At 34.7% G+C, this 72,089-nt stretch overlaps 5 protein-coding genes and 1 long non-coding RNA gene across 8 annotated transcripts; 2 read left to right on the top strand and 4 right to left on the bottom strand.

Moving 5' to 3' along the window:
* Positions 1-6,687: 6,687 nt before the first annotated feature.
* LOC144567844 (uncharacterized) lies at positions 6,688-7,850 on the bottom strand. Its single transcript, XR_013515520.1, has 3 exons — positions 7,770-7,850; positions 7,412-7,653; positions 6,688-7,013 (listed from the first exon to the last, which is right to left on the bottom strand). It is a non-coding gene; the product is annotated as an uncharacterized LOC144567844 (long non-coding RNA).
* Positions 7,851-18,302: 10,452 nt separating this feature from the next.
* On the top strand, positions 18,303-21,182 carry LOC144567607 (protein POLLENLESS 3-LIKE 2-like). Its single transcript, XM_078317779.1, has 4 exons — positions 18,303-18,543; positions 19,073-19,285; positions 19,594-19,749; positions 20,107-21,182. Exons 1-4 carry the CDS (start codon positions 18,430-18,432, stop codon positions 20,926-20,928), a joined length of 1,305 nt encoding a protein of 434 aa, XP_078173905.1. The 5' UTR covers positions 18,303-18,429; the 3' UTR covers positions 20,929-21,182.
* Positions 21,183-22,831: 1,649 nt separating this feature from the next.
* On the bottom strand, positions 22,832-26,092 carry LOC144567582 (amine oxidase [copper-containing] alpha 2, peroxisomal-like). Its single transcript, XM_078317745.1, has 5 exons — positions 25,307-26,092; positions 24,681-25,065; positions 24,459-24,572; positions 23,500-24,050; positions 22,832-23,370 (listed from the first exon to the last, which is right to left on the bottom strand). Exons 1-5 carry the CDS (start codon positions 25,471-25,473, stop codon positions 23,166-23,168), a joined length of 1,422 nt encoding a protein of 473 aa, XP_078173871.1. The 5' UTR covers positions 25,474-26,092; the 3' UTR covers positions 22,832-23,165.
* Positions 26,093-28,055: 1,963 nt separating this feature from the next.
* Positions 28,056-31,077, bottom strand: APX3 (ascorbate peroxidase 3). Its single transcript, XM_078317035.1, has 9 exons — positions 30,811-31,077; positions 30,207-30,331; positions 29,953-30,002; positions 29,454-29,519; positions 29,265-29,313; positions 28,909-28,991; positions 28,722-28,801; positions 28,524-28,626; positions 28,056-28,408 (listed from the first exon to the last, which is right to left on the bottom strand). The coding sequence occupies exons 1-9, from the start codon at positions 30,921-30,923 to the stop codon at positions 28,205-28,207; spliced, it is 873 nt and encodes a 290-aa protein (XP_078173161.1). The 5' UTR covers positions 30,924-31,077; the 3' UTR covers positions 28,056-28,204.
* Positions 31,078-48,786: 17,709 nt separating this feature from the next.
* On the top strand, positions 48,787-57,258 carry LOC144567085 (pyridoxal-phosphate-dependent serine hydroxymethyltransferase, putative (DUF632)). The gene is made up of 4 exons (XM_078317136.1): positions 48,787-49,873; positions 49,970-50,157; positions 52,576-52,799; positions 56,282-57,258. The coding sequence occupies exons 1-4, from the start codon at positions 49,186-49,188 to the stop codon at positions 57,033-57,035; spliced, it is 1,854 nt and encodes a 617-aa protein (XP_078173262.1). The 5' UTR covers positions 48,787-49,185; the 3' UTR covers positions 57,036-57,258.
* A 1,691-nt stretch (positions 57,259-58,949) lies between these two features.
* LOC144567086 (synaptotagmin-1-like) lies at positions 58,950-66,365 on the bottom strand. Of its 3 annotated transcripts, XM_078317137.1 has the most exons (13): positions 66,185-66,365; positions 65,602-65,766; positions 64,011-64,109; positions 63,872-63,922; positions 63,602-63,725; positions 63,394-63,512; positions 63,159-63,260; positions 62,970-63,044; positions 62,760-62,836; positions 62,184-62,430; positions 59,819-60,172; positions 59,515-59,646; positions 58,950-59,338 (listed from the first exon to the last, which is right to left on the bottom strand). In XM_078317137.1, exons 2-13 carry the CDS (start codon positions 65,749-65,751, stop codon positions 59,210-59,212), a joined length of 1,659 nt encoding a protein of 552 aa, XP_078173263.1. In that variant the 5' UTR covers positions 65,752-65,766; positions 66,185-66,365; the 3' UTR covers positions 58,950-59,209. The 3 variants fall into 3 exon arrangements, with proteins under 3 accessions (XP_078173263.1, XP_078173264.1, XP_078173265.1); XM_078317138.1 differs by lacking the exon at positions 65,602-65,766 and having other exon boundaries at positions 66,185-66,294; XM_078317139.1 differs by lacking the exons at positions 63,602-63,725; positions 64,011-64,109; positions 65,602-65,766; positions 66,185-66,365.
* Positions 66,366-72,089: the final 5,724 nt, after the last annotated feature.

The following is a 72,089-nucleotide window of genomic DNA, read 5'->3' as shown; positions in this document are numbered from 1 at the left end:
CATCTGAAAAATAAAAATAGATGCAAATATAGTACTATCACCGTCTACTCCATATCCAATCCGTTTTCACCCTAATAAATAGATCAAAAATAAAGAAGAGAAAGATCTTGAAATTAAATAGGTTTATTGGATCCAACTTAAAAAAAAAAGATGATGATTGTAAGTTTGTAACATTGTTGTAAAAAATATTTGTTTAAGTCGATTAACTGAATGATTAATCATTAGCGGTGATAAAACTGTTATAGATTTTTTTGACTAGTTAGTCGATTATTTTCAATTATAATTAATTATTTTCGATTAATCACTTGGTGATACTAGTGTATTGAAAAAAACCCCACGGGCTAGACCCAACCCACCCGAGCCGGGGACTGGACCCGACCCGACCCAAACCCTTGCTAGACCTCCGGACCGGACCGGATCAAGTCCATTTTTTCCACTATACCCCCTAATCCCGACCCGCCAAACCCAAGACCCACCTAGCCCCGACCTGAACCTAACCCGGACCTAACCAAAACAGCCTAAAATATGCACATTTTGTTGTTGTCTTATAAAAAATAAAAAAATAATAAAAAAACAAGATCCGGATAGACCCATGCCAATTTTGAACCAAGGGTTAGCACGGGTTTGATCCAACTCTCCCAAATGAGACCCGCCGGACCCGACCCTAGCTAACCCATAGACCCATACCTAAAGATAGACTATGAGAATCATGGCCCAGCCAGGTCCAGACCGACCCTACCCGACTAGACCCGTTTTCAAATGACTAGATGATACCCTATCCGTCCAACAAATACACACCATTATTTACAACACTAGTTTGTAACATTATTCCATGTTTCTCAAAAGAAAAAAGCAAAATCTCATTTTATCAAAGGCCAGTAAGTCCAACCCATCTAAGAAGGATGAGCGAGAGAGCACCTTAAGCCCATTAATTATAATTTACGGGCCACAATCTAAAGCAAGAGAAGCCTATTATAATTTCGAATTAAACAGTTTTGCAGGGCACAATATATATTGACTAAATAAATTTCGATTTTTATAAATATAGTGTTGGAATGCGCATGATACATGCTACAGACAATAGTAGAAGATTGTTAATCCTATACGTTACCTGAAATATTGGGATACTTGACAATTCTGACATCATATTTTCATATTAAACTAAAATATTTTTGAAAAAAAAAAATCTTAACAGATTATATATCAAATTTCATGCAAATTCAGTGTTATTTGATACCTCATAAAAAATAGTTAAATATAAAGTGTTGCAAATTTTAAGTCGTTTGATGCACGATTGGATTTTAAAATTACTAGTTATTTTTATCTTTGTCAAAATTATTAAATTGATGCATTGTCAATGGATCTATCCTTGCATAAAATGATGCAATCACGTATTAAAATATCCCATCAGCTTAAAAATTTGAATCATGAAACTAAAGCTTGCTATATCTTTTTTATTTGAGTAAACAAGAGCTGTGCTTCCAATGTGTGATGTATGCCTCTCAGAAGTTTATTAAAATGCTTCTAATTAATTCAACTCACAACGGATGAACTGGATAAACATCAATAAATCTCAAACGAATCAAACATGAAGAGGCGGTTTTTTTCTGGGAAAATTTCTATTGTACCCATGGAAATTTTTAAAATAGTAAAATTTTCCATGAAAACATCTTATCTTCTTATATCCCCGTACAAATTTGATGTTCTTTGTTTTATCCCCTTCTATTCAATAAATTATTTTTAAGACAAATAGACCTCTTTCTTTCAAATAGGAATGTTATTTTAGATTAGCAACACAATTGAAATTCAATCTACTGTAATTCAAACGTATCTTGTGATATTTGGCAAATTTGGTACATGCCATCATGCGTCAATATTAGAACCAGAAAGAAAAGAAAAAGCCATGTCTTTTATGCCTTCGTTAGACCATTACTGTCTCTCTCTCTCTCTCTCTCTCTCTCTCGGTCGCAGCTTTCTCTCCATCGTTGTCTGTCCTTCGCAGAACTTACTTTCATTTTTCTCTGTTTCTGATTGGGTTAAAACATATTGGGGTCTTGTTTCTATTATTACTAATTTTGTTGTCTTCCCAACTCAACATTTTCTATAGAAGTGGAAGCTTGTGAGATTAGTATGAGTTGCAGTCGAGAGAGAGAAAAGAACCCACCAAAGCTTCTCTTTCTCTTTCTCTTTCTCTTCCTCCCTGAGTCTCTGTGTGTGTGAAGAGTAGGTAAAGAAAGAAAATGATTTGATAGTAGAGCAGATAAAATCGGAGGTTTTCATTCCTATTAGACACACTGACACTGGAGATACTTGAAGAGAGACGTTATCAAGATTCAAGACAAGGCAAGCAATTATAGCAGAGACTATATGCTTTCGTTTGCTACATAAGATCTTGTAATTAGATTGAGAAATACAATTCATTCAAATCCATTATCTTGCAATTATTGTATTAATTCCAAAACAGCTTCAATTCAATCATGTTGTTAATTTAAAAGAACATTTCTATTTGAAAGGAAGGAGTATATTTGTCTAAAAAACAAATTTAATGACTATAAGGAGATAAAAGAAAGAACATTAAATTTGCATGTGAATATTAGATATTAAGATATTTCAATGGAGAAATTGGCTATTTTAAAAGTTTCCATGGTACACTCAAATTTTTTCTTTTTTTGTGTGCATGTGATGTGAATAAAATGACGAAAATGGACCCATTATCATTTAACCTCGGTACACGATTAATTAATGTTTCGAAGTTCGGATAATTTCTGTTAAACTCCTGCTTTAAATCTAGGTGTTTAATATACAGTATAATATCAGTATAAAATCCAATTGTTACAACGGAAGACTACCTTAGAAACTTTCGTTAGATAAATGGGGATATCGTAAGAAACTTCCGTTAAGAACTGCGGTTAATGTTTTAAATATATTTTAATTATTAATTTCAATTGGTAAAATTCAGATTTAAGTTGATTGTATTACTGTCCTTGAGGGTCCGAATAATCTGCAATGCTGCATGATGCCCGAAATTTTTAAAAATACCATTTTTTTAAAATTATTAAACCAAAACATCAATTTTGGCTGGAAATTATATTTTTCGCATGGCCGCTTCCCGGGGAAGTGGGCACTTGGAACCGGGCCGCTTCGGGGGGAAGCGGGCACTTATTTGGGCCGCTTTGGGGGCCAGCGGCCACCTTGATTTTTTTTTTTTTTTTTTTTATTAAGAAAACAGAAAAAAAAAATTTGTATTAAAATATTAGAAATGTTGAATATATTTCTTTGAAAATAGATGAAATACAATATAATTTGATTTATTAGAAAAACTGCAATAAATAACCCGGATCAATATTTTTCAGGCCGGATTTTTCGCAGCTGTAAGAAAAATTAATATATTTCTTTATGTGTTATTGGAAAAAAATAAAAATAATTAGATTCTGAGTTATTGATCCCGGTTCAAAAGTCACTTCTAGGTAATCCAGAAAATATTGTAACTTTTAATAAATTAAATGTACTAGAAAGATCATAATATTTTCTAAATTACATAGAAGTGACTTTTGAACCGGATCAATAACTCGGAATCTAAGCATTTTTATTTTTTTCCAATAACACATAAAGAAATATATTGATTTTTCTTACAGCCGCGAAAAATCCGACCTGAAAAATATTGATCCGGGTTATTTGTTGCAGTCTTTCTAATAAATCAAATTATATTATATTTCATCTATTTTCAAAGAAATATATCCAATATTTCTAATATTTCAATACAAAAAATAAAAAATAAATACAAATTTCTGTTTTTAAAAAAAAAAAAGTTGGGCCCATGGAATTTTTCCACGGGTGGGAATTAAAATTCCAACCCGTGAAAAAATTCCACCGGTTTGGTATTTTTAAAATTTTTGATAAACCTTGGTTATTATTATTAAAATAATTTTTTAATTGGGTAAAAATAAAAATGTCGGTTGATAATGTGTTTCTAAAATAATTTTAAAAAATAGAAAAATAATTATCGACTATTGCTGGGCATTGCTTGTGTATTATTTCATGCTATTTTAGTGTCATCTTGCAAGTTTTAAGACATTTGATGAACAGTAAAACTTGCATCAAATTCTATCATTTTCATGTGCATCATATAAATATAGTATAGATCACATTTTAAAGGGTGTATTTTGATGTATTGTCAACTAATCCCCATCCTTTTTTATTATTAAAATATCGAGAAATACATTTTTAATTCAAGATGAAATTTGAACCTTAAGAATGAACTGCGCCTTTTTTTTTTTTTTTTAGAAAACAGAAATTTTGTTTTTGTATTAAAATATTAGAAATGTTGAATATATTTCTTTGAAAATAGATGAAATACAATATAATTTGATTTATTAGAAAGACTGCAGCAAATAACCCGGATCAATATTTTTCAGATCGGATTTTTCGCGGCTGTAAGAAAAATTAATATATTTCTTTATGTGTTATTGGAAAAAAATAAAAATAATTAGATTCTAAGTTATTGATCCCGGTTCAAAAGTCACTTCTAGGTAATCCAGAAAATGTTGTGACCTTTCTAGTATATTTAATTTATAAAAAGTTGTATCTATTTTGATAATTCTTTTTGAAAAACAATAATTAAATAAAATAAAGATTTTGATTTTGATTTTTTTCAAATATAGATACAACTTTTTATAAATTAAATGTACTAGAAAGGTCCGGCCTGAAAAATATTGATCCGAGTTATTTGTTGCAGTCTTTCTAATAAATCAAATTATATTGTATTTCATCTATTTTCAAAGAAATATATTCAACATTTCTAATATTTTAATACAAAAAAAAATTTATGTTTTATAAAAAAAAAAAAAAAAATCAAAGTGGCCGCTGGCCCCCAAAGCGGCCCAAATAAATGCCCGCTCCCCCCCGAAGCGGCCCGGTTCCAAGTGCCCGCTTCCCCGGGAAGCGGCCATGCGAAAAATATAATTTCCAGCCAAAATTGGTGTTTTGGTTTAATAATTTTAAAAAAATGGTATTTTTAAAAATTTCGGGCATGATGCAGCATAACTTATAAGAAAGGATTTTTTTTTTCTAATAATAAAAAAGTGGTACGATCTCAAAACAAAGCTAACCGTCTGATTTGTGATGGACCGCATTCAGCACAACGACACTGAACACTGATCTATCCTTAAGAGCTTGATTATCTGATTAATTAATTTGAAGATATAGTATATTTAATTATTTAATGGAGATAAGGAAAGACCTAAACGTCAATATGAATAATAAATTTTGCATTTGTGTTTTTTCACGTAGAAAATAATGGTCTAACCATTAAAGTAGACTAGAGGTAAGCCTCGCGTTGCTTCGGCAAAATGAAACCAATTTACAGAAGGAAAAAAAATATAAATAATGCTTGTCTTTTTCTTCTTTGATCAAGGTTGTGTAACATTAAAGGTGGACTCCTTACTGCATATACATAATCCAACAAAATCATCAATCATATGCAGCCTACACCATTGTAGTCAAATCTGAAAATTTCATTAGAAGTATAGATAAATTGCTGATATTATGTTGGATATTCTCCTCCAGCAGCAATGTTCCTACACAATTAATAAAACATATTATTGCTCTTTACAAACAAATATTAGAAGATGCATTTCAATAGTGGTAGATCCAATCTCAATAGCAAAAGTTGAGCCTACTGTATGCAACACCGAGTGTGTAGATATTGGTGTGCACTTTGATTTACTGGTACCCCATGCCGGATGACTGAGGACAAAATGGTACTGGTACCGACTGGTACGCCGTACCATATGACGAAAGTTGGTTGGTACCGAACTGGTAACAGTGGTTAAAAAACCATCATAACACACTTCTCTGCTATTATATATCCCCAATTTCAAATCAAAATGACATGAGATGATGTAAAAACAACATGATAATCATAGATACACAGACTTTATTGAAACTAGATAAAGTCATAATATGGATCTCTTTGCAAATGTATCTTGTGAAGCAAAGCTTAATTCTTCCATTTCAAGTAACAAAATTGACAGCAGTTTTGCTGCAATTCCATTCAACTGTGACACACAACAACAGATCTGACCAAACAAAATTTGAATTTGGTATCTTACATCAAGCACTGAAAGCAATGGAAAGCCCAAAAGTAAGGACGATACCTTTCATGTGGATTGACTAATCTTGATGTAACTGCATGTGGATTTCTAATGTCTAGAAAAACATTGTTGAATTTGACTATATGTCTTAGAATAGTAAGACATTAAGATAGCATGTTGTACAAAAAACTTCATATATTATTTTTTGTGCAGCAAAGAAAGTTAGTCTAACTGATAAAGATTCAACACACAGCCAAACCCATTTTGCAAATTCCAAGTAAATTAGATTAATTCGAATATCAGAGGCATATGATTCAATATCTAAGTACTGTTTATTTTCCGTGTTCGAGGGTTTTTCATTTTTTTTTATTTTTGGTTGAAAGATAACAGAAGGAAAAAAATGACGAACAGTCAAATTAATTTATCTTATTCTTACAGCATTCTTAAAGTTGGAAGTTGTGTAAAGGGAAACTAAAACCATGAAAAATTAACCATGCTTGAACTGCAAAAATATTTGATTTGCAATAGACTGGAAAAATAGCACAAACAATACATAAATAATAAATTTTTACTGATTGTTGTGGAATCTTGTTGGACGAGTAAGTCATTTTCTAGTACATAAAAAATAACTGAAGCATACTTGAGTTCAGCCCGATTGTTTTATAACCGAAAATCAAATTAAATTTTACTGAAAAATAACCGAGTTCTCCATATCAGAGGAAAAGACAATTAACAGATGTGTATAAAACAGTAAATAACTTGCATATAGCTCCTCATATAAGCTTAAGTATATTTTGTGGCAGCCGATTAGTTTTGGTTACCTGTGAATTTAAAGAAGATTCTCTTAAAATAAGTGTGGGCTAATCCACTGTGCTGCCCAGATGATTCTCTTAAAATAAGTGTAACAAAAGTCGATGCCACCTACAAAAAATTAAGAATCTATACAAATAGATAACAACTTGAGAGATTTAAAGAAGACATCACAAAAATCTTTAAAAGCTACTTTACAACCTATGTAGAAGCGTATGGAGAATGTTAACTCGACAAAGTACTATTTTTTATATATTGTTTATTCTATTATTTATGTCTTAGTTTGTTGGACAATTAAGCTTAGACTTTTCATTTCATAACAAAAAAAAAAATTAGCTCTAACATGAGTTCATTCCAAATAGAAAAGTATCCTAATATCAATTAACAATGCACAAAAATAATTATGTAGCCATAAAATATCTAGCCATAATAATTGGAGGGCAATATTTGATGTAGACAGCTACCATAAATAAAATAAATGCATAATAGTGGCTAATTTATATTAATACCTTCAACACAGCACCCACAAACATCTTTGTATTATCTGATTTCAATATTCTGCAAGAACAATATGAAGAATGAATTAACATAGTGAAAAAAATAATCAAATAAATTGTATAGATGGAAATAAACTGTAAAAATAATCAAACTCCTCTTGTTGTTTCTCTCCATTTGAACCCCTGGCAAGTGGCCATTGGCTTGGAAACAGCATGAATTTGCCTTGATAACTGCTCGTGCATTTATTTTCTCTCTATTTCAAAACCAAAAACACATGAGAATCTTTTTGAAAGAAAAATATTAAAAACTTGAATTTTTTGTTCTTCTTTTGAATATCAAGTTCTCCAATAAGAACTACATACTACATACCTCTTGTAAGGTCTTGTCTTGGCTGGAGGTGTTCGAACTGGAGGGATTATTCAGTGAAAGCTAAGTGGAGCTCAACCAGGTAAAGGTTCTAAACCCTTTAGGGGCAAAAAAAATAAGATGCAAAAACCGAATTAAATCAGAGTCACTCACCATGAATTCTATCTATATGTAAATTTAATATACAGTCTCTATACACTATTAAAAATATATCTACAATTTTTAATAATGAGTAGCTTTGTTGTTTCACATTTCTCAAATAAGTTAAATAAGAATTCAAAAGGCAGAACCGTTACTGTGAATGTAATAACGAAGTTGGAGTGCTGTTTATGTAGATATTGGAGTAAAGTCCATGATTCATTTTTTTGATAACTTGCATTATGCATAAGTTTTGTTGACCTTCTTGAAATTCTGGAGGTCATAAAAAGCTGTCAATTCTAGATTGACTAAATTAGCTCATACATAATAGTGGTCTTCACAACATAAGAATAGCTTGCCAGACTCAAGTTCTTCAAAACCTATTAAGACACAAATTTTAAAATGCTAGTAACAACTTATTTGTCTATCACAAATGAACGAAAAGTCTTTCATTAGAAAAGTATTTCCTAATTCCAAATTACAATAGCAGGATCATAATTAACATGTTATGCATAAGAATTACATGGTTTAGTGATTAACAGGTTTAGGTTCAAGATATATTATCTTACCTATTTAGTATGCTCTTGGTATTTAGTGTTGTGATGGGTTTAAATAAATTCGTCGTTTAAGAGATTTAAACTTGAAGGAATTTCTCATACCCATTCAGTCTGCTCTTCAACACTATCACAGACACTCAGATGAACTTTCCTGTCTGCAAATGCAAAAACCAATTCACAACTCAAGAAGTATTAGTACATTTTTTGATAGCCTGTGAATATGGGACCAGTGTAGCATGTGCATGCTTTGTTTCTATGGCCTCTGTTTTCTCTGCTCAAGGGGAAAACAGGTTAGTGCTATAAATTTCCTTTATGGAAACTTGTTCTTCAAAAATTGCCAAATGTGGTCAAGGTCTAATTGAGTCCGACTTGGCAAGTTGGTATGATATTGCGATTCTTCGCAATTATGACGTGAATTAGCGAAGTTCAGATACACGCAAGGGGAAATGTGCAAACTAAGAGCATTTTCTAAGGTAAAAAAAAAGGAAAGGGAGAGGAAATAACGCATGCTTACCAGTGGAAAGGGAGGTAGAAACGGAAGTGAAGGGCTTGGTGGATGAGCAGTGGGACCCCCGGAGCAAGAGCAATAACAAAGAGAGAACACAATCCAGCAATGATTAATTAGTGCGCATTGAGGAAACTTTAACACTGGACCAAACATAGTTAACGACACAAAAAGACCGAATAGTGAATTAGGATTATTTCACTTAGTAAAAAAGTATCTCTTTGAATTTCATACCTTATGAGTATCAAATAAAGTGCTTAGATCAGTAACAAACAATCAGATAGAGAGAGAGAAACTGTCAGGTCTTAAAACCTGAATTGCAATTTCAAACTCGAAGAGATCAAAACCACTGGTAATTTCGGAAAAAAGATAAAACTCAATCTTAGCTAACTATAGCCTTGAAAGAGAGAAGAAGAGAGAGATCTCAAATTTCTTTATTTCTTGGATAATCCAAACAGTACAAGAATCTGCCTTTTATAGGCGATGCAATCTACAAAAACAGAATCAAAATTCAGGTTAACGGATCTTACACCTCAACTTCAGAATCCGACCCGTTTATTCAACAACTAACTAATTTCACAACTAACTCAGCTTCCTGTCTATGCGTCTAACTCCTTGACTTCTCTGTTAGATTGGGCCCGCTTGTAGAACTTCTGCCCGAATCACTGCCCTCTTTGCCCGTTAATCCTTCTCCTTCAAATAAGCCGCTTGACTTGTCAAAATTGGCAATGGGTATCCCCAAATTGGATTGAGGTTCTGACATTCCCCCCTCCTTAACACCATTCTCGACCTCGAGAATAAATTCTGGGTACCTCTCCTTCATCGAACTATAGTCTTCCCAAGTCGCATCATCTAGCGACTGATTAGCCCAGTGAATCAATACTTGGGTTTCTACAGCATTTCTTTTCTTAGCCATGCGTCTCGCTAGAACTGCCAAAGGCTGAATTGGGAAAGGAGGATGTGATCCAATAATCGGAATAGTAGGGGAGACAGCTTGGGAGTTGCTTACTCTGGCCTTTAGTTGGGACACATGAAAGACAGGATGTATCGAAGATTCAGGTGGTAGGTTCAGACGGTACGCTACTGCGCCAATTTTTTCAATTATCTCATAGGGGCCAAAGAACTTGGGATTAAGTTTTTGATTTTTCATGCCTGCTATGGTCACTTGTCTGTAGGGTTGTATTTTTAGGTACACCCAGTCTCCTGCTTTGAATTGCCTTTCAGTGCGATGGCTGTCAGCATAAAGTTTCATTCTTTCTTGTGATTTTCTCAAATTTTCCTTCAATTGCCTTAGCAGTTCTTGTCTGTTATTGAGCATCTCATTCACTGATTCAACCTGACTTTTAGGACAGCTTCCCATTGCTAATTGTGGAGGATCATACCCGTAAAGTGCTCTGAAGGGTGTTGTTTTAATAGCCGAATGATAGCAAGAATTGTACCACCATTCAGCCATGGAGAGCCATTTGTGCCATTTCTTTTGCTGATTATAACACATACCTCTCAAATAGTTCTCTAGACACTGGTTAACTCTCTCGGTCTGCCCATCTGACTGGGGGTGGTATGCCGTGCTCATGTTGAGCTTTACTCCCAAACTGCTCATGAGTTCTCTCCAGAAGTTACTTGTGAATATAAGATCTCGATCAGAAATTATAGTTTGAGGCAGGCCATGGAGTTTGTAGATGTTATCCAAGAAAATTTGTGCTACATCTTTAGCTTTAAAAGGGTGAGATAGAGACAGGAAATGAGCGTATTTGGTTAATCGGTCAACAACTACCATTATCACCTCTTTGCCCTCTGACTTGGGAAGTCCAGATACAAAATCCATGCCTATGCTTGACCATGCCTCATCAGGTATCGGCAGGGGCTGAAGTAAGCCAGGGGAGGGTAGGTGTTCGGGTTTATTGAATTGGCAATTCTCACAACTTCTCACAAACTGGTGTATATCCTCTTTTAAGTGCGGCCAATAAAAAGACTTTTTTACCCTTTGATAGGTGGCAGTGATGCCTGAATGGCCTCCAATGGTGGATGAGTGAAGTGCCTCCAATATTTGCCTTCTTAATTCACCATGATTGCCTATGCACACCCTTCCTTTCTTTCTGATCACACCTTGGTATTCAGTGAGTTGTTGTTCTTCCTCTCCTCTTGCAGTGGCTGAAACAGTGTTGGTGTTGCCTCCTTGTGGTAGTGTTCTGGCTTCAGCAATTTTCTTCTTTAGCCCTTCAATCCAATCATCATTTTTATAGCTATCCTGCACTTCATTTATCCATTGAGGCCTGAGCTCACTGACAGCCATCAACCCTGCATTAAAATCAAAGTGTTCCCTGCCACTCTCATCTCTTCTTGATAACGCATCAGCTACTATATTTTCTTTGCCCTTTTTATACTCAATTACATAGTCTAAGCCCATCAACTTGCTAAGCCCTTTGTGTTGGAGTGTTGTATTCACCTTCTGTTCTAAAAGAAACTTCAAACTGATGTGATCAGTTTTTATCACAAATTGCCCCCCCAATCAAATAATGCCTCCACTTTACCACTGCTGTAATAAGAGCAATGAGCTCTTTTTCATAGGTTGACAGTGCCTTATTTCTTGCCCCTAACTTCTGACTCATAAAAGCTATGGGTCTCTCCTCCTGAATCAAAACTGCACCTATGCCCTCATTGCTTGCATCAGTCTCCACAATGAATTTTTTTGAAAAATCTGGTAAAGTTAGAACTGGAGCTTGTGTCATGGCCTCCTTGAGCTGTTCAAAAGCCGTCTGGGCCTCTGAATTCCATCGAAAAGCATCTTTCTTCAGCTGGTCTGTCAAAGGTTTTGAGATCACACCATAGTTTCTAATAAATTTTCTGTAGTATCTCGTTAAACCCAGGAATCCTCTCAATCCTTTCACATTCTTAGGCACAGGCCACTCCTGCATTGCCTTGATCTTTTGCGGATCAGTGGCCACACCATCCTTGGTTATCACATGGCCTAAATACTCAATCTGTTCTACACAAAAATCGCACTTAGATCTTTTCACGAAGAGCTGGTTTTCTTGCAACACTTGTAGTACTTCCTTGAGGTGATATGCATGGGAATTCAAATCCTTGTTGTAGATGAGTATATCATCAAAGAAAACTAGTACGAATTTTCTGAGAAATGGCTTGAAAATTGAGTTCATCAAACATTGGAAAGTTGCTGGTGCGTTTGTGAGGCCGAAAGGCATCACATTGAACTCATAATGCCCTTCATGGGTCTGAAATGTTGTTTTAAACTTGTCTTCCTCACACATTATAATCTGGTGATAACCAGCCCTTAAATCCAGCTTCGAAAAGTAGTGAGCCCCCTTCAATTCATCTAACAAATCATCAATGATTGGTATAGGAAACTTGTTCTTGATGGTATTCTCATTTAGTTTCCTATAATCAATTCATAACCTCCAACTGCCGTCTTTCTTTTTAACCATCAGAATAGGTGACGAGTAAGGACTGGTTGACGGCTGAATAAAGGAATTTTTTAGCAATTCCTCTATTATTTTCTCAATTTCTAGTTTTTGGAAATAAGAAAATCTGTAAGGTCTGAGTGAGACTGGCTTTGCATCGGGTTTCAAAGGAATTTTGTGATCCACTGTTCTAGCAGGAGGCAAGGCTCTGGGCTCTTCAAATAATGAATTGAATTCCTTCAAAATTTCATTTATTTTTGGTGGGCATTTCTCTCCCTGTACCTCTTCCATTCCCTTACTACAAAATAAGTGTGCTATCAACACTTGGCCTCCCTTCTTTCTTTCTTTCTCTAAATTCAAGTTTTGCTCACACAATTTTACTTCAGCATTCACTTCTTTAGTTTGCAGTTTTACAATTTTGCCCTTGTAGTTGAACTGCATTATCCCTTTTTCCCAATCTACTGTCATCACTCCAATAGTTGCCAACCAATCAATGCCTAAAATTATGTCATACCCCGGCACCTTCATTACTCTCAGATCCATCTCAAACTCCTGATTTTGTATTGAAAACTTGAGGTTTCGGCAATTCCGATTGCAACTCATTTGAGTACCATTAGCTATGGTCACCATCATGGGGTCAGTTTGGGTAGTTGTTAGCTTGAGAGTGTGTATGATTTCGGAATTGACAAAAGAATGGGTGCTTCCACTATCAATAAGAGCACATATCGGTATAGTACCAATATAGCCCTTGAATTTGAAGGTTTTTGCAATTTGTGGTTGCAGGTTGGGTTGGAGGTTAGTGTGAGCACATATAGTTATCATGGCTTGCTCTTCCTCTTCAGTTTCTTGCTCTTCCTCCATTACTGGTACGGATTCATACATCTCCTCCTCTGGCTCAATTTCAATTCCCTCACTATCCATTGTATTCAGTACCTTTGGGTTGCATTTATGCCCCACATGCCACTTCTCCAAACATTTAAAACACAGCCCCAACTTCTTCTTTTGCTCAGTGGTCATGGTGGTTTGGTTGTTTGAGAGGATGGGTGTGTGGGTTGGTTTGAGAAACTGATTTCTGTTGTTGTTGTTGCCTTCCCATTTTTTTACAACTATTTCATTGCCCTTTTGTACCTGCTGAACCACTGATTTTTGATTGTAATGCACCCTTCTACTACCCCCTTCCAGTGTTAGCTCTATCTTCTTAGCTAATTGGATTGCATTCTTTAATGTGGATGGTTCAAACAAATCTAGGTTATTCCTTATATCTTCCTTTAACCCGCTAATAAAAGATCCCACAAAGAATTCCTCGTTTGAGATCTGTGTTCTACAAATTAATCTGGATTTGGCTCTCAAATATTCCTTTGCATACTCAGTCACCTTGCCATACTGTTTGACCTGTTTGAACTGGTCAATTGGATTTCCCGAATTGTCAGTAAAGAACTCAAGAATTTCATCAACTAGATTTGGCCAGGGAGGGGTTTTTCTGGAAATCTTTAAAGACCTATACCACTCTTTGGCATCCCCAATCATGTTCATAGTAGCCAAGCGTGTTTTATACTCATCGGGCACTTGATACAGCTCAAAAAACTGTTCACAATCTTCAACCCACTCTACCGCCCTTTCCCCATTGAAAGAAGGAAAATCCATATGAGGAAGGAAGAATTTCTGAATTTGAGAGTTGAATTCACCTTGTTTCTCGATCTTAGCATCCACATCATTTTCTAGATCAATATGAGGCTTGTCTTGGTTAGGTGCAGTCACACTAGCATCTCCTCTTTCCAAGTTATGTGACAGCATGATCGTCTCCAGCATCTTTGTCATACGGTCCATCTTAGCCTCATTAGCCTCCAGCCTACCAGCCAACTCTCTTTGAGCCTTGCTCAGTTCTCGCTGCGATGAGTCTGATTTGGATTCCATTCGTGCGAACCGCTCGTTGATCTCTGCCAGATCCAGTTGCTCAGCTTCATCGCCATTGGTATGGCTCGTTGTTCTGCCCTCCATTTGCCTCTTTTTCTTAGCTCGCACCAGTCTGCCCAGATGTAGTTACTGCTCTGATACCAATTTGTCAGGTCTTAAAACATGAATTGCAATTTCAAACTCGAAGAGATCAAAACCACTGGTAATTTCGGAAAAAAGATAAAACTCAATCTTAGCTAACTATAGCCTTGAAAGAGAGAAGAAGAGAGAGATCTCAAAATTTCTTTATTTCTTGGATAATCCAAACAGTACAAGAATCTGCCTTTTGTAGGCGATGCAATCTACAAAAACAGAATCAAAATTCAGGTTAACGGATCTTACACCTCAACTTCAGAATCCGACCCGTTTATTCAACAACTAATTAATTTCCCAACTAACTCAGCTTCCTGTCTATGCGTCTAACTCCTTGACTTCTCTGTTAGATTGGGCCCGCTTGCAGAACTTCTGCCCGAATCACTGCCCTCTTTGCCCGTTAATCCTTCTCCTTCAAATAAGCCGCTTGACTTGTCAAAATTGGCAACGGCTATCCCCAAATTGGATTGAGGTTCTGACAGAAACCTTCAGAGCTTGACCGGCAGAAGGTCGGCGGAGAGAGGAAGGAGGTCAGTGGAGGAGGAGGGAAGAGGGAGAAGAAGGAGAAGGGGAGAAGAAAACAATGAAGGGAGGAGAAAGAGGGGTCCGTGGAAAAAAAGTGGATCAGACGAGAAGGGGGGAGCGAGCAAGGGGAAGGGGAGGAGAAGGCGGCAAAGAAAGGAGAAAGAGAGAGAAAAAGGTGAAAGGGTTTTAGACCGAAGGCATAGAGAAAAGAGAGGAGAGTGGCATGTAGCGGGTGCCCATTTTTACAGCACCAATTCCTTGGTATACAGCACAATATAAATTTTGGGACGAAAATATCCCTGAACCAAGTCTTTGATTTTTGACAGGAATGTGCTGTGAAAATAAGAGCAGGGATATTTTCGTCCCAAAATTTATATTGTGCTGTATATCAAGAAATTGGTGCTGTAAAAATGGACACCCCATGTAGCGAGGAAGAAATGTAAGCGCGAGAATCAGCCGTGAGATATAGTCTGACGGATCAGACAGTGACAACGCTGAATGAACAGTGCAAATCTCATCCAGCATTATATATATAATATAATAAATTTCCTATGGGCTCCATCTATCAGTCTTACTGTAATTATCACTGTAAAATTATATATATATATATATAATAGATATGGCTCTCGGTACGATTTTTATATTAAACACATCGAGTTAGTTTTACACAACCACCCACAACCTAACGGATCAAAAAATGGATTTCACGTGCCTGCATTGAATAGAAGTACTGCTAGAAGTACTGGTCGATTATCTTTTAATCTTGTAAAATGAATTAAATAAGCGAGTCAAATTTTGTCAAATTAAAAACCTCACAAAAAATTTCACACAAACTGCCAAAAAAGTCATGGGAGACCGCTCAATCATTAATACTCCGCAGAAACTGTTAATATTTAACTTGAAGCATCAAAGTATTTATCCTGGATTTGCAAAGTATTAATCTCGAGTTAGGCTAATATGACATTGGTGTTATTTCAAACTAAATAACACCACATCGTAAACCGTTAGATCTGTTTTAGTATTCGTACAAAATAAAGTGCTTGGACAGTAAAAGCAGATTGTACGAATATTAAAGCAGATCTAACGGTTTACGATGTGGTGTTATTTAGTTTGAAATAACACCAATGTCATATTAGCCTAACTCATTAATCCCTATACAATGATCTTTATTTATGACTGAACAAATCAATCCATCAATTGTCCCTGCACAAATTTTTTTTTTTTTTAAATGTCCTCACACAACTGGGGACCATTAAATAAACAATCATCTCATAAATACTTATCAGTTATCCCCGCACAAATTTTTTTTTTTTTTATTGTCGCCGCACAACTAGGGACCATTAAATAAACAATCCCCTCACCCAATGATAAATACTTCTCAGACATAATGATAAATATTTTATGATACATGAATAAATATTTTATGTTACATAGATAAAAACTTCTTAGACATAATTGCAACTTTCAGTAAAACATCAATAATAAATATTTTTCAGTCATAATGATAAATATTTTATGTTACATGGATAAATACGTCTCAGACATAATTGCAACTTACAGTAAAACATATGTGACAATGATAAATACTTCTTATATATAATGGTAAATACTTGTCAGAACAATGATAAATAATTTCTTGAACTTGTCAATAAGTAATGTTTAATCAAATCAAAGTATTAACATGTCAATGATAATGATAAATACTTCTCAGACATAAGGATAAATACTTGTCAGAACAATGATAAATATTTTCTTGAATATCAATAAACAGATAAATAATTGTTAGCGGGGATTGTTATTAAAGGAAAGTATAATTAATGCAGAGATTGTTATTAATTCACAGTAATTAATGCGGGGATAAATGGAAATTCTTAGCGGAATTAATGGGGGAATAAAAGACAGTTAAGAAGTTAATTTAGAGAGAGAGAGAGTGCGGGGATAAATGGGAGGACAGGAGTGGAAAAATTAGTATAATTATTCTTTTAATAAATGATAAAATGAGAATTTTATAAATTTAAAATAATTTCTAATAGAAAATTAAGTAAATTTGTGAGTTGTTCAAATTCAGAAGGTAAATATGATATTATAAATAAAAAAATATGTAATTTTTAAATAATATAAATGAAATTATCTTTTTATTTTGTATGTCATTCAATTTTTGCTTAATGAATCTCGTCTTGAACGTTTATTTTTATTGTCTTAAATATGACTTGATTAAATTGATCTGTTAAGCTCGCTCTTTGAAGAATAGTAATAAACTCTGTTTTTGAAAAATAAGCTGAGAGTAATCCGCTTTATTGATAATCCAATACACTTAAAAAAAGAAGTTTATGTATTGATATCATCAGAAATTTGTGATTAGTAACATTAATGCCATTTTAATTTTCGAAATCAATGAAGAGAATATAACACTAGGTCCCAATTTTAATATTTTTCATCAAAAGGTTGTGCACTGGAGCAAAATTATAAGGATATAACAATTAATAATAAGAATAATATTTGGAAAAAGAAACAAAATAGCTGTTAAAAACCATTTTTCCAAAATAAAATAATATAATTTTAAAACATATGAATTGATAAAATTATTTGAAATAATAAAATATATAAATAAATTAAAATCTTATTCAAGACAACAATGATATGAACTTCAAAGTGAGAATCATATTAACAAAAGAGAAGGGTTCAAATGCACCCAAATTTTTGTGCACCCAAATGCACCCTATCCTTTTTCTCTGTTTTCAAAATCTGAATAGTCAATCTGAACCGTTAGATGCAATCTACATATTAAGATGTGCTTGGAGACCAAATTTTACATTTTTTGAATTTTTTTTACTATTTATTAAGCCACTTTGAAAATCGCTAATCCAATGGTCCAGAAAATGTAAAATCAGTGATTTTCAAAGTGGCTTAATAAATAGTAAAAAAATTCCAAAAAATGTAAAATTTGGTCTCCAAGCACATCTTAATATGTAGATCGTATCTAACGGTTCGGATTGACTCTTCGGACTTTGAAAACGGAGAAATTTTTTTTGAAAGATAGAGTGCATTTGGGTGCACAAAAATTTGGGTGCATTTGAACCCTCCTCTTAACAAAAATAGAATTAAGTTACCAAAATAAAATTCCGCGTACGCGACTCGAACCCATGTCCGCCAAAGTCCAACCTAAAAATTCACACGCGACTGACCAGCTCAACGACACTATCTGTGTGTAATAGGTGGTGAAAATAACTTAGTTAACGTGTATTATTAGATTAAAAATTTAGGCCGATCGCTCTCCAACGGTCGACTCCCTATTTTTGACCGTTGGAGCCTCGCCCATTTATACACATATCAGAACCATTAGATCGCTCTCCTCTCTCATTCTTTCATTTATTTCTTTCTCGTTCTCTCTCTCCCCTCTCACATCCCACACTGTCTAACTTATTCTCCCTTCCCAGATTATTCAGCACAAATCAATCTCGAATTATTCCAAAATGATGCAACAGGTGCCCCCTCGGCCTCTCATGAGGAGCTGCTCTGATCTCTCGCATGTGGCTCACAAAGTGCCGGCAGGGGACACGCCTTATGTACGGGCAAAGAGGGTTCAGGTAATTTTCCCTTTCGTTTTAGGATTTTCTGAGATTATTGGGTTTGATTCTTTGGTGTTTTTTCCCTTCCCTTCAGATGACTTTTTGTTCGTCATTGATTGAAAGAACAAATCTTGTAAATTATTACTTTCAAGAAAATTTTGGTCTGTGTTTTCTTGGCTTCTTATATACCAGTACATCTCCTTGGTTATATCAAGAATTGTGTTTATTTCAGGAAAAAAGAACGAAAATTGTCAACAATTACAGATTATTGATCTGTCCTTGTGTGTATCTCAATTGAAATTTGTTCAATATATTAGTTCAGGTAAAAAATCCTTCCGTGAAATTTTGGGTTTAGGGTATCACTTAAAATTTTCAAGAATTAGTCTATCTTTAAGTTACTTTCCGAATATGTCTTGTAGAAGGTCTGATAGAATGGCTTATATGCGTTTATTGAACAATTTGTGGAATGATTCTCCTAGTTGAGTTCTTTTCTCTTCATTAATTAAAAAATTCAATTCTAAAAAGTTCTTTAATTTCAATTTTTCAGCTGGTAGACAAGGACCCTAACCGAGCTATTGTGCTATTTTGGGCGGCAATAAATGAAGGAGATCGGGTGGACAGTGCGTTAAAAGATATGGCCATAGTGATGAAGCAGCAGAATCGAGCTGAAGAAGCAATTGAGGCCATCAAGTCTCTCAGACATCGCTGCTCCGATCAAGCCCAAGAATCCCTTGACAACATCCTCTTGGATCTCTACAAGGTAATTCCTTCCCTACATTTTTATGAATTCCTATTGATATTTACAGAGAGTATTAGACAAAATTTCCTTGGATCAATATAATTTTTTTTTATTGCTGACAAGATTTCACAAAAATCAATGATTTAGGACTGGTCTGGTTACAGTCTGGTAAAAGGAGTACATAGCAGTATTGGTCTGTGACTGTTTTGGTTATAGTCTTTCCCATCCTTTTTTGTGTTCTTTTTGCTGCATATGTAATGAATCTTGTTCTTACTGGTGAAGTACCAGAGTATATAATAAGCTAATTGAAATTTCTTGATATGGTTCAGAGATGCGGTAGAATAGATGATCAGATAGCATTGCTAAAACGTAAATTAATGCTGATCGACCGGGGCCTCGCATTCAATGGTAAGCGCACTAAGACGGCCCGATCTCAGGGGCGAAAGTTCCAAGTCACTGTCGAACAGGAAGCGACGCGTCTTCTGGTATTTTTTATTTTCTTTTTCCCCTTACTTTGGAGCTAATTCATCAATCAGACCTACATAACATAAACTTTAGAAATTTCAATGTTAATTCATTTTAAGACACCAAACAAAAAACAAACACTTAAAATTAGCTTCATTTCAACCAGAAACGCGTCATCTGGTAATTTTCCTTTTCTTTTTCCTCTGGAGTTAGCAGATTCATCAAATCAGACTTAACATAACACAACCTCAGAAATTTAAATAATTCATTCTCATACCCAACAAAAATTACGGACTTAAACTAATTTAGCTTCATAACTTAAACCAGAAAGGTCCAATTAGAAAATATATCCTGAAGTACTTCATTTCCCCTTGCAGGGTAATTTGGGCTGGGCCCTGATGCAAAAAGAGAACTACAAAGAAGCCGAGGCAGCATACCGGCAGGCTCTCGAAATTGGGCCGGACAACAACAAAATGTGCAACCTTGGCATCTGCCTCATGCAGCAGGGATGTGTTGATGAGGCCAAAAAGATCTTAATGCTGGTACGCCCACCATCCATCAGCGATCCGCTAAGGCCTGACCCGTTAAGGGGCTCGGACTCGCACTTGAAGGCCTTTGAGCGGGCACAGGAGATGCTTCGTGACCTTGAGAAGCGCAACCCCGCCAACTGGAGGTTCGAATCCATTCTTGGCCAATCATCAGCGGCCATCTGGCAACCACACCCATGCATCGATTACGCAGCACCACTGCCTGTATCAATCCAGGTCATGGAGAAATTTGCAAATGAGAATTGCAAGCCGGACCTGAACAGAAATTTGAATGTCGATGCAGCGCCGTTTTACTCTTCTAAGGTGGTGGTGAAGAAGTGCCTTAATTTTGGAAGCGAGAACCTCAATTTGAAGAGACCACGACCCGCTAAGGATCTCCAAGCTGGTACAGGTGGTGTGTTGATGGAGCGGGTTGAGAGGAGGAGGTCGATCGAGAACCGGTACCCTGAATTACCGAATGCGGACGAGTTCGATGCTGCTCTGGTTGAGGCAATCCTGTTGCCTTTACTAGATGAGGAGATTGTTAAAAAAGGTGGCAAAACTGACACGAGCGAGTTGCGCGTGAGTTCCACTCAGAGTAGCCCGGCAATGCCAGAAGGGAAGAAGCTGAGGATATTTCAAGATATCACCTCTTCGCTGAATAGAGAGTAGCTTGATTGTTGCTGATTGGCCGGGTATCCTTTTAGGAGATAATTTGTGTCTAATTTTAATTTGACCAAGGAGATGGGCTTGTTCTCCTAGGGTATGGGATGGGGGGGAGGGGCATAATTTAGGGCTCCTACCTAGGGAGGTGAAATTCTTTATTTTAAGATTAAATAAGACCACGAGATCTTTTTATTATTATTCCTGATTTATATGTAAGTGCTGAATTTGATTATTGACAATAACTGAAGTATTTGGATTAATTAAGTTGTTCACCTTTTTTCTATTATCCTTAAATTCTAATCCTCTTTTTGTTATTTTTTTTTCATTTTTTATATCCTATTTTGTTGCTGAACTTGTGATGAAATGTTTAATGAGTTTGAACTAAATCAGGCACGAAAATAATATTTGTAAGTGTGGTCGATAATTTTGGATCTTTTGAGCCAAATTATAATTTCAATGATTCAGCACATAAAGATATCCTATACATCGCAGAAAAAGGCTATAGGTACAGTTTTACCATAATCCATAAACTTTTATTGTGAAATCAGATCATTTAACATAAATAACATGGGTACAGAAACTTTAAGAAACTCAAGATTTATGTGCATCTTTTAGTCAACTTATAGAAAAAAGTGCTAAATTAAAGAATTTGGTGTTCAGAAACTTTAAGAAACTCAAGATTTATGTGCATCCATTATGTATGATAGTTCTGTGTTGTTGAATTTGTGGTGAATGTCTTATCTGTCAAAGTATTGACTGGTCTGAGTTTGAACTAAAATCAGGCACGAAAATAATCTTTATAAGTGTATCCATTCTGTATGACTATTCTGTGGTCATCTATAATTCTGGATCTTTTGGGCTAAATTATAATTTCAATGATTCAGCAAGAATACCTATCCTAAACATTGCAGAAAAAGGCTATAGACAGTTTTACCAGAATCCACAAATCTTTATTGTGATAATTATTCAGTGCATCAAAAAAGTACTAAATTAAAGAATTTGATGTTCAGAAACTTTAAGAAACTCAAGATTTACCAACAAATGAATTATCAATCTGTAGAATTATATATGTTTTTCGCTTTATTTTTGTTTTACTCTATATACAGCTTGAAATATTTCTGCCAACCTGACCAATAAAACAAAAACAGTACACAGCCTCGGCGCAATAATCCTTAAAGTGTAGATCAATTTCGCATGACTATTCCACGAACCCTTATTCTTTTGTTTCGGTCCGTATTAACATTCGGACAAAAAGAAAGATCATCTTTCTAGTTTCAGTAGAATTATATCTAGAGGACGGTTCAAATGCCTCCATGTTTTTGTGCCTCCATCATGCCTCTATCTCTCTCCATCATTTTCAAAGTTCAAACAGTCGATCCAAACCGCTCAACTTAACCTCCATACTAAAATATGTTTGGAGACCAAATTTTATATTTTTAGGAATTTTTTTACTATTTTTTTAGATAGGTACAAAAATACTGTTTTTAGATGATTCAGATTTACTGATTTTGTACCTATCTAAAAAAATAGTAAAAAAATTCCTAAAAATATAAAATTTGGTCTCCAAACATATTTTAGTATGGAGGTTAGGTTGAACGGTTTGGATCGACTGTTTGAACTTTGAAAATGATAGAGAGAGATGGAGGCATGATGGAGGCACAAAAACATGGAGGCATTTGAACCCTCCTCTTATATCTATTAGATTGTCTAAAAAATACCCATACCAGAAGACTGCCAAGAATCCTTATTTTGTGTAGTCACAACTTGTTTGTCAGTATGTGAAACTTGAAACTAAAAAGCTGCACAAAGTGGCTAAGCAGTCTGTACCAAAATGCAAACCCCTTAATCTGGAATGGGTATGTACCAGTATCTGCAAACCTTCAGTACAGATCTCTCAAACTGGAAAACATCTCCAAAAGCAATTATTACCATAAAAAATACAACAAAAATCATATCAAGTAAGAATTATAGCTAAACGTCACTATGAGCTCTTGAAGTGATTTGACAAAAGATAGCTACCCATCTCCAGCCCAGTGTCCTTACTAAGATTGAATTAAAATACAAATATCAATGGGGAATAACATAGGGCAAATTATTGGGAATAATAATGACAAGATTGAATTAAAATACAATTATCAACATCTATTGTTCGCTACATTTTATTGCTCAATATTTGAATCAAGTCAATCACTCTTTAAGAAATCGGGAGCCTCATACAATGTAGACAGTCTGTGAATTTCCAGTTACGTGGTAAAAGTGCAATTGAAACTTGGCTGAGGCGAGTAGGGCTTGGTATTGATCAAGGGGTTCCTCTCAAAGAAGTTAGAGGGTCGCAACTCAAAGCCACCACTAATCATCGGCATCAACGGGAAGTCCTCTTGGTATGGGATGTGATGAAATCCAGCCGTGTACCATAGCACTATATCTTTGTTCTTTATCCTTCTATTCCTGCTTGTATCATCAATATAACCAACACTGTTATCAATTGTTGTTACTCAATCACACATTCTATATTCCAAACAATTCATATTAAAGAAACAGTAATTCAATGAAATTAAATGTATTAAGTACATTTACCTGTGACTCCAGGTAGCTAGGTTATCATCCCCTCGGCTCTGATCAGTGTAAAGTCCGGCGGCCCACTTCTCAGATTTATTATAAGGGGTGACCCACACCTGCTTTTTGCTATAACTAGCCCGTATTTGTGGGAAATCATTGTCAGCCAAAACTGACACACCAGTAGCACTGCCTGGAATCAGCCTATACCCTACTGCATTTCCCATCTTAGTCTTCTTATTTGGGTTCACAATTAACAAATCGGCTGCAGGGTCTGCCCCAATGTTGACCTGTGCATCGGATTCTGTCTCTGCCGTTTCAGTGACCACCGTCCAGTAGCTCCTCCTAGGAGAAGAGGAGTTGAAGTCAGATAGTTTAACTGGCTTGAGCTTTAGTTTCTGAAAAGAGTTCTCTGTGCCATCTATGTCCAGGTCAATGTGGTATGTAACAAAGTGGTCATGGTACACAGCCATGGTGTTCTCGGCAACCAGTGTACCATGCTGATCTGAAATTATCTGGTCGGTGTGTGTATATGGTGTGCCTTTCACTTCCATCAGACCCGTTAAAGAGACCTAAAAGTAAACCCGATAAGTTAAGACTAATGATGGCACTGTTCATCCAGTAGATGAATAAAAAGAGTATCATAAGTTCTTTGAACATAAATAGAACTAAAAGAAAATAGCACCGTAGCCTTACTCTATGCAACCCATAGCACCGTAGCCTTACTCTAAAAGAAAATACCATACTTGTAGTATCACTTATAGAACTAGTAAAATAGTAAACTCCGGTAACAGCAACATCTATAATCTAAAGTTTGTCACTAGTACCAGTAAGATAAATAGTTTGATGTTACTGTCCTGATCAACATCTATTGTAATGATTTCCATCTGTTCACATATTACTCTCAATGCAGTCAAGATTGCTATTGAAGTACCATTATGTTATCACCAAATATATACTGAAGGTAAATGATATTATACCCGAAATTGAACAGAGCCGGTGGTCTTGAATTCCCAGTCCATGACATAGTCATAGTTTCCAACGGTTGAAACCATTCTCACCACAAGGGTCACCTCTGGACGCACCTCAGTTATCTACAATACATTTTCTACAGAATCAATATCTATCAACTCCAATTCAATCACAATTTAGAAAGTTGCTGGCATGTTAAAATCATGTGTACTGCTGTAAATTAACCTCACCATTTGACCAGGAATTCCGATTTCAGTGTGGCGCCAGGCAATATCACCAGCATATCGTTCAAAGATACAAAAAACATTGGACACCTTAACAGGCTTTCCATCCTGGCCCGCATAGTAGCCATCCATAAACTCGGCATGGGCCGGGCAATCGGTACTGGGCTGAAGGGGGAAGGCCCAGAGTCCGAACCCATACTCCCCTGCATCAAAGAAAGTGCGGAAGTACCACTCCTCGGCCGGATCCATGTATGGTACAAACAGCTCCGATACGAAGGTGCGGTACAGCACGCTTCTGTATGTTTCCATCTTGGCATCATAGATTGATGCTAAGGAAATTACTGCTCCGGCCCGCACATCGTACCCCAAGTGGAATGCCCAATTAGCCCATCTGAATCAAAAGTCCGTTTAATGATTTATACAAATTGCTAAACAAAAGTGCCTTTGTTGTTTGACTTGTTTCTTCTTTTTATATATATGTAAATTACATGCATCACTTATTAGTCCCCCTTCATGTGCATTGTGAAAAGAAAAGAAAATGGAATCTTATATTTTTGACTAATTTACTGCATAAGACAAAAGAAAGGGAGGATGAAAAAACCCATCTAAAAACATAAGATGTGACAGCACACCTAACATTGTGGCCATCAATTTGAAATCCTCTTCCCTGTGGCTGCACAATGAACCCGGTCTTGGTCTCGGGCCCGACAAATGGCCCCACCTTATCAGACCTGAAATCGGTGCCATTGACCTTGGGGACGGGTATCTGTACACGGTCCTTGTATTTAACAATCTCCATTGCCTCCAAATCAACAATGATCAGCACTCCTTCCACCGGCCTCGCATAAAAGTTGGCCGTCTCACCGGCCACGAAACAGAGTATTTTTATCAATCTCTTGAAGAGTTGACTTTCACCAAACCAACCGACAGTGAAGGTGCTGCACACAATATCCTTCACATCCAGTCCCCTCTTAGATAAAGATTGTAAGAATGGGGGGTAACTGAGTGGGAGCAGGATAGCGGCTCCTTGTTCTTCCAAGGTGAGAATGGGGTAGCCGGAGCCAGTGTGTATCTGATGGGAGATAATGGAGGATCCGATAAGGTCGACAGTGAGTTGGTGGGTTTGGTTGTTAGAGCGCAAAATGACAAAGGCACGGCGGCTTGTGGAGGAGGAAATGCGGGATAGAACTTCGGCTTTGTCAGGCTCGTCGAGGCCAACATAGTGGAAGGTGGTTGCAGAGGAGAAGAGAGGGGAGGAGAGGAGGATGTGGCGGGCCGAGGCGATTTCAGAGGGGGTCAGTGGGTCCAGCGGGTGGGGGGGAAGCTGTTAAAGGAGAGATAGAGAGGACTAAGACTGAGAGGAAGATGATCTGAAGGAGATTGATTAATGATGTCATGATGAAACAAGTTGACAAGTGTGTCATTACTATTTACTAGACTAGGGTTTAGTGTGATTTGTTCTTATACCAATCAAATTATTGGTCTCCTTTCAGAATAAAAAAAAGTAGAAACTGGTGCGTACAGAATAAAATAATAAACGCTGATAAATGATAAGATAACAAATGGGCCCTACCTCTATCTGTCTGTGCCTCGAGAATATGATTTTCTAGGCATTTGTTATTCAAGCACGAGAAATGCCGAAGTTTTTAAAAATACCCAAAAAGAAAAACAAATTATTAATAATAACCAGATTTTTGAAAAAATTTTAAAAATGTCCAAACCGCCTCAAAATTTGGCAGTCCAGAATTTTTATTCCAAACCGTCTATTTTCCGGGCGGTCCGAGATTTTTTTTTTTGCTCAGAACCGCCTAATTTATCGGCGGTCCGAGAATTTTGTTTTTTTTTTTTTTTTTTTTTTGCAAATCAAATTTGCATATCTGGTTAACATAGCAAAACACCTTCAAAAATTGTGAAAATTGACCGACATGCAGTCTTGACATCGTAGAACAGGACTGTCAAGTTTCATACAAAATCTCCGAACAGATCGTGAGATATCAACTCTCAAAAATTACCCGAACTGCTGAATACTTCATTCTGAGCCCAACTTTGCACATATGCTTAACATAGAAAAACACCTTCAAAAATCGTGAAAATTGACCGACATGCAGTCTTGACATCGTAGAACAGGACTGTGAAGTTTCATACAAAATCTCCGAACAGATCGTGAGATATCGGCTCTCAAAAATTGCCTGAACTGCTGAATATTTCATTCTGAGCCCAACTTTGCACATTTGCTTAACATAGAAAAACACCTTCAAAAATCGTGAAAATTTACCGACATGCATTCTTGACATCGTAGAACAGGACTGTGAAGTTTCATACAAAATCTCCGAATAGATCGTGAGATATCAGCTCTCAAAAATTACCCGAACTGCTGAATATTTCATTCTGAGCCCAACTTTGCACATCTGCTTAACATAGAAAAACACCTTCAAAAATTATGAAAATTGACCGACATGCAGTATTGACATCGTAGAACAGGACTGTGAAGTTTCATACAAAATCTCCGAACAGATCGTGAGATATCGGCTCTCAAAAATTGCCCGAACTACTGAATATTTCATTCTGAGCCCAACTGTGCACATCTGCTTAACATAGAAAAACACCTTCAAAAATCGTGAAAATTGACCGATATGCAGTCTCACGATCTATTCGTAGATTTTGTATGAAACTTCACAGTCCTGTTCTACGATGTCAAAACTGCATGTCGGTAAATTTTCACGATTTTTGAAGGTGTTTTTCTATGTTAAGCAGATATGCAAATTTGATTTGCAAAAAAAAAAAAATCTCGGACCGCCGATAAATTAGGCGGTTCTGAGCAAAAAAAAAAAAAAATCTCGGACCGCCCGGAAAATAGGCGGTTTGGAATAAAAATTCCGGACCGCCGAATTTTGAGGCGGTTTGGGCATTTTTAAATATTTTCCAAAAATCTGGTTATTATTAATAATTTGTTTTTCTTTTTGGGTATTTTTAAAAATGTCAGCGAGAAATGTGACGCATCAAAGATATTTATAATAATGCTTTTGTTGGGACCGGGTCCAACTTTTGAAAAATGGGCGTTGCTGGCAGTGCGTTCATTATTTAATTAACCTATTTTCTAATGTTATATAAAAAATCGCCTGTCTCGGTCGTTTGATTATAAACGTAATTGTGATTAAGAATTATGATGGAAAATATATCATCCATAGAACGCCAATCTGAGATGCTGCCAGCGTTTACTTAAAATGATTTTTAAGCAAGTCAAACAGAACAAACAAAAAGGGTGCATGTTTTAATGGCGAACTAACTGGATTAAATATAAGAAACCAAGTAGGCTTTAGCAAATTTATGTACTTGCTACCATCAATCAATATAACAGCAAACATAATCAGGTACGAACAAATAATAACATAATTATTTTTTTCATTTTAAAATATTAAGGTGTCACATATCTGTCCGTTTAATTCATTACAGTTTAGCAGTCTATAAAATCTCATTATTATTCAATTCGGTTATAATAAAAGCCCTTATTCACATATTTACCCACTCATCTATTTAATCCTCTTAGAACTCTCGTAGAGGTAACTGAAAACAACTACAGCTGCTGCAACTATTACTCCAACTGCACTCTGTGCCAGAATGGTACTCGCCTTGACATCAGCTTTGGAACCTGTACCAGTGGAAGGAGGTTTGAAACCAAGCTCTGACAGCTTCTTGTGTGACTCGGCATAGTCCTTGAAGAATAAATCCTCATCCTAAGATTATAATAAAATAAATCAATATGAGATCAAACTTCTATTAAACATGGGAGTTAGATAATTCCTAATTATGCTAATTTATTTCTCCTTTAATATTTTAACAACAAGATACCTTGGCATAAAGCTCAACATAGTGCCTAAATTTGGGATCAGCTAACAATGCTTTGTCAGTAGGAAGCTTTAGGAGCCCTTCAGCCTCCCCCTTCAGTAGCTCCCTGTAGTAATAAACAGTAAAACAAATGGGATTTGGGTAAGTTAACATTTCTATGTTAAATTTATATGCATGAGACTTTTTCTATTACTGACTTACAAAAAGTAAGAATTGTCAAATTTAAGAGGCTCTTTAGTCCAGGGACCTTCAAATCCAGATCTCTCAGGATGGGCTCGCCCCTTTGGGAGAAAAATTCAAGTTATGATCTAGTAATTGAAGGTGTCTGTATAAGCTATCAATTATCGACCTAATAATTTGCTCAGAGAAGGTTATAAAAATCACATACCAGAGTATGACCACCAGAGAGTGCAACAATGTCCTTGTCAGATAAGCCCATCCTATAAAATATATCCCTTAAATGCTGTGTGCCTACCAAGCAATTAAAAATCAAATTAACTATAGAGAAAGTGTTTAATATTATAAAAGCGCACTGTATAAGTAATAATGTTGTTCTCCTTTTAGCTTATTCTTTCCAGTATGCATGATCATATTTTTCTTTCATAGTACTCCGATGCTTTGATATATACATGAATATTTTTTTTGCCATTACCCATGTTCTACTGGGCACTGATAGTGTTGGTGCTATTGAGCTGGTACTGGTATGAAGTTATGACAACCCAATCCAAATTATAATCAGCGTACCTTGCTTAGCATCAGGAAGGCGGCCTTCTCTGGGACACACTGTTGAATCCTGAAATAGAATTGTACGTGTTTAGTTCCATGCATAAGTGACTTCAAGAATATGCAAAAGCAAGAAAAAGCATGAGAATTTTTTTTTTTATATTACAACCAAAGCTAATGATAAGAAACAACGAGTGAGAAATAGCATACCTTGCGACCAGGAACAAAGTCAACGGTGGGACCACCAGTAACTTCAACTGCAACCACTCCAGCAAACTAATTACTCGCAGTAAGTTTTAGTTAGTATTTAGTAAATAAAAAGAAGTTACTATTCCTTTCTAATATCGAAATATTATACATATGATACAAAGATAAATTGTGGATTATGGCAAACCCAGAGATATTAAAATACTAATATAATGCTTGTAATAGAGATAAACTGTTGAATGTAGTAAAGTCTAACTCAACAAATTTCTTTGGAAAACATCAATAATTTAATAACAACATGAATGAGTATTTAGCTATCACAGTTCATTTGCATATAAGTTCTGAATGATTTGCACATTTGACTTCTAGACATTTTCATTTTCTTTTTGAAAAAAATGGTACATCAAACACTTGATCTATCAATAGGGAAACTTCCAAAATGCAAGGTTTACCAACAAAAAATAAAATTCATAAACATAATATTGAGTGTATTTTTCATTACCTGGTATAGGTCAGCATAAGTGATTTTTGGATGTTTCGCCTTAATTGGCTCTGTTCATAAAGTCAAGAGAGACAGAAATCAGGAGGTACAGTTTTGCCCTCAAGTGATAATTTTTTTTTGCTATTTGTTCTGACAAGAGATATATTTAAAACTTTTGTGCCATTAATAGGCATCTAAGAGTTCAGATAGTCATAATGAGGGCCATAAACACAAATTAAGGGCAGTAGTTGATGATATCTATGTTCACAGCATACCCAAAAGATCAATGGCAATCTGCAACCCTGCATTGGAGCCATGCGAGTATTCTTCCTCAAACCTAATTGATCCATTCGGGCCACCTGTTTTTGTGTTTACATCATATGTACCAGCATCATGCCATCTGAGATAAGTAAAGAATAAGAAAAGGTAAGGATATAAGACAATTGAATTTAACTTGAACAAGTAAACATAAGCTCCATCAATTTCTGGATTCTAGCATGTGCATCATATGCCAAAAATTTAAATAAAACTTCCCAACCAAGATATCATGGGGCATTTCATCAAACAGTTGTGCACCAGGGAATACAGTCATTCTGGACTACTCATATGTAGAATTTTACACCGGTTACATCTCAAACATAGACCACTTTTTTTTTTCTCAAAAAGATAAAAAGCCATCCCGCATTACTAATTGTTGCCCGGTAGAATCTTTTGGGCTGACAAAGTGAGTTTAGAACTTATAATTAGCTCAGTCCACAAATCGACGAAAATTCAGTCCTAAAAACTCGCCATCTTAAATCCAAAACAAATAGTTTCCATTATTTTCCTCATTGAAAAAACAGACAGCAAAATATAAAAACAAGGAGAAAGATTACGGACGCGAGGCGAAGCATGATCGGAGCGCAGTTCTTGCTAGCGATAAGAGCGCGCAGATCTCTGCGTGCCTTGTCGATCTCTTTCAGATACTCAGCATCGACCACAGGTGCAGCCATGTCTGTAGCTTACTGTGCTGTGAGTGAGGGAATTAAAAGCGAGTAGCGAGAGAATAGAAGGCGGAGAGATTAAGAAAAGGGAGAACCGGTTACCTCGAGGTGTGCGGGCGGGGGGCAAGGATATGGTACGATTGGTTGCGTGAGAGACGATTTTTCTAAACGACACTTCCTGATATTCTCACGCTTGTTTTAGGATAGAAGTAACCAGCGGATTCCGTTCCACAAAATAAAATAAAATAAAATAAGAGTGACTCTATGGTACTATGTATATTACGATTTGTTACCGTGCTACGGCTCTATATTTGAGTTTTCAAATTCTAACGCTCGATCCGAACCGTTTATCTTGTTCTCCATATTAATATGTGTTTGGAGACCAAATTTTACATTTTTTGAAATTTTTTTACTATTTTTTTAGATTTATTGAAAATCACTGTTTTTGAATAGTCCAGAATTTTCAGATCAAGTGATTTTCTAAATATCTAAAAAAATAGTAAAAAATTTTCAAAAAATGTAAAATTTGGTCTCCAAACACATATTAATATGAAGAACAAGATGAACAATTCGGATCGACCGTTAGAATTTGAAAACTCGAATATAGAGCCGTAGCACGGTAACAACCCGTAATATGCATAGTACCATAGACTCACTCAATAAAAAAAGTAACCAGCGGTAGGGGGGGCAATGGGTATGATACGATTAGAGTGGATCTGAGAAAGAGGAGGTAGCACAATTGGTTAGAAAAATATCCTAGAGTTGTTATACTCAAAGGTCGAGAGTTCGATTTCCTCTCACAAAACTTGATAGCTACTGCCAAGTTTTCAAAAAAAAAAACGAGTGGAACTATTTTTATACCCATAGAATTAATCTTATCCATGCTCTGCTTATATCCGTTAAAAATTTATCTTACCCTACTCTATCTATATCCGTTAAAATTAGCGAATAATGAAATGGTAGTGGACGAATAATGAATAATACAAATATAATAGTTTTATTATTTTTACAAATAAACCATCAAAACTTATTATGTCATACATATGCAATCACAATTACTAATATAAAATTAAAATATAAATATGCAATTACTTCGAAGTAATAGTTTTTTATTAAACAAAAAATATCAAAATCACAAATATCTCTTCTAATAAATTTAATTCTTTAACTAAATAATAAAGCATTCAAATAAAAAAGTAAAATATTTAGTATAATATTATTCTTATGATATAATTTATTTTATATAATTACTCATTACCAAAGGATACGAAATAACATTTACCCGTACTCATATCCATTTATTTAATGAAAAAAGAAATCCTTACCCATACCCAATAAGTTAACGAAAAAAAAAAATCTTATGCACCCATACCCATCTTATCGAATATGATGCGGATAAGATAAACAAATAAACGGATGCCATTGACACCCCTAACCAGCGGATTCAGCTCCTCTCCAATCTCCACGAACTTTTTATTTCTCCCGAATGATTAAAGAGGAAATGTGTATATTTAGTTATTTACAATAAATTCGTTTTATAACAATGATAATTGATTGAAAGATTAAGTGGCATAGTTGGTTATAAAAAAATTCCAAAAGTGTTGGTTATTCAAATGTGGAGAGTTTGATTCCTCTAATGACTCGCAATCTCAAAAAATAATGACAATTGATTAAATTTATAATTTAATTGATTATTGGCTAACACGATATTATATATTAAACTTAATATTTTTTTATATAATTTATAGAAGAGGAGGGATCGGATGACACTCTTTTTTGGTGACATCGAATAACATCGTGCATTTTCAAAGTTTTTAAAGTCCAAATAGTCGATCCAAACCGTTCAACATAATGAATATGTTAAAATGTGCTTGCATATCAAATTTTATATTTTTTGGAATTTTTTTACTATTTATTAAGTATTTAACAAAATCACTATATTCAGACTGTTGAATTTTTGTACCCATCTTAATAAATAGTAAAAAATTCAGAAAAATGTAAAATTTGATCTGCAAGCACATTTTAACATATCCATCAAGTTGAACAGTTTGGACTTTGAAAATGCACGGTGTCATTCGATCCCTCCTCTTTATAGAATAATTATTTTAGTACCCGCGCTACAGTACTCGTGCTACAATATCGAGAAGTAATATATTATAATCCCCACTAATTATATAGTCTCAACAATATATTATTTTAAAATCTCAACAGCATCATTTCTCTATAGTCCTCACTAATTATATAGTTTTCCTTTTATAATCCCTGCACTCGTCCTTGGGTCAACATTTCTCTAACAAAAATAGTTGATTTCATATGAATAAATACTTTCAGATTTAGATATTAATACTTTCAGTATCATGTGTAAAAAATACTTATATATGTATACATTTATAGTTATAAATACTTAGAAGATAAGATATTAATACTTTAATGAGTGACTTGTTATGATTATCTCTTTTCGAGTTCTCCAATCATCCCCGCGTCAGCCTTCGTCTAACAAAAATAGTTGACATTATACATATAAATAATTCAGTGTATAAGTATAAATACTTTCAATACTTAGATATTAATACTTTCAGTGTCATATGTAAAAAATACTTGCAAGTATAGGTATAAATACTTGTACGACGAGGTATAAATACTTGCGTAACAACGAATCTAAAAGTACGTCATCATAGATCTAATTTGAAAGAAAAAATTGCGTAGGTATTAAAAATATGGAAAAAATAAGTAAAATTGTGGAGATTTTGCAGTCCCTGTAGGAAGTTATCTTTTTGCATTTAATTTTCAGTGGTCCCTTCATGGGTACAGTACAGGTACAGTGTTGCAGGTACTATCTTCGCTATACAGTACCTGCACAATTAATAATTATTCACCTCATAGTTATAAATACTTTCGTATATAGATATAAATACTTCAATGCATAGATATTAATACTTTAGAAAAAAAAATTGAATTGTAAAATTTTTGCGATCTCCACAAAAAATTATTTTTTCACATTTAATTTTAGTGGTCCCCTGCGGATACTGTAGGGTGGATACTGTTATCAGCTTTCTAATTTATATATTAAACTTAATATTATTTGGAAATTTTAATGGGTTAGCTATTGAGTGGTTAGAAAAATTAACGGTTTTATTTATTGGTACTTGTTAAAGTAATTGCTCCTGTTAGTATTTGATACAGCTGTTTTAATCATGAAATGGACTTTACAGCCTGTTCGTATGAAGGTAGAATTAAATGTCTTTATGAGAAAATTATAGTTTCTGATAAAATGTGAACAATGTCTTTAATTTAACCGTCAATTTTTTTAAAAATAAGGACTGCATTCTCATTATTTTATATTTATATTATATATTTGAGCGCATTTAACGCTAAAGAAACAAAAGTACAAAATTAAATCAATCGAGACCATCTCTCCAACGAAGAGAAGTGTTCGATTTTGTTATATAGCCGGAGCGTCCAAGCAAGGTATTGTATGCCGCCAATTGAACCGGCCCAATACCTCGCATGGAAGAAAAGTATTCATATTCTCTAGTTGTTCCCATATAGATATAGGTCCATATATGGCCTTATTCCGTCTATATTTATTTCTCCAAGATAGCCGTTGCATGGGGTTTCTCAAACTAGCACAGTCCGTTATCCCACGTTGTGTGGAGATATTTTATCTAAGAATTATTTTTAACAATAGGTGATATTTTATTTTTCGAAGAAATTCGTATAACAAATTAGTTACAAAAAGGAATTGACATTATCTCTCCAGAACAATCCCCGTTTCAGCACTGTATGCTAATTCAATTTTACAGTATACAAGATTCAATTGTAAATTTTAATGTGTAGAAGATTCAATTTTACAGTATACAATATTCAATTGAAAATTTTACTGTATACAAGATTCAATTTTACAGTATACAAGATTCAATTTTACAATATACAAGATTCAACCCAGTGCGGACGCTAATAATTAACTTTAACTGCCAATAACCGCTAATAACTAACTCTAACTGCCAATAACTTCCTAGAAATGTAATTTTCGAAAGTACAGTTTGAAAGTACATTTATTTTGTCATGTTGTGCAAGTTGCAATCTTTTTCTAACTATCATGGGACCACTTCAAATAGTTGCTGGATGTTTTATGATTAACTGATATATTTTATGTGATATATTATATAATTATACAGCATGTAGAAGTAATTTTACAGTATTCGCGCAAGTCAAAGCTGTGGACAATTAGACGCTTCCTAAAAAATTTAGTTTGTTTATTTTATTTCGAATTTAACCGAACTAAACCGATGCACAATACTAATTAGTACGAGTTCAAATAAAACGCTTGAACTCATGGTTTTAACTCTCTTAGGGCCTGTTCGGCCGAATCACTATTCACGTGGGAAAAAAAAAATTCAGTTCAACTGAATTTTTTTTTCCCACGGGAACAGTGTTTTTCAGTTCAAATCTCGTGCCCGCGCCCATTCCCATTTGTCGGCCGAACAGGCCCTTATGCTTTTGCACGTTATAACGCGTGCATTAATTCACACAGTGTGTGTGCACGTTGAGCGTCAAAATCATGTTGTCATGCTTTTTCCGTAGACGTATCAATTCCTTAATTAAGCAATTTCAAACTTACGTAAATTCAGAATATTCGATGCACAATAACACAAGAATGCATACGTACTGCATATTCACAAAATAACACCGAATGTATACGTTAATGCATGCGTTTAAAAAACAAATATAAAACTACAAATATAAAATTGTCAAATATTAGAAAACATAAATATTGTTGTTATTCTTATTATAAACTGGGATAAATCAAAGGGGAATTTGATGTATACCTTCAAAAACTACAAAATTACGTATTTTTTCTCCAAAATTCATAATATCATATTTATCCTTTTAAACTTTAAAAACTCACAAATTTACTCATTATAATTTTAATTTATATTAAATATACTCAAAATTTGAATTAATTATGTTTAATATTCTAATAATTATAAATAACTCAGTATTTGATCCTGTTTTAGTGTTTTTGCATTTTTGAACTGTGTTTCGGGTTTGACGCATGTTTTCTTTCTTCTGGTCTTCTTGTTGCTGCTTTTGTTCTTTTTAATTCTTTTTGTTCGGTTTCTTTCTCTTCTACGTTTTCACTTCACAATAGCACAACAAGGGGGGCAAAACAAAAAAAACAGCAAATCAATATCGCAAAAGAGATAAAACTAGCCATCTCTGACAAGCAAAGCGATGGGGTAGTCGTAGGAGAAATTTACTGGTCAACAAGCGCTTTTAAAGAAATTAGGTTGAGAACCTCATAGGCACGTACACCTTTTGCGTCAAATTAAGAAGACAAAAATGACGAAGAGCTTTTTGACGCTGAAGAATGTGTATTACTAATTAAGAAATTAATTGTATTTTATAGAATATTAAATATACTTAAATTGAGTTTAAGCAAATTTGGACAAATTTGTGAGTTTTTAAAATTTAGTACGATAAATATGTTATCATGAATCTTAGAGAGAAAAATATGTAATTTGGTTGTTTTTGAATGGTATACATGAAACTCCCCCTAAATAAAATATTCATGCTCTATGAATTTCTAATTTGCAAAAGTTTTGGATTTCTTATGAAGTGATCCCAACACCCTTGTATGTTTATAGTATCATGTTTAAAAAATTCATACTGTTTGGATTTCTAATTTGCAAGCAGTTAGTATTTTTAAATATAGACACTTAATTAAATATTCATAACATACAAGTAGGGGTGTAAACGGAGCGGATTCGGAGCGGATAATGCTAATACCATATCCGTATCCGTTTTTCAATGAGCGGATACGGATACGGATACGAATAGTAAACGGATATCAAAATTTAAAACCATATTCGCCTTAAACGGATTCGGATACGGAGCAGATAACCAACGGATATGGATTCGAATACAGATACGAAACGAATAATTGTTGGATAATTGAGTTATGCACTTTAAGATACAAAAAAGTGACTTCTTGTTGTCTTGAAAAAATGACTAAACTCAATTTAGCAGAGACTAGAAGTATACTACATTCACGGACTAAAGTCTTCAATGAAAAATAATGAAGAATGAAGAAATGAAGGTAAAAATGAAAGGAAATTGAGTTATTGTAGAACCATCACCAGCAAAAAAGATATTAAATTGAAAATTATATCATATTATCATTTATACCACAACCAAGACTGAAATGAATATGGGATGATATATAACAATTTCTATCCAAAGCAGTAAAGTTAAAGCTGGTTGAGAGTAATTTTAGATCCAAATAATTGCGGATACGGATACAGATATTCATCTTCATGAAATTATCCGTATTCGTATCCACCATTTTTCACCATATGCAAAAAATTATCCGTATTCATATTTGTAATTATCCATATCCATTTAATCCGGATACGGAGCGAATACGGAGCGGATTATCAGTATCTATTTACGCCCCTACATACAAGACGTTTGTTTTTTAATTTTTAATGTGTTTTCTTTTATTTTTATAGGAAATAAACAGTTTTATTAATAACTCAAATTGATAACATTATTTTTAGATATGAAAAATAAAAACATTACGAAGTGAGAAATTATTATTATTTTAAACTGAAATACGTAAATTATAATTCATAAAATATTTAAACAATGATAAATTATCAAGAATATTCTGATAATTTTATATTTAATTGAGCATTAGATAGTAAATTAATCAGCGGAGAAGGGTTATTAACTTATTATTCAAATTTAATATTCAGAGAAAAAGTTTGAAGATCCTCTGCGGCATCATCCCTAAATTTTTTCCAAGCAACATATTTCACGGAGAAGTTTAATTTAATAGCACCTTTTATTTTTTTTCTCAAACAAAATAATTTTGTTACCGGAGCGAAGCTATGGTTCCGTACTTCCGTGCACAAGATTCATAGTATGAAAATGTAATTGTGAAATTTTACATTTTTTATAAATTTTCTTTATTAGATAGATAGAAAATAACTGACTTAAAAATTCTGAACCATTCAAAAATAATAATTTTCAACATATTTAAAAAATAAGTAAACAAATTTACAGAATTTAGTATACAAATATGAAGCGTCTAATTGTCCACAGTTTTTCCACAAAAATTTTTCATTCAACTTACGCAAATACTGTAAAATTCCAATTCTATACTATAATCTCATATAACAAATCATATACAAAACACACTTTAAAATTCTAACATCCATTGGGACCACTTTGTGTACTTGCAACTTGCACAACTTGCCAAACTAACTGTACTTGCTTACAGGATTGTTCGCTTACAAAAGTATGCTACAAAGTTTCAGGTACAGCAAGCTGTACCAGTTTAAACCTTGAATCAACTCTCGTCTAAGACTGCAAGTGCACAGTCCTATCCGTATAGTATAATAAGGTATCGATCCTCAGGGACGATATAATTCGACTTTAAATTCTTACTAATCTGAGTTAGGTACTAGAAGTGTGAAAAGTTGGGTTTGGTTTGTTTATATTTCCTAATTTCGAGTGACAATTCAATTAACAGTAAATGAAAGCAGTTAAAGGTTTTGGTTTTGAACAATGATAAAATGCGCTCCCAGCGTTTCAGGTTTCATCCCAAACTTTGCCCTCTCTGGACCTATCATCCGACTCGCATCATCTCTGATGCGACCCGTTTGATGCGACTCGCATCATTTCTGATGAGGGTCGCATGGTCCTCGAGCAGAGCTGACATGTGTTCGTATCTAAGTTGATTTCTTGTGCGAGGCTTCGACCTGTAGCTCTCACCTACTGGTATATAACCTAAATTGATTGTCTGGTTTGCTAGAAGTATCCACAACCTTTCGATAATGGAAAGTTCACCTCTCGGCTACTATTGATCTTAGATCTACTTCAAATACTCAATCACAATTGCAAGAAACATCAATGTCAAATTACTAGAAGAGATGCTCTAGACATCTAACAGTAGACAATTAAGAATCAATCAAGCAATCAAAATCAAGCAATTAATGAATACTCAAACAAAGAATCACACAAGTTCAAACTTAGATCAAAACAACATGCAACTCAAAGACAAAGTTTAGAGACTACATCCTAACCCTAGGAACTAAAGATCTACTCAAGCATGGTAAAAGAAAGCATAAAAGAGAGGGATAATAGGCAGATCATGATGAAGCTCGAAGATCCAAGGTGGATTGGAGAGGATCTTGCAATCTTCTCTTCTCTTCTTCTTCAAGAAAGCTCCAATCTCTTTCTTCTCTCTTGATCTCTGCTCTCTAAGTGATCTGGAATGTAAAGGGGGAAAAAACTCTCTAAATTCTGGCATAGGACCGGCTTATATAGGCAACAGATCTGACTTGGGGATTATCGGGTTGAATTTGAATTGGGCGGCAACATGTGATGCGACTCGCATCAATTGGTCTTCAAGACTGGAATGAGGGTCGCATCATCTGGGTCGCAAGGCATGAGTGAGGGTCGCATCATCTGGGTCGCAAGGCATGAGTGAGGGTCGCATCATCTGGGTCGCAAAGCATGAGTGAGGGTTGCATCATATCTTCCTGGAGTCTGCCATTTGCCTGATTTTGCCTGATTTCACCTGATTCCTACAAAGTAAGAACCAAAACATAGCAGTACCACATTCTATGGATATTCAATGTAAAAGACACTATTTGTTGGTTCAAAACATAGATTTTTGTATGGAAACAAGTCGAAATAATAGGTTTAATATGGTGGTATCAGGGATCACTTGGTGTACTTCTCTAACTTATAGTTAATAACAGTTTTATAATCTTCTAGAACATTTGAAAACCGGACTACTTCTCAAACTTGCAGTTTTTTCAAAATAAACCCAAAAATTATGCAAAATTATTTTTTTCTCGAAATTAAAATTAATTTTTTTTGAAACAAAATTTCATAATTTTTCTTCTTCAATTATTAACATTTATATATGCATCTATATCCTGTAAATTAACACTACACATACTGTAAAACATACAGATGCAAACTATAGAACTTCAATACTATAAAATTCTCAAATGTAAACTATAAAACTAACAGATATAAACTATAAAACTATAAATATGAAACTTAAAACACTATAAAACTAAAAGAAATACACTGCAAACTTTAATACTATAAATTTAAAAGATGTAAACAATAAAACTAACAGATGCAAACTATAAAACATCAATACATCAACTAGTCACAACCACATTGTTAAACATTAGTAACTGTTCACAAGCATAAACTATCACTATTGAAAACATCATTGTTCAATAGTAGCAAAAACAAACAATAACATTCTAAACATAAATTTTATACATTCCACACAAGCATATTATTCAACATACAAAAACTTTTACTTCATAACCCTTTTGTTTAGTATTGTTCGGATAAGTTAGAAGCCTCATCACTAGAATAAAGCGTTCTTTAGAAATAATATCCTGCAAAAAAACAAAACAAATAAGGTTATAAAACTATGAACTATATCATGTAAATCACTCTACACATCTTATAAAACTGTAAACTATATCATGTAAAATTGTGAACTATATATTGTAAACCTTTAAACATCAATAATAATAGATATTGTAAAATGATGCATATATCATGTAAAACTGTGAACTATATCCGGTAAAATACTCTACATAACATTTAAAATTTTAAACCTTATTCATATATCCTGTAACAATACGGTATAAATCCTGTAAATATATTAGAAACATACTGGAAATTTAAATCACTGTTAACTTGATCTTGTAATATTGCATATATGCTGTAAACATCAATAACCTGTAAAATATTGCATATTATGTAGGTACTGTAAAACACTCTACATATTATGTAAAACTGTAAACTATATAATGTACAATTGTGAACTATATATTGTAAATATGTAAACATCAATAATAATAGATATTGTAAGATGATGCATATATCATGAAAAATTGTGAACTATATCTGATAAAATACTCTACATAACCTTTAAACATGATTCATATATCTTGTAAAATATTGGATAGATCTTGTAAATCTATTACAAAAATACTAAAAATTTAAATCAGTAAAAATGTTAACTAGATTCTGTAAATATTGCATATATGTTGTAAACTATTGCATATATATTATGTGAAACTGTTAAACATATTCAGTAAAATATATGATATATCATGTATAACTATGAAACATATATGAAGTGTCATAGGATTACTGCATTGTCCAAAAAGAAAAAAAAAAAAAAAACCTATTATGATACTTTGATAGGCACATTTTTTTTACGTTAAGAATTTTTGTGGTGAGATTTGACCATGACTAAACACTCAAGGATAAGCGCATTCCATCATAGGCATTTCAGCAAATACCTAAGCTGCAACACCGATCGACATCTGCTTGATAAGAGAGTCCAACACGATGGTATTAGCTCTTGATAATCCGCCTTTTTAGAAGTTGCAACACCAACATACGAACCAATTAAAAACGAAAATGAATTTTTGTTGCAATTAAAAATATGTATCCAATGCAAAATCAAGCTTAAAATCTAAAGATTTGTTGTCATTCAATTTTCTTCTGCATTTTTTTGATACTAGTTAAGTGCCCGTGCATTGCAACGGAGAGTGAAATATTATTTTGATCACTTTCTTTAAATGTGATTAATTTTTAATTAATTTCTTTATTATGTTTTCATTTGCTGTGGAGATTGAAAAATCAATTATACAATTATTTCATCCTTTTTAACTTTGCTCACTTTTATGAAAAGAATGTAAATGCAATTATTTGAATTTTTGTAGTCAATTATACAAAGATATGTATTTTAAAGATCAGATGGAAATTTGTTTTATCTGTAGGATAATATGATGATATGTACTTAAGAAGTCAGATGAAAAATGATTAAAAATATGATTAAAATTATTGATTAAAAAATATACATAATACAAGAAAAATTGATTTCATTGAAACTAAAATGACACTTGTGTCCGATTGTCCGATTACATATAATGTTTCGTAGAGATATGATGATTTCTCCCTTATTAATACAAAGGAATATTGATACGGTACTGAGCTTTTGGTTGTACCAGTAAATGACCTCAACTATTTCTCTTCAATAATTATAACTCCTGAGAATTGAAAATGAAGCCTCAACAAAAATCATCTAGCGCAATTGAAGAATGTTTATTAAAAAAGGATGTTTGCAATTTCTACAAAAGTTGAAACAATTAGCAAACATCACTATAAGAAGTTACATTTGTAATACCTCTTTTGGCTGATTTCAGCTCAGTTACTGGCACTGTCGCAACTTGCATGAACATGATTATAGATAAACAATCTTTAACAAAAGTATTGAAAGTACTAATTAAACAGAAATATATATATCTCAACTTTTGCAGAAATACCTTTTTTGGCTGATTTCAGCTCAGTTACTGGTGCCGTCGCAACTTGCATGAACATGATTATACATTATTTATCAAATAAGCTTTAAGAAAAGTATTGAAAGTACTAAATTTAACAAAAATATATATACCTCAACACTTGATTTCTTGCTTGACTTCCTCATTGGCGTATGTTTTATACTGTTCAATTAAGAAATCAAAACATAATGCAAAAATAAATGAAATCGCACTCTAATACCAAACATAGTACCATTAACCAAAATCAAATCGCAGCCATAAATATAAGAAAGAAAATGGGATTAACTTGGTCTTTTGAAGGCAGCATAGTAAATGATTTGTTTTCACCACACGATTACATATCATACTAATACTAACAACAAAAGAGGTGCGCATACATATCAGGACTACTAATATCATGCATATTTTTTTGGGATCCAACCCTCTATTTGTCCAAACAAGATATGAGCCGTTCATTCAAGAGATCTCAGCCACTCATCAAAACAAATATCAATCTCAGCCTTTAATTACTAATCTCGATTTTATGCATCTATTTTATAGTATCAAACGTGTAGAAGTCTAACTTTTACTAAAAACGTATCCGTTTCAACATAACACATCATCCTTGAACCAGAATAAGGGGGTTTATTAAACCATAAAATAGAATAAAGATCAAAAGACCCTTTTTGCTTCACTACATCTTATATTGTATGAAAAGGAAAACAAATAAAATAAAGATGTTACAGTACTTACCTGCTCAAGATAATAAACATAATATATTGTATGAAAAAGAAAATGACATAAAGTTCTTCATCGATATAACAGATTGTACATAATATACGTTTATGTTGCTTCATTGATATAACAGATTGACATAAAGTTCTTCATTGAGTTTATGTTGCTTAATGAAAACAAGCAATGATGTGATGCTAATCGATAGCAAAAGTCGATAAAAATACAACACTTCATACCAGATAACTAAGCATAACACAAAGAAACTGAAAAGTAACACAACATAATACATATAAATTTGAGAGGAGAATACAAAGCAAATTGCTGAACCCCTATATGTATTTCACATAATACATATAAAACTGGATTCGGCAAGCAAGCCTCTTGTACCAGTTTTATATGTATTCAGCATGCAAGCCTCTTTGCTAATTGCTGAACATACCAGTTTTATATGTATTCAGCACGTGAGCCTCTTTGCTAATTGCTGAACTCCTATCTCTGATCTCTGATTTTAGTAAAACAATGGGTTTGAGTGAAGAAGGCGATTGTGCAACTGTAAATCGCAAATGAAAAATCAAGTCTGCAATTTGAGAGGACCGAATTTGATTGATATATATATATATATATATATATATATATATATATATATATATATATATATATATATATATATAGAGTATGGCTAACGCGCTTCCTCTAGCATATGGGCCGAAATGCTTCCGGTGGAAATTTGAAATTTCAAAATCCAAAAAGTCGATCTGAACCGTTCATCTTCTTCTCCATATTAATATCTACTTGGAGACCAAATTTTACATTTTTCTGAAATTTTTTACTATTTATTAAGCCATTTTGAAAATCGCTGATCCAACGGTAGCTTCTGATTTTTACTGTTTGGTAAGCCACCGTTGGATCAGCGATTTTCAAAGTGGCTTAATAAATAGTAAAAAATTTCAGAAAAATGTAAAATTTGGTCTCCAAGTAGATATTAATATGGAGAAGGAGATGAACGGTTCAGATCGACTTTTTGGATTTTGAAATTTCAAATTTCCACCGGAAGCATTTCGGTCCATATGCTAGAGGAAGCGCGTTAGCCGTACTCTATATATATATATATATATATATATATATATATAGAGTTAGGCTGGGGTGCTATGGATAGCATAATGGCCTCTATGCTACGACTCAATATTCGAGTTTTCAAAATCCAAACGGTTGATCCGAACCGTTCATCTTATTCTCCATATTAATATCTGCTTGGAGACCAAATTTTATAATTTTCTGAATTTTTTTACTATTTATTAAGTCACTTTGAAAATCGCTAATCCAACGGTTTTACTGTTTTGTGCAGCCACCGTTGGATCAACAATTTTGTAAAATACTTAATAAATAGTAAAAAAATTCAGAAAAATGTAAAATTTGGTCTCCAAGCAGATATTAATATGGAGAATAAGATGAACGGTTCGGATCGACCGTTTGGATTTTGAAAACTCGAATATTGAGTCGTAGCATAGAGGCCACTATGCTATCCATAGCACCCCAGCCTAACTCTATATATATAAATATAGAAGAGTCGGTTCAATTTGAACTTGCAAGGGCGGGATAATTACCGGTCCAATCCATGAGAAGAGATCAAGAACCAATGTCGTTTGAACTTGGAATGGCGGGACAATTGTTTTCTCTTTTTCAGATGAGAGATCGAAGAACCAAGAGGTGCGGAGATCGAAGAACCAGGTGCAGTGGTGTTCTTCTTTGTTTTTTTGTTTTTTTTTGGCTTTCCGGACATCCCTTAGGGTTTTGAGTATTTTCGATCTCGCGTCGTCGGAAGAAAGATAAAGGGGAAACGCGTGGGGACTGGAGAGAAGGGAAAACACGTGGAGAGTGTTGAATTACTATGCGGCTTTTCATGTAATGGATACGGTTTTAATTAAATTTAGATTTTTACACGTTTGACAATAAGAAAAAGATGTATAAAATCAAAATAATTTATTAAAGGCTGAGATTGAGATCTATTTTGATGAGTGGCTGAGATTAATAGAATGAACGGTTCAGATCCTCTGTGGACAGATAGATGTTTGGGTGCCAAAAAATTCAACGTGATATTAGTAGTGCAGATGTATCTTACGCCTAAATGACTGCTGTTATCACATTATTAGACCTATCATTTCGACTTGTTTCCATACAAAAATCTATGTTTTGAACCAACAAATAGTGCCTTTTACATTGAATATCCATAGAATGTGGTACTGCTAAGTTTTGGTTCTCACTTTGCAGGAATCAGGCGAAATTGGGCAAAATCAGGCAATTGGCAGACTTCAGTAACCTATGATGCGACCCTCACTCATGCCTTGCGACCCAGGTGATGCGACCCTCATCCCAGCCTTTGCGACCCATATGATGCGAGTCACATCCACCTGATGCGAGTCGCATCAACTGTTGCCGCCCAGTTCAAATTAAACCTGACAAGCCCAAAGTCAGCTCTGTTGCCTATATAAGGAGGTCCTATGCCAGAATTTGGAGAGCTTTTTCCCCCTTTACATTCCAGAACACTTAGAGAGCAGAGATCAAGAGAGAAGAAGGAGATTGGAGCTTACTTGAAGAAGAGGAGAAGAGAATATTGCAAGATCCTCTCCAATCCACCTTGGATCTTCGAGCTTCATCATGATCTGCCTATTCTATCTCTCTTTTATGCTTTGTTTCATCATGACTGAGTAGATCTTTAGTTCCTAGGGTTAGGATGTAGTCTCATAACTTTGTCTTTGAGTTGCATGTTGATTTGATCTAAGTTTGAACTTGTGTGATTCTTTGTTTGAGTATTCATTGATTGCTTGATTTTGATTGCTTGATTGATTCTTGATTGTCTACTGTTAGATGTCTATAGCATCTCTTCTAGTAATTTGACCTTGATGTTTCTTGCAATTGAGATTTAGTATTTGAAGTAGATTTATGATCAATAGTAGCCGAGAGGTGAATTTTCCATAATTGAAAGGTTGTGGATACTTCTAGCAAACCAGACAATCAATTTAGGTTAGATACCAGTAGGTGAGAGCCACGGGTCGAAGCCTCGCACAAGAAATCAACTTAGATTCGAACACATGTCAGCTCTGCTCGAGGGCCATGCGACCCGCATCAGAGATGATGCGAGTCGCATCAAACGGGTCGCATCAGAGATGATGCGAGTCGAATGATAGGTCCAGAGGAGGCAAAGTTTGGGATGAAACCTGAGACCCTGGGAACGCCTTTTATCATTGTTCAAAACCAAAACCTTTAATTGCTTTCATTTACTGTTAATAGAATTGACACTCGAAATTAGGAAATATAAACAAACCAAACTCAACTTTTCACACTTCTAGTACCTAACTCGGATAAGTAAGAATTTAGAACTCGAATTGGACCGTCCCTGAGGATCGATACCTGATTTTACTATACGAGCAGGGCTGTGCACTTGCAGCCTTAATCGAGAGTAACTCAAGGTTTTAAACTGGTACAGTTAGCTGTACATGAAACTTTGTAGCATACTTTTGTAAGCGAACAACTGCTTAGGTTAAACTGAACAGTGTTTACTTATGTATTGTTTTGGCTTAGTCCCTGTCACTCTCTTACATGATGCTTTAATTCTCTTTAATTTTCCCTCTGATTCTTTCCAATAGCTTAGCAGTTCATACCAGTTTGTTGTATTCGTACCAGTAATGTACCAATTATTAATGCATAAACAGAAAATAGACTTCCAGTTCCTACAAAAGAAAAAAATGTCACAAGCTGTCAGTAAAATAAGGTACACCAACACAAAAATTATGTAGCTGAATAGCAAAATAAGGTACACCAACACAAAAATTAACATATCTGAAAGTCTGACCTTCAAATCAAGGAAATAAAACAAGAATGCGTCACCTTCAAATTAAGGAATAACAAAATGTTGAGAGCTCTTGTGGTCGATGCGAGGTTTAATTCATGAGATAGACCTCAGGATGCACAACTTGGGCTTATTGGTTTAATTCATGAGACGGTCCAAAAAGAGAAGTTGCAATAGTAAACCTTTAAAGTTAAAGTTCTCAATTTTTGTCTACTTATGTAAAATTGCGGCCAATTTAAACTTAATTTTAACTAATTGCTCCAATAACTACGATTATATATATGAATTTAATTATAACAGTATTAGTTTGACATAAAAAAAGAAAATCAACATATATAAAAGAGACAACGTTGTTCATATTTCATACAAAATAACTTCAAACAAGTCAAAGTGTCAAGTAAGATCAAATTTCAACATTTATTTTTACAAAAACCAGTTACTTAAAGTATGACAATATAAAGTTACTAAACAAAGATTGAACCAAGTTGATTTTACCTTTGAGATTGTGCCAAGGGAAGCACGAGTCTCCACAGAAGGGGGTTGAATTCGGCACTTGCCTAGATCTAGAGGCACAAATTCAAGGGAGTCGGATCTGGCACTTCAGTAAGAGCGATACACAAGGGAATCATGCTCGATTGCGTCCTCTGATGATAGATTGCATATCTCACTGTTGTTAATGGTGACCTGATTTGTGCAGAGGTAGAAGTTGTAACAAAAACTGAAGAGGAGGTATGGCGCGGCTATGGCGGTGCGCAGGGGTGAGGAGATCCGGCGCGAGTTGGATTTTGTCAGAGGAGAGGTTGTCGGAGAGGAAATTAGAGAAGAAAGAAAACTGATCCGGGAAGAAAGATACCATGGATTTTCTGTGAAAAATGAAACTCATCGATAAATTTGAAGAGAGGAAAGAGAACTGAAAAGATTGAAAAAAAATCTCAGATATGGTAGTTTTGACTTTGGAGGCGGACAGTTAAAAGCACGTGGAGACCGTTACAGAGATTTTTCGAAGAGATCGGGGGACCAATTAAAAGATACTGAATAAGGTATTGTGGACAAAAGTTAGTGGATATAAATCTTTTCTCATATATATATATTTCATATGAAAATTATTTTGTATAGTTCATATCTATTATTTGAACTTTGATATAATTTTCTACCTTAAAGACTGAAGACTCAAGGTTAAATTTCAATAAAAATATTAATTTGGAAGGCACTGTCCGTAAGAAATTTGGCACTTAGAAAATCAATACTAAAATTAATTTCCGTTGACCCAAAAAATTCCCTATTATTCTCCCTCGTGACCACCATTATTATTTTCTACCGCAATTATTACTGTTTTAAATACAGCGCGGTCACTACCTAGTACTCGGCTACTCGCTAGTGGTAAGTGGTAAGTGGCAACGGCTCGGAGACTTTACTTTGAAAATTTATTTCCTGAACAGAAGAAAGAGTTTTCAAAAATAGAGAAAGCACCCTTGAGCAACTTTTCCCAAAATTTGCAAAAAGTTCTCACTGCTCCCAGAGACCCAGAGCCAGAGGCAGCAATAGCGCATCTGGTGCGTATCCTTGACAGGATAATAATTCCAATTGGTTGTAACGCCACTGGATCTTTCAAAATGGCCGTTGGTGGGAGTTTACACGAATCTTGACACCTTTTTTGTGCGCCGGATCAAATGGTGGACATTTCCAGCGTTGTGGAGGATCGGAGCCACATCTCCTAAAAATTCTGGAATAAATTAAAATAGTTATTTTACGAATAAACCCTTGAAAACAAAAATTATGGGAATCTCAATATGTACCCAAACCCAAGAATGTAGGGTAATTCTAGAAATTCGACAAAAAAGAAATAATCTCCACGGCTCCACCTCATGCAAACAGCACACTGCCCAAAATTCAATTTGCACTTTGGTGGCCAAGACAGTTTACACCAGGACCATCAGTGAACGAAGAGATACTTAAACTGATAGGTGAGAACCTATCAGATGGTACTTCTAAATATATTAAGAACCAGGTGCATTTAACATATCTATTTTCTCCATTACTGTTTCTTTCTTCTTTTCCTCCCACCCCTTCGCCATTTCACAGACTAAATAAAGATTGCAAGAAGCCAAACAGACGCTCTGCTTTTTCTCGTTCTAACTTTAAAAAAAATAATTCAATTTGAACGAGAGAACAGTTCAGCACTTGTTCAAAATAAGAAAAGGAAAGAAGAAATCAATACCACCTTTCACTAGCAGTAGCAGAGAACTGAAAAAAGATTTCATCCTTGCCCACACTTGACCAAAAAAGAGAGAGACGATCAGACGAGAAATACCAAATGGGCACATGCAATTCAAGGTTGGAAAGGAAGGAAGCAGTGTCTCGATGCAAAGGAAGACGGCGATACACCAAACAGCTCGTGCAAGCGCGCCGAGATTTCGCTACGGCACACTCCCTCTACTTGCGTGCTCTTCGATGCACCGGCTCGGCTCTTCTCCAGTTCGCTACTGCCGAGTCAAACTCCACTCCCCCTCCAGTTCCTCCCTCTCCTCCGCCACCTCCACCGCCTCCCATTTCTTCATCTCCAGTTCCTCCATCCCCATCCCCACCCCCGTTAAGTCCTCTTACTAGCAAGTGGACTTCATCTGTTTCTAACTCTCCCATTTTGCCTCCGCCGCCTCCTCCCATAGTCTCGGGTTCCGGTTGGGATTTCTGGGACCCTTTTATGCCCAATTCGTCCCGATCCGGTACTGATGGTGAATGGGAAGAAGAAGACTGTATCAATGCTGGTAGGGCTACAGTGCATGCTGCAGCCGTACCGTCGCCTCCTGTTTTGAGACGGTACGAGAAGGATCCTACAAGAGAGCTAGCAATGGTGGTGGTGCTCCGGGGCAAGAAAGACATTTCAGATATTGTCAAGGAACTTGATGAATATTTTCTCAAGGCAGCCGAGGCCGGTAATAGGGTTTCGGGTATTTTAGAGGCGCCCAATTGTGACTTTGTTACTTCTAATCAGGGTGTTACTGGTTAGTATTGAACTTTTTCTTTAACTTTTTAAATTTAATTTTTATGTTCTTTTGACTGAATATGCAAAAGTAGAACTGAAGAAAGAGTTTCTGTAGGTAAAATGCTGGGTTATGGAAAGAATTTGAATCCAATGGGATTTAGATGGGGTCCTAATTCAAATTCGAATCTAAAAACTGGCGTCTTTACAAGATATAGCAATGGAGGTGGTACATTGGGAATAAGCCATGCTTCTACAGTGGAGAAACTATATGCTTGGGAAAAGAAAATGTATCTTGAGGTGAAGGTACGGTTTTACATTTTTACTTCTGATTCATGTTTTCCTGACTTTAGCTTTCCATCTTTGTTTTATGGCTGTGCGCCTTTGTCAGATGCCTTTTGCAGGAATTTTTTTGATAAATCATAATTAAGAAAATGATTTTTACTGATCCAGCATGATTGTCTTTTTTTTTTCAAAAACCAGAAGGACCGGAGGAGCCCTCCGGTCTCAAATTTTGCCTTTTCTCAAGACCGGAGGAGCCCTCCGGTCTTAACAATTTTGCACATTTTTATCACTTTTTTGATTGAGGGTGGTGCGGCGGATCGTGCAGCGACTTATTTTTTTTTTCTCACCAAAAAACAGAAGGACCGGAGGAGCCCTCCGGTCTCAAATTTTGCCTTTTCTCAAGACCGGAGGAGCCCTCCGGTCTTAACAATTTCTCACATTTTTTCACCCATTTTTATTTTTTAGCATTTTTATTTTTTAGCAAGAACACTGGGATGTTATACCCTAAACTAATGTTATAACCAGTACTAGAACTGTAAATAACGTTACGAGGTTATTAAACATACATGTTACCGTCAAACGATTAATCGTAGATAATCAACTATAATCATAAATAATTGGCCGATTATTTAGAAAAATCCGTAACGATTTGGTTACCGCTAACGACTAATTGGCCGATTAATCGGCTTTTTACAATAATGGTTATAAAAGCATGCAGGAGTCTTGGAAAATCAACGTACCGACTGGATTTATTAGTAATCAGAAATTAGCAGAGAGTAGTATATATACTGTCATAACTGCAAAGTATCAATGCTAAATAATCATTATCATATATTCAAGAGTTCATAAATAAACCGTATATATATAGTATTCACCGAATCAATTTTCAATTTAAAAATTAGTTAAGACCGGACCGGCCATCCGGTCTTGGTTATTAATTTTTGGAGAGACCGGACCGGCCATCCGGTCTTGGTTATTAATTTTTGGAGAGACCGGACCGGCCATCCGGTCTTGATTTGTTTAGAATTTTTGGGATCTTCTGTGACGCCTGAATCGTAATGCAATTCTAACGGCCAAAACCGATTAAAATTTTGGGAGACCGGAGGGCTCCTCCGGTCTTGAGTAAAGAAAAATTTTAAGACCGGAGTGCTCCTCCGGTCCTTCTGGTTTTTGAAAAAAAAAAAGCAATCATGCTGGATCAGTAAAAAACATTTTCTTAATTATGGTTTATCAAAAAAATCCGTTATGCAGCATGTCTAGTTGAGTCCATATGCCTTTTGCATTTCTCTTGGTGGCACACAATGCAACTTATAATCGGCCCATTTTGAAACATAACTTATATGTTTTATATACTTCATAATCTCAATGTAAAGACGTTATCGTATCAGAATAGTACATCTTGCTGATGCAATAGTTTGATTCTTTATGACGTTTTGGCTTTGACATTGCACATGACCATAAATTAAATTAAATTATATTCCTGTGGCCTGTATCCTTCCATTTGGGGCTCCTGTTGGCCAATTTTTTTAAGTTGTAAACTCTTGTGATTTAGGTGGATAGCAGAGGACATGAAGCGTGCTGTTTTTTGTTTTTGTATGGGTTTCTTGTGTTGGTTTGTGGGGCTATACTTGGGATTCCTGCATATACTTGTCTGTTGTTTGTGCAGGCTGGGCAGATCTCACTTGGCATTAAGTAATAAATTTTGCAATATTTTTTATTCAACATTACGAATGTATAGTTTATTCTGAGCTGCTTCTGTAGTGATTATGATAATAGAAAAGAACTTGTAATAGTGTTTTCTTATGAGATTAGCAAAATTTGTGGTCCCAATTCATTTCTTTTACTTGCAAATGCTTCGTTTTTTATTTAACTGTCTCCTAATTTTTTGTATTAAACTTGTAATTCTTAGAGATTATGCATAAAGACAATATTTTTCCAGGTACTCGTGTACTTAGAATAGCACCAGACAAATGGTCTCTTGTTTTTTTTTTTTTCTTATCACGTTCACAGTCGTAACCATTGGAACTTTCTTGAGAACTGAAATTGTACCACTCTTCATATGTTTTATATACTTCATAATCTCAAAAGTAAAGACATTATAGTATCAGAATAGTACATCTTGCTGATGCAATAGTTTGATTCTTTTTTATTTTTTGGCTGGTGGCATCTGTATAAATTACAAATGCAAAACACTATGAAACATTGGGTTTGTTTTTGCCAAGTAAGGATCACCTAGGCACAGAATTAATGAAAAAATCATACATCAGTTTCTTTAAGGGTGTGCATTTGAGATGCATGCATGTTAGTATATGATTATTGAATGTAGATGTCATGTCTAATCTTACATGCATGTTAGTATGTTACATTGTTTCTTTCAAAAATACTGTTTAGGTGCTAGCAAGAATATATGTGTTGAATTGATATTTTTTATGATAACAGAGTTATGAGAAGGTAAAGGAGGAGCATGAGAAGAAAGTAGATGCTCTGAGGAAACAAGAGGTGAAAGGGGGAGACTATTTGAAAATAGAAAAAAACAAGTTGGAGATAGAGAGGCTCGAGTCGAAGATGCTGGTGGGGGCCCAGGCAATAGAGACGACTACATCGGAGATAATATCTCTTCGCGAGGCTGAGCTCTTTCCTCAGCTCCTTGACCTACTAACCGGGTCTGTCTCTCCACTCTTAATTTAATTTTATCAATATTTTACTGTGCTTGCAAATGGAACATAAGATTTCACATGTTGGTTATCTTTTGCAAATAAACGATTAAGTTTTGGGGTTGGTGGAAATTACGGGAAAACGTGGTGGTTGTTTTTGGTTAGAAGGGTTTAACACATTCAGGTGTAGGTACTTTCATTTCTTTGCTGGTATAAACCTATGCAATTGTATTTTATCAAATAAATAAAAAATATGTTTGGAGTTGGTAATAATTATAACAAGAGTTAATCTATGGAGCTATGTGTAGCACCCATGGTCTGGTTATGTGTCTCCCAATCTGAGGTTCTAATGGTCTACTACTTGAGCTGCTCAATTTGATTTGCATATAAAAATCTAGTAGATATTCACATTTTACTTTCTTTTAGGATATATATTTTTTTAAATCAATGGTTTTCTCCCTGTAAAAGTATTTTAAAAAAAATGTAAAACGTGGTTTGTTACGAGATTTTGATATGTAGATTGAATTGAACATTTCAGATTGAGCGTTTGTACCTGAAAATTTGAGATCTGGAACTGTAACACCAGATCCGTGCTAAGCATTGTACCTTATTTTAACTCATTATGACAAAATTGGGCGTCTTTTTTTGGCAAAGGGCACCTTAAATTGTCAGGCATTGGCACTTCTTGCTTTTTGGTGCAGACTTATGCATTGTAGCTCCCACACCCCAACCTACCTTTGAGACTTTAACGGTGTCCTTTTTTATATATTTTTTTATTATCTTACCCATTTTATTTTATAATTAAGTCCTTGAACCGAGACAAGATGATGAATGAAATAAAAGGAACCCCTTGGAGTTGGGAAGTGTTAACTGTTAAATATTAGCCCAAGAAAAGACTAATGGTTATGGATTTTAGTTTTTTAATATTTGATAAATTAATGATGTATAGTTCAGTATTCTTGATGTCAAACAAATCAACATCCAAATTATTATAATTATATGATTTTGGCCAAGACCAATGTGGTATTATGTTGGTACATTCTGTGGTAATATCAATATATGATGACGTCAGGATCCACCAACTATTAATATTTGATGGGTCCACTTTTTTCTGTTCAGTGAATACTCATTGAAACAGTTTGGGTTCTCCACTTGTATGGAAATCATTGGATGGTACCGGGCAGTCTGAACCCACTCTTTTGGATGGTATGGTCAAGATCATATATGACTGAACAAATCAGCTGCCCACTTTTCCTGCCTGTTGTCTGATTATAATTTTAAGGGGGAATTTCATATTTATGCCCCTCAAAAATCTTGAAATTACGTATTACCTTTTTTAAAGTTCATTTCAGAAACTTACAAATTTACCCAATTTATTGTTTTTTCTATTCAAACTCATCTTAGATTTATAAAGTGCCCATTTTACCCTTTATTACAATAATAAAAAAATGTAGAATGTTTAAGAGAAATGTTAAGTCTTCTAATTGGCTGGTGTGAGGCCCAATGGTTCATTTTCTTACTTGTGATGTGCACACAAACATATGTCTAACTGATACTGTGTATGCGTCACAAGTAGAAAAATGAAACCATTTGGAAGACTGAACACTTCTCTTAAACAAAACATGTATTTTTTTTTTAATAAAGGATAAAATGGAAAAATTTATTATTTAAAATGAGTGTTAATAAAAAAAACAATAATTGGTAAATTTCTGAGTTTTTGAAATTCAGAGGGGTAAATATGATATTATGAATTTTAAGAGGGGGAAATACGTAATTTTGAGGTCTTTAGGGGTATACATGAAATTCCCTCTAATTTTAATAGCAAGGGATCAGATTAGATCTGGATTGCCTTATCTTAAATGGATGGAGAACCCAGATCAGATTGGAACCATTGGATGATTCTGTGTAAGTGGAGAGTAGAAGGACCACTTAGAATAACTAGTAATGGCATCCTTAAATTTTGTATGGCATGCATTATTGATTTGTGAAGATACCTCCGAAATATCTGTAGTAAAAAAATTCACATGACTGTGCCTGGAAATCTGATAATATAGCTACAAGCAGTAGACTCGTAGAAACAGTTGGTCATTTCCCTGCCCATTTGAAAGGAAAGTTTTGATGGTGCCAGGCAGATCTGATCGTCGTTTTAGATTGTTTGGTCCATATCTTATTTAACGGACCAGTTGGTCATTTCCCTGCCCATCTGATCAACATTTCAAGCATTGTTTTGACCAAAGGTTTAAATAGCGTTTATCGCGTCATAGCATGCCGGCTGAAAAAACAGCGCTATTCCCAAATAGCGCCGCTATAGCGCTGATAGCGCCATAGCTTTTATGGTCCGAAAACGCTATAGCGTGCTATTTAGAACCCTGGTTTTGACAAAGTGCTACCCAAATATTGGACTGGATGCTTTCATATAGCTGTGGCTGCATCCGATCAGAATTTCAAGCATATTTTTGAGATTTTTTTCTGACTGGGGGTATTAGGATGTTTTTTTTCAAAAAGTAGGGATTGTGAAATAAAAAAAGGTTCTATATTTAACATGACTGTGCAAGTGTGCAATGTGGGGCTTCACATAGTACATTGTAAAGCTTCCACATGATTTATGTTTGCACGTGCCAAGGATATTCTTGGTTGCCTTCCCATGTGCCCTTGTACCACAGCCTTTGTCTAATTCATTGTAAGGTGACTGTAAGATCCCATTTAAACTTCAATCAAAAAAAAAAAAGGAAGATCCCACTTAAACAACAAAGAAAATGAAAGAAAAGAGAAAGCAAGTTATGCTACTTTTGACCTCTTGTTCCTTCCTCTCTTTTTTGCTACAGTTTCATTCTTTGTGAAAAAAAATGTTACTTACTAATGATGGGATTCACTGATTTTTTTTTTTTGGTAAATGATTCACTGATTTGTCGATTTATAATTATATGATGTCTCCAACAAACTGATATGGTAACTTCTACTAAATTTTTAAATAAGAAGTACACTATTTAAAAATTAACCTGTGGTTATTTTCAACTAATATTTGACAAATTGTTACATTGTTTTTGCAAAAATTTCAACTTGTAAATTGATTGCTTCATTGGAGAATCTTTTTATGTATATAATCATGACATTAATCTATTGTTTTATCTATTCCTATGAATAGTGTCAGTAGCACATTGCTTCCAACTTGATATTTCCCTAGGATTATATCATAGTGGTACAGTACCTTTTGACCAAGGCCAGTATAGATATTATAGTGAATACTCATATTTACGCCTTTTCAGTCTGAAATTAAGTTGACTGTCAATATATCTCAGGTAATCGAGTACAAGAAGTTGAGTTGTGAAAAAAAAATGGAAAAATAACTAGACATATATACTGCAAAAAGTTTAAGAACCTATCAAGACTTCAAATCTCCAAAATGCCAGTTTCATATTGGTACAAATATCTTTCATATTTATTCTGCATTTTTAATTTTAATATATATTTTTTTGTTTTGGAAATAACAGCTTAACCAGTATGTGGAGGGGAATGTATGAGTGTCACCAAGTCCAGACCCTCATTGTACAAAACCTCCAGCACCTAAACCTTCCCAAGACTGATCCCAACCCAGACCCGACATCGAACCCGCTTCGTGATGCCACACTCCAGCTTGAGCTCGAGGCGGATCGCTGGTTCACTGCCTTTTCCTCCCTCATAAAATCCCAACGTGATTACATCTACTCCCTGACAGGATGGCTCCGCCTCTCCCTCTTTGGATCTCACCAACAAAACCATCACCTCCATGAACCCTTGTCAGAGATATATTCCCTATGTGAAGAGTGGCAACTCGCTATTGACCGAATCCCTGACAAGGTTGCATCAGAAGGCATAAAATCCTTTCTGATGATGGTTCGAGCTGTGGTAGCACAACAGGGAGAGGAGATAAAGCAGAAGAAGCGTGCTGATGTGGCGTTCAGAGAGTTTGAGAAGAAGTCTGATGAGCTGAGGTCAGCAGAGTCGAGGCATGGACTCTTGTCCGAGAGGCGTGTTAGAGTTGATGGGTTGAAGGTGAAGGCTGAAGAGGAGAAGAGCAAATATCAGAAGAGTGTTAGCGTCACCAGAGCGGTGACGCTCAACAATTTTGAGACAGCACTGCCGAATGTTTTCCAGGCCATGACTGGATTTTCAGGTATCTGTGTGCAGGTGTTCGAGGCAGTGTATAGCCATCTAAGTAGCGGAGCGCCAGATCGCGTGCTTGATGATAAGAGGTTATTGACTTGAGATGCAAACAAAGGGGACTGAGGAGTTGCATTCAATGGGGCTGATTGCTTTATATGCAATGCACAGGCCATTTTGTTGTACAAAAGGAAATAGTGTTGTGTCATATTATCATAACGGTGTTTAATAGGTTTTTGGGATTGTTTGAGTTGTCAGTTAAATGTTAGGATTCTATGGAGTTGCTAGTTAAAGTTTAATTAGGATTCTACAGTGTTTACTTTAAGCGTAAGTATGTTCGTGAACTAGAAACGATTTGGATTTGATTAATTTGGATAAAATATGGTTTAAAAAATATAACCGTTAAATTATAAATACAGTTATAAAATTAATAATTATAAATACAGTTATAAAATTAATAATTTAATATCTTATTCAAATTTGAATCGGAACTAATATTGTAATAGATAGTATATGATTTTGTTTTAATTATTTGATCCGTAACTGAATTTGACCCAATACCCATATAAATACTCGATAATATGATAATATCATTTTTTATAATTATTTAATATAAACATATATTAATAACCATGGAAAGATTATTATCGATAATACCATTTTTTATAATTATTTAATATAAAACATAGAGTGAGTCTATGGTACTATGCATATTACGATTTGGCACCGTGTTACGGCTCTATATTCGAGTTATTTATTAACACAGAGAATATCTTCGAAAGGAAGAGCTGATAGTTTTCTTTGACACGCAGAGTACTTTTTATCTATATTGTAAACTTGACTCAGTTTATTCCTTAGTTATAAGATCAGCTAAGCCCTATTTGCTTACTTCAGGCACAACCATTCATGTTTCAAATCCTAACGGTCGATCCGAACTGTTCATCTTGTTCTTCATATTAATATGTGTTTGGAGACCAAATTTTACATTTTAAAATTTTTTTTTACTATTTTTTAGATATTTAGAAAATCACTTGATCTGAAAATTCTGGACCATCCAAAAACAATGATTTTCAATAAATTTAAAAAAATAGTAAAAAAATTTCAAAAAATGTAAAATTTGGTCTCCAAACACATATTAATATGGAGAACAAGATGAACGGATCGGATCGACCGTTAGGATTTGAAAACTCGAATATAGAGCCGTAGCACGGTGTCAAATCGTAATATGCATAGTACCATAGACTCATATTAATAACTATGGAAAGATAATTATTTGTAGTATTTTAAAAAAAATAAATTATAATATATATCATATCTAGATTAATAATTAATATATTCACATTTTTTAAATCAAATGTTACGCCACTCACACTTTATCTGTTTATTCTTTGAATGAAATTTATTGTTCTCTGTATACCAGTGTTCTAAATAGTTAGCTATAGTAGCGCTATAGTTTTTTCGGACCCTAAAAGCTATAGCGCTATGGGCGATATATAGCTAGCTATCGGTGCTATAGCTAGCTACTTGGTGCAATCGCTTATTTTTTTCAACCGTCCTGCTATACCGCTATAATCGCTATTTAAACCATTGCTTTACACATATCATTGAAATTAAATGTCACTTTTGTTTATAAATTTTCAAAGCTAATAATTCCTTCTTAATCTCTCTGTCTACTATATACCTGATAATTCCTTTTTAATCTCTCTGTATATACCTGCTCCGAATCTGAATACATACCTAATAATCCTCAAACAAGTTATGAATATCTTTCTGTCTATAGCCGATCTGAAATATCTATAGATAGATGGATATCCAGATCTGAACCAAATTCAATTTGAAACTAATAAGTATATGAATTGAAATTCAGACTCACACACTTTTACAGTACGGATTCAACCAATAGCTCTAGATAATGTTCGAACTTCAATTGCTATTTTGGTAGTATATGTAAATCATCAAATCATCGGCCAACGGTCAGGTTAGGTTGGAAAAAAAGAGCCAATGAACAAGAGATCATGCTTGTGCAATAATTTTTCCTCTATAACAAAAAATCACAAGTGCCGAGTATAAGTGTTTTATAAACAAATGTTCATGTTTTCCCTAATATTTGCATACAGAGACCAGGAGCCTCAACATAACTAGAAAATCTCTAAACGAACAAAATAACAAGCTCTGTATCAAAAACTGCACAAGTATAATATGGTGGGTAATTCTAAGAAAATATGCCTATAAATATTACTCTTCGAAATACTACACAAAAAGCCATGTGCAAATATCTTCTAAGAAGTTCTCCATTGCATTTCAATTTGAATCTGCCCATTCTTCGAGTCGATCAGGTGGTACCGCTCATTCATTCTCTTATTTGTCACCACATCCGCCAAGCTTATATCGACATATCCCAACGTTTCCTATTTTGAATAAAAAAAATGTAAATCACAGCATATTGTTTGAAAAAAGAAAAAAAACCGCACAAAATAAATAAAATATAATAATAATAATAATAATAATAATAAAACAATAAAATAATAAAATAATAAAATAATGATGATGATGACGATAACCACGAATTTATTCTCCAAAATACCTTAGAATAAATGAGTCCCTTCTTTGGGGGCTTGCTAAGAACTTCTACATGCATTCTATCATTAATAGGTGGTCGCTCACACATAAATTCAAATTCTTTGTCCCACCTTGGATCTCTATTTTTCTTCATCACCTGCATATGAAAATAACTAAAAGTTAATTCAAAAATCAACAAACCAAAACACACAATCCTAGAATATATATCTAATTATTTAACTGGAACAGAATGCTAACACAAATCAAAATGCATCAGAACACTGTTGAAAAGGGACGTTAAAAGGAAAAAGAAGAACATAACACAATACCTCTGTCTTCTTCTCCTCGCCTCTAAAAATGATCTTGACATAAGGATTGGTGTGGTGCTTCCCCTCAAGATCTTGCGCCTCACGAACAATTACAACCAATAAACCACCACCATCTGGTGTGCCCTCAGGAGGCTTCTCGATTGTGTCAGCCTCATCGGCGAGTTCTTTTGGCAGGTTCTCCTCCTTGAACGGTTTGTAGGTCAATTCTAGAATGATCTGGCCACGGTTCTTCTCATTTTGCACATCATTTAAGTCCATTGTTTTAAGTAAATTTAGGGTAACATTCTTAGTCTCATCTGGGACCAGGTCCTTCAGAGGGACCATGTTCGTGCCCATTCTCTCGTTCTTTCCCACCTAATATTGAAAAGAAGAGAATGAAAACAAAAAAAATAAAAGAGTTGAATTCCTGTTCTTCTGTGTTCCTTAATTCCTGTTTGAACCATTGCCTGAACCATTATATACACCTAATATTAAAATGGAGCCGTCAGGTTCTTGCCTATTATCTGAACCATTTTGATTTTATTTTAAGCTCCCTTTTCATCACTATTGATGAACAATCATAAACGTCCAGTTTTACACAGAAAACACAACTAAGCTACAACTGGAATCATAAATAGGAACTTGCTAGATAAAAGAATATCAGTCATCCTACATTTCATGCAAGCATTTAAAATTCCAAAGGGTGCAGTCAAGGAGATTGATAAAATACAGCGAAACTTCCTTTGGAAAGGGAATGGGACGTGCTCCGGGCTATACTGTCTGGTAAACTGGTCGAGAGTCTGCTCACTTAAGAAGAATGGGGGAATGGGTTTCATTGACCTGACAAACCAAAATAAGCTAACAAAATGGATTTGGAGATTGGACAAAAATAGAGATAGTCAATGGGCAGTCACCCTTGAAAGGTTGTATAATATCACTGGATCGGATCTTCTCTCATCACAATCCCAATCCTTTTTCCTGATACACCTTTCCACAATTTCTAACTTCTACTCGGCCTCGGTGAAGCATCCGGCGGGAATAACAACTTGGCACTGAACGGCCAGTGGTGAATTCACTAGCTGTTCGGCATATCACATGATGCATGACAAAGGGGTAGTTTGCCATTTCTACCGCATCCTGTGGAAGATTAAAGCTCCCTCCAAGGTAAGAGTTTTTATTTGGTTACTCGTCAGGAACAGAATACTAACTCAGCAGGTCTTGGCCAAGAGAGGAATACATGTTGTGCCTCACTGTGTACTATGCAATCAAGACATCCTTGAAGACAGGAACCACATTTTTTGGACATGTCCGTTTGCACGACGGTTTTGGAGAGCACTTTCACCACAGTTGGGCACTCTAACAACATCACCTATGATTACAAGGGCATGGTGGCAGCGGCGAGCAACTGTTCAAGACGCTCAAAAGGGGCTCTGGGACACGCTATGGGCAGCGGCGGTATGGGCATTATGGCGTGAGAGAAACAGATGAACCTTTTCACAGGAGCGTAGGGAGATTTCCACATTAATCAATGAGACTCGAATACAGATCAAATTGTGGTCTTCCTTATTATAGTGTGGTAGCAATGATGGGTATGAACCAGCGAAGTAGGGACCATTCAAGCGCCTACTGTGTTTTAATTGCTGTTTTATTTGATAGATGATTATGGTATTATAGTATAGTGTATTCTAGTGTATGGTGGTGTATGTAAAAGACTTTGTAAATATTTTTCCTTTATTAATACAAATCGTTGGTGAGCAATGGCTCACTGACCTTCAAAAAAAAAAGAATATCAGTCATTTCAAGTAATAATGTATATACAATCAATGCATAGTCTTCTCAACCAGATGAAAATTGGCCTCCACGACAAGACCTCAAATGAAAATTAAATTACAATTATGGATTTGCAACACAAGGGTCGGAACTTGATACCAGCGAATACTATTACAATCACTACGGTAAATCAGTATCGAGACCCCTAAATTTGCAAAAGCCCTATTATGATTATGGATTCTGAACTTTATTTCAACAAAAGATTTTACCAACTGGCCAATTGACCCCACTAGAAAAGAGGCAAATGGATGCTCCGTCATTGCTGACAAATGGCATACACAGCCCATAACATGCAAAAGTTATGACCAAAAAACATATGAAAAAGCAGTTGCGGAGGCAAAACAGTATCCAGTTGTCAATTAACTATTTTTAAGAGGAAAATATATACACTGGTTTTAGACTGAGTTTGTAAATTTCAGGGGTGTCAACTGACCCCACTATCTATCAAGTGGCTCCACCACTGTCCAAAAGTTAAAGAAAGAAAAAAACACAAGATATAAAAGGAAAACAACTATAGAAATAAAGAGGGGTTCAGTCCGAGAAAAAACATAAATACCTGCTCCCAGTCATAGACGTTGACCTCGAGAACCTGGGTCTTGGGATCGGTGACGGTGATCTTGAACTCCTCGTTCCATTCGGGGTTGAGGTTGTTCTTCTTCACCTGTGTCTTCTTCGACGGCAGCTTGTCATCTGCCATCTTCAGTTTCACAAACGGGTCCGATTTCCCTAGCAGATCCTTCTTCCTCAAGTTCTGTGCCCGTACCACCTTCACATGCAGTATCCCCACTGGCTTCTTTGATGCCCTGCCACAAATCCCCAGGTTATCATTTTATATTAATTCCTATAAATTCAACTGATGATAACACACAGGCAGAAAGAGGTTGCATTGTTTTGTTCGCATCTTGGTCGAGAAGCACCAAGTAAACAAAAAGAGGATATCAATAATTGCAGCAAAATATTGAGGAACAAAGAAAATGTATTACAGGATTGATGGTAAATGAACAACATTTGTGGACTAAGATGAAACAAAAAAATAGGATTTGTAGGCATTAGGATAGCAAAAACTCAGACAGGGAACGGAATACATGAAAAAGAGTTATGCACTCCTGAAAAAGGTTGATCAGAAGTTCACCTTGAAGGATCCAATACAGGGACTTCCAATGTCTTTGGCCACAGATACATGCTTGCAACTTGTTTTTTTATTGTCTCCTGAAAAAGGAGAGAAAAAGACGGTCAAGAAATGAACTGTTATGGACATGCAAATTAGATGTTCCAAGTTGTTGCATTTTACATACGAAAAAAGAAATGCAAAAGAGTAATAATAAAAACAAGGATAAATAACCTGAGCAAATCTATATAGACCTGGAATGGCCATGATGTCTCCCCCCAGGAGTTTCAGTCCAAAATCAACATGTGGCTAACAAAAGTGAAGAAACAAAAATAGTTTAATAGTTTAAATGTTTTCATTTTAATCTACACCCTGCATTGCAAAACAATCATATTACTAACTTCGGTAAACATAAAATAGCACCTTTTCCATAAGGGAAACTATTATTGTTGCAAAGCAAGGAAATGTCGGGACCAATGGCTTAAGAGTGATGCGCGGTGAAGCAAAAATTTGCAAGTCTACCACCTAAAAATATTGAAATTAAAATAATATTTCATAAATTAGACAGTGCTTAACTGCTTACTGCCAAGTTCGGAACAATTAAATATGCAGGTGAATAAAGTAAATTGGACAATTTTTTTTGTCAAATGAAACATACTTGAATAGATGCCTTCAGTCCATAAGCCTTGACAACTGCCAATATATTAGGATTTCCAGCCCATTTTAACGACGGCTCCATTATAAGCTCCTGTTCTTCTGTTGTATACACCTTCATTCCTGTTTACCCAGTTACATGTTAATTGTTCAGACCTTATTAAATTGGATAAATTATACACTATATGATCAACAGAAGGAATTAAAAGAACCTTGAAAAGTGGGCGGCAAGGTGCCCAAAGTAAAAGACTCGAATTCAACAGAGTCGACTTTATAATTTGCAATGTTCTCGGCAATAATTGGCTTTGCTATATCTTGTGCTGTTCTGCATATTGCCTTTAGGATATGGTTTGGGGGCGCGGGGGGGGGGGGGGGGGGGGGGGGTTGGATTTAAAAGAAGAAAAAATAAATTACAGTAGTTTAGAAAACAACCATGCAAAAACTAAGGATGGTTTTGCAAGAAGGGATAGATGGAATAATACCTTATCGAGATAAGGCCACATGTGCTCCAAAAACTTGTTTAGCCAATCAATCTGAACAAAAAGAGAAAGTGTGGTGTTACTAAGTAAAATGCAAATTTGAGATAGTATTTTCAACACGAATTCAAAGTTCTGTACATACTCGATCATAGTCTGGATTTTTGACCCAAAGTGGAATTTCAGGAAGCATCTTCTCAAGGGAAATTGTGTCATACTCAGCCAATGGACGAACCTTGACATCCTGAAAAAAATTAAAGACACCAAAAATAAAAAAAAATACTTGCTAGATCATGCCGTTGCTATCATTGTTACGGCAGTAGTTCAGTACTATTATTATCATTATCATCACTATTACTAGTACTTATTGAGTTTTAAGCATATTACATACCCATTCCCAATGGCGGACCCAAGAAGGCTTAGGGGTAGGCACTTGCCTATCCTGGATTAGAATTTTTTTTTAGATCTAGTGGTATTTATTTTTGTGCCTACACCTGAAAAGATATAATGCCTACTCCTGGATTAGATACAGTCTGATTCGTTACTCTACTTGAAAGAATCGTTGATTTATTAGGTAAAAAGAGAGGTCCGCTACTAAGGATATAAATATGTACTGTGTCGTGATTAGTCACGCTGTAACTTGAATCACGTGTCTTGTCATGCTGTGATCAAATTTGGAAGGATGGTCATGACACGTGAATGGTCACAACATGTTAATCACATCGTGACCATGGCACGGCGTGACCGGTCACGTTTAACTATTTTTTTTCATAATTTAGGTTAGTTTAGTTAAGATTCACCATTCGATCAAGATCTAATTGTCTTAATTACATGTGACTATGTGTCGTGCCGTGGCAAAATATTTTGCGTGACGTCCTTGTCGTGTTAAATTTTAAAAATGTTCACATCATGTGGATGGTCACGGCATGTAACCAGCACACGTGTCGTGACGAAAGCGTGTCGTGCCGTAACATATCCAGTCGTACCGTGACTTTTTTAAATCCCTATCCACTACTCCGTTTCAATTCGTTAGGAGAAAAAAAAAATACTCTTATCAAATCTTGTGCTTACCCCCTAACCAAAATCCTGGATCTGCCCCTGCCCATTCCCATTATGGGCCGTACTATATACTCTACCCTTGCGCATCTCTAGAACAATAGAACCATAGAAAAGAGACCTAGAAAAGGATATATGAAAATCATGTTTATTTGACAACCATAAAATGATCATAAAAATGAAAAATAAAATAAAATAAAAATGTAGATAATATTATCTAGAGTTTATATAGATGGGTTGCATATCAAATTTGGTGCCGGAAATTGTTTGGCCACTGATCAAGTGCAGATCATTAATTTTCATATCGCTTGATGGATGGTAATCAATTTCCAAAGTGCACCAAATTTATTAAATGGTCTATCTATATTACACAGAAAATGTCAGTAATTTTACTTTTTGTTATTTTGATAACTGTTTAATTGGTTGCCATGGTTATCAAAGAAGTTTGTTGTCAATACATATATCCTTGTACATTATTATTGTTATTGTTATTATTTCTATTATTTTATTTTATCTAAATCTTACATCAAAATCAGCTTCCAAATATAGATAGATAAATTCAAAGAGAACGCACATGCATCAACAATGTTAAGCAAGAAATAAGCCAATTAGCAAGAAAATGAAAAAAAAAAAATGTATATACTATAGAATAAAAAATAGGATGACGGTGATTTAATTACCTTAACATCGCTAGGTTGGAAGTAGATGAACAAGTAATATCCAATAACAACCCCAGTTGTGACTCCGATACCAAATCCAGAAAACCCCAAAATCGTACTTATCACACCCATCGAAATCCTTTGCGGTATCACAGATTCAACAAAGCGCATGCCCCCGCTTCTAGCCTATGTCAGAAAGGAACGCAGCTGATCAGTCTCTATTCAAAGAGGATGATCTCTCTTCGCAATATTTGAATACTAAAATAATTTCAAGCAAAGATATTAACAAAATAACAAACGAAAACATACTTTTCCTATTATATATCATTATCCTAGCCCAATCTCCAATCCCATCTACATCCAAAAAAACAACTCCGCAAAGCGACAGAGAAAAACAAATAGCGATGCAAAGACCTTTACGAAATTTACGCGAAAACAAATAAATAAAATTGGTCCAACCATACAACGACGCGTCAAATCTATAAAAGTAATCAAAAAAACGATACATGCAAAGCAACTTCTGACTACGTCGTCACACCCAATTAAAAGTGTAGTATTTTGGAAAAGAAATCGAAAGTCATGCTGGAGATCATAGAAGCATTACCTGATATGAGAATTTGTTCAATTTTGGGCATTGAATTCAATGTGGGAGAGACATTAAGAAAAAACGATATTAATTTGGGACAAAGGGAATCGGATTCGAGGCTTCGTTATGGAGACGACTTCGTTAGGGGAAGGGATAATTGAAGAATCGAAGAATCTATAGAACAGGAGATGGAATATTTGGCTGCACCTGGTGTATAGCATACATGATTTTCACTTAAAAGATAAACCGGGGCCCACATAATGCTCGTGAGATGCTGACATTTGTTTAATTTAAAATTACGTGTCGGTACTGCACGTCTGCACAACGTGTCACGACTCACGAGTAATGAACACGATCCATTTTCTTTTTGTGCGGTCTTATACAGCGAATAATACGAGTTATTATAATTCAAAGAGGACCAAGTAAGGAAAAGACCTTAAAGTAAAAAAAAATACATAAAAATACAGATTTGTAGGCCCGTAGAATAATTTTCATTAAAAGAAAAAAAAAATCGTCACATTTGCTCAAATTACAGTATGTAAGACTTTGACAGAAGAAAATAATAAACATACTGATACTGATACAGAGGAGATCATACAATAGAATTTGTTACTTACATAATAACATTATTAAAATTTTAATTTAATGAACAATTCTAACCCTCCTTAATTACTTCATCTAATAGTTGATTGTCTATCATCCATTAATGCACATTTGTAACCAATCGATCCATTAAAACACAATATGTATTAGATAAATTAACACAATTTTACTCAGGATAAGTTACAAATTATAAATTATAGTGTAGTTCTTATTATTTTAATTTATGATATTAACAAATTGAAGTAAAAAGGAAATTTAAGAAGCATGTGAGAAAAATGTTTTAATATAGCTTGAATTTATTTTAACAAATTTAAGGTCATCTCATTGTGAATATCTGTCATTTGCGCTTGTTGCAAACGTGTATAGATTAATCATTAATGGAGCTACTTAAACTTGTATAGATTAATCATTAATGGGTAATTAAATATTTACTAATTAGGTGAGTAAGAGATGTAATTGCTTATGAAGGGCAATGCTACCCATCCACTAAATTTTTGTAATATTATTGTGTCAATAACAAATTTTGATGTGTTGAATCAGCTCTCGAAACTTAGATATGATCTCAAGTTTGGATAAAACGAGCCAATATTATTTTTCTTAGTTTAATTGCAAGAGATTAACCAAGAAAAATAGTGAAAAATTCTTTATATTTTTAAAAATTCCTTTCCTTCTAATTTGAAGGATGACAATCTTAACATTCTTAGTTTTTCTTTGTTGGAAAATTATAAAGATCAAATAATTATATTTATTTAGAGATCAAACAATTACATCTCATCTACGGGTCAAATACTTACACTCTGGAGAAGGAGAAACAATTTCTCACTTTAAACAATGAATTGTCCTATGCCAAAAGCCGACTCATAGAAAACATAATTATAAGTGTAGAATACAATACCTGATTTCTAGAATCCTCAATTGCGAAGAGCCGTCTTTGTGTACACGAGACAAGTCTTCAATGGCAAGAATGTCTCTTCTCGCTTATGCGTTGTATTGTCGTGGATTAAGTTTTTCAAGACAGAAAAAGAAGAAGAAGAAGAAGAGAAGACACTCATATTCTATCTAAAATAACTGTTGGTCAGAAGACTGAGTTGCGTGTTGTATCTTGTGCCTTGGAGACTCACCCTTATATAAAGTAACACATTTGGCATTGCGCATGCGACCGCACAAACAGCCAGACGTGTCTACAGAATCGTCTTTTTGTTGAATAATCAACTTTCCTGATTTAACAGTTTTTGTGTTGCCGCATCAAAATTTGTGCAGCATACACAAACTTCTGGCTATGTGCCAACTTAGAAAAAGTACTTTGTGTGTCTGCATCAAAAACTGTGTGACCTGCAAAACTCTCTAGTTATCAGTCAACTTAATGGAGATATAATGTGCGGCCGCATCGAAAACCGTGCGATCCACAACTCTCTAAACAGTGGTTCTTCTTATTTGCAAATCTCATAATCAGTCCATTAATGATTTGATCTTTGCACAAATTGTTTTACACATTAATAGACCACACCCTATTAAATACATAGATTGTCAAATACCTTAATTTCATATTAGATCACTTAATTAAAATAATAATATATGACAATATACAATTCATAATTGTATTACATATATGCTCAACCGTTTGATTGTAATCCAACATTCATTTCCTTCTAATTTGAAGGATAAAAATTCATTTCCTTCATTATTTTCTCTCTCTTTTTTTCAATAGAAGTGCATCCCTAGTATTCATGATATGCTTTGAACTGGCCTACGGGCCTTGGAAGAACAAAAAATAAATATGTTTTGAGCATTTCTGCCTTGTAATAAAGAAAACTTGGATAGTTGTATGTAGCATGTGAACTTGCAAGGAAACAAACTTGGTGTTTAATTATAATGCAAATTTTCACCTTTAGCAAAGATTTATATATATATGTATTAACAACGTTATAATTTTTTATTACTAATAAATTATGCTTATGACTTATTTCTAAATAACAGAACTTGAACCTTACAATTTCGGATTCTTTTGGAAAACCAACCGAGCTAGGTTAGTCTAAAAGTATAGGAGAAAAATATTGTGTTGGCTTCAGAAGTCTTTACAAACCATTTTAGAGATGCTACCTTTTCCTTGCATTTAGTTGGTTCAAAAGAAGAGGAAAAAATTATGAATTCAGATCCAATGCGGTACCAGACCGTGTAGAATGAGATCTGAGTGTCTGTTTTATTATAGCACCAATCTCAAAATGTACCCTTATATTTTAAAAGGGTAAGTCTACGGTGCTATGGGTTGCATAGAGAGCTACGGTGCTATGGCTCAATATTCGAGTTTTCAAAATCCTAACAGTCGATCTGAACCGTTCATCTTATTCTCCATATTAATATGTGTTTGGAGACCAAAAATTATATTTTTTGAAAAAAATTTACTATTTTTTTAGATAGGTAGAAAATTAAATATCTGAATGGTGCAGAATTTTTTAGATCAACTGATTTTCTACATATCTAAAAATATAGTAAATTTTTTTCAAAAAATGTAAAATTTAATCTCCAAACACATATTAATATGGAGAACAAAATGAATGGTTCGGATCAACCGGTAGGAATTTGAAAACTCAAATATTGAGCCGTAGCATCGTAGTCCTCTATGCAACTCATAGCACCGTAGCCTTACCCATTTTAAAAAGGCTTTGAACTCTCCGGAGAGAATAGTTGTAAGTAGGGGTGTTCAAATGGTTTGGTTTATTTGGTTTTGAACCGAACCGGATAATTTCGGTTTAAATGGTTCGGTTCGGTTGATTTTATGAAGTAATTCGGTTTTAATTTCTCAAAACCGAATAAACCGAACCGACCGGTTATATAATAATTCAAGTATTATTTTGGTTCTTTTATTTATTTTGGACTTAAAAATCAAGAATAAATATTGATCTGGAACTTTAGATATTTTAGAACATCAATATATTTGTATAAAATTGAACTATGTGTGTAATGGTATCTTAATTTTCATTTCTATGAAATTATGAATGTATTGAGTTTTGATTTTTGAGATTGAATTCCTCTATTCGGTTCAACCGAACAAACCGAAGTTTAGTTTGGTTTAATCGGTTCGGTTTGGTATTTTAATTTGATCAATTTGGTTAGATTTTTAAAAACCGAAAAAAGTTCAGTTTGGCAAATTTAGTTCGGTTTAAATCGGGACCGTTGTAAGTATTGAGGGAGTTCATATCCAGTGAAGTAACCCAATCTTTGGATTTTAAATCGGGACCGTTCGATTAGAATCCGTGATAATCTATCCGAAGTGGAGCGCACACATCCCGAGAAATGAATTCGAATCGCAAAGCAATCTCGAGCGACGGATTCGAATGAGACTGTCTCAATTGAAAACCCAAAGATTGAGTTACTTTAGAGTGCGTATCCTCTGAGATATCTCATATTTTGCATGACCGACGTGTCCGGTGCCTATTCGGGGATAGCACAGGGGGCCAGTATTATTTGAGTTTTGAGATTCGTGCAGAATGTATTTGAGTTTAGAGGATCCGGACCCGTATTGAGGTGGCTTAAATCTAGCTGTTATTCCAACCTTCAAAGAAGAGAAAAGAATCTGTTATGAGTGAGTCTACGGTACTATGCATATTACGATTTGTTACCGTGCTACGGCTCTATATTCGAGTTTTTAAATCCTAACGGTCGATCCGAACCGTTCATCTTGTTCTCCATATTAATATGTGTTTGGAGACCAAATTTTACATTTTTTGAAATTTTTTTACTATTTTTTTAGATTTATTGAAAATCACTATTTTTGGATGGTCCAGAATTTTCAGATCAAGTGATTTTTTAAATATCTAAAAAAATAGTAAAACTTTTTCAAAAAATGTAAGATTTGGTCTCCAAACACATATTAATATGGAGAACAAGATGAACGGTTCGGATTGACCGTTAAAATTTGAAACTCAAATATAGAGCCGTAACACTGTAACAACCCATGATATGCATAATACCATAGACTCACTCATCTGTTATTATTCCAGGGAATAACAGGAACCTGTTTGAATCCAACTGCTGATTTTCATTGAGATTCGTGTATGAAAAAGTTTTTTTTTTTTTTTTTTGTGAAATTTGCACATAAAACAATTTGAACGGTCAGAAATCAAAATAATAGGTTAGTATTTCTTTGGAATAACAAGATTTATTCTCATAAAGATTTGTCTGCAGTCTTCACAAATAATCTGATATGTTACCCTTTTTTCAAATTTTTTAAGTAAATATTGAAAATCAAACCATATAACTATTTAATATCTTAATTTATTACAACAAAATAATATATCTCATCTGACTTTTGAATACATGACGTCTCATACAGAGACCATACATTTTTTCTCAAATTATGGGAGGTCATTTTGAAATTGTCCATTACTTGTTCCAGATTTTTATCCTAAACAAATGAACGTGTCTTTATTGAAATCAGTTTAATCTTATTGTAATCAGATTAATCTTTTACGATTTGACTGGTTCTAATTCTGGAAGAAAAAAAATGGAAAAGGTTTTGCTCGGTTAGCAAGGACTCCTCTAACAAGACTTCCGATCCTTTCGCTGCGCTGCGTGATACGTTCCAGCATCGCATCCAAACTGTTCGATCGTTTTAAGATTCGTGTACCTCCAATCTTAATGTTCTTTCTGAATATCTCAGTTCGTCCGTGTTGTACGCATGTGTTCTGCGCAACAGAAGAGCAGCACTCCTAGTTGAATTTTTTTTTTATAAACTATAATTAATTAAATTAATTTGAGCGAAACAACATGATTATTTTTTTTTATAAAAATCACAAGGACCGAATTCCCAATTTGATCTCCACATTTTACTTTTTTCTGGACCAAATTGGGGATTCGGTCTCCCTTTATTTTGAAACAGGGCTGTCCTTAGCAGAAACAGGGCTGAAACATAATCACAGAAATACAGAGTGTTTGAGAAAAACCGAAACAAAGGAAAATGTAGAGACCGTATTCCCAATTCAGTCCCTCCAAAAAGTAAAATTTGGAGACCGAATTAGGGATTCGGTCCTTATGGTTTTTGTAAAAAAAATAAAAAAAATCATGCTGCTTTGCTAAAATTAATTTAATTAATTATGGTTTATAAAAAATTCCTCCTAGTCCATACTGCAACTAGGTAACTTTTGTTTGGGAAAAAAAAAAATTAATCCATAGACTGTGGGAACATCAACTATGTAGTTGTCTAATATAGAGTAGATTGTTTTTTGAACTCAATTCTAAAATTTATTTAATGAATTTTAAATAATAAATTTGTATTGTTAAAATCTATCTAAATTAGGAGTGATATATCTACATATTAAAA

The sequence above is a fragment of the Carex rostrata genome, chromosome 16 (assembly GCF_964058835.1).
Source record: "Carex rostrata chromosome 16, lpCarRost1.2, whole genome shotgun sequence".
NCBI classification, from domain to species: Eukaryota; Viridiplantae; Streptophyta; class Magnoliopsida; order Poales; family Cyperaceae; genus Carex; species Carex rostrata.
The sequence above is the reverse complement of the archived record's forward strand: the minus strand, read 5'-3'. Positions and strand labels throughout refer to the sequence as shown.

Bases quoted from the DNA above. Each gene is read 5' to 3' on its own strand.
- LOC144567607 (XM_078317779.1), top strand. From the start codon at position 18,430: ATGATGCAACAGGTGCCCCCTCGGCCTCTCATGAGGAGCTGCTCTGAT. The intron at 19,286-19,593 runs GTAATTCCTTCC...GATATGGTTCAG, and splicing joins TCCTCTTGGATCTCTACAAG to AGATGCGGTAGAATAGATGA. The intron at 19,750-20,106 runs GTATTTTTTATT...TTCCCCTTGCAG, and splicing joins AGGAAGCGACGCGTCTTCTG to GGTAATTTGGGCTGGGCCCT.
- LOC144567582 (XM_078317745.1), bottom strand. From the start codon at position 25,473: ATGGAGATTGTTAAATACAAGGACCGTGTACAGATACCCGTCCCCAAG. The intron at 24,573-24,680 runs GTGAGGTTAATT...AATGTATTGTAG, and splicing joins TCGGAATTCCTGGTCAAATG to ATAACTGAGGTGCGTCCAGA. The intron at 24,051-24,458 runs GTATAATATCAT...GTTTACTTTTAG, and splicing joins CCGGCTCTGTTCAATTTCGG to GTCTCTTTAACGGGTCTGAT.
- APX3 (XM_078317035.1), bottom strand. From the start codon at position 30,923: ATGGCTGCACCTGTGGTCGATGCTGAGTATCTGAAAGAGATCGACAAG. The intron at 30,003-30,206 runs GTATGCTGTGAA...CTTTATGAACAG, and splicing joins GATTGCCATTGATCTTTTGG to AGCCAATTAAGGCGAAACAT. The intron at 28,802-28,908 runs GTATGTGATTTT...TTTCTCCCAAAG, and splicing joins TCTCTGGTGGTCATACTCTG to GGGCGAGCCCATCCTGAGAG.
- LOC144567085 (XM_078317136.1), top strand. From the start codon at position 49,186: ATGGGCACATGCAATTCAAGGTTGGAAAGGAAGGAAGCAGTGTCTCGA. The intron at 49,874-49,969 runs GTTAGTATTGAA...GAGTTTCTGTAG, and splicing joins TTCTAATCAGGGTGTTACTG to GTAAAATGCTGGGTTATGGA. The intron at 50,158-52,575 runs GTACGGTTTTAC...TTATGATAACAG, and splicing joins AAATGTATCTTGAGGTGAAG to AGTTATGAGAAGGTAAAGGA.
- LOC144567086 (XM_078317137.1), bottom strand. From the start codon at position 65,751: ATGCGCTTTGTTGAATCTGTGATACCGCAAAGGATTTCGATGGGTGTG. The intron at 63,513-63,601 runs GTTCTTTTAATT...CTGGGTAAACAG, and splicing joins CTTGCCGCCCACTTTTCAAG to GAATGAAGGTGTATACAACA. The intron at 62,431-62,759 runs GTGAACTTCTGA...GATTTGTGGCAG, and splicing joins CCTGTATTGGATCCTTCAAG to GGCATCAAAGAAGCCAGTGG.